General features: G+C 50.8%; 1 protein-coding gene across 1 annotated transcript; it reads right to left on the reverse strand.

The window, feature by feature from the left end:
• Positions 1 to 654: 654 nt before the first annotated feature.
• Positions 655 to 58357, reverse strand: LOC141270725 (uncharacterized). Its single transcript, XM_073680821.1, has 7 exons — positions 58261 to 58357; positions 26128 to 26277; positions 25402 to 25581; positions 25195 to 25318; positions 25014 to 25111; positions 24502 to 24592; positions 655 to 2517 (listed from the first exon to the last, which is right to left on the reverse strand). Exons 2-7 carry the CDS (start codon positions 26203 to 26205, stop codon positions 917 to 919), a joined length of 2172 nt encoding a protein of 723 aa, XP_073536922.1. The 5' UTR covers positions 26206 to 26277; positions 58261 to 58357; the 3' UTR covers positions 655 to 916.
• Positions 58358 to 62923: the final 4566 nt, after the last annotated feature.

Consider the following 62923-nt stretch of genomic DNA (forward strand, 5'->3'; position numbering starts at 1 on the left):
ATCAGCCACTGACTGCACCTGCAAGCGATTCACAGACAGAGCAGTGGCTTCTTTCCCACCCTGCAGACAAGGCGTGACTGCCGAAGCCATGCTGATTGACAGCTCTGCCAGTTAGGCAGTGGGGATCGGCTGTCAATCAGAATGACGTCAGCAGACACGTCCAAGCTTTTCTTTTTTCCTCTTTTGGATGTATTTCACAGTGTCTATATATAACAAACAGGCATTCCTCACATGTATTAAAGCTGTTGAACAGTGGCAAATCATGCACACGCAGTGACTCGAACATAAAATTCGAGCACACCGAAGATCCTCGGAAAACACCCGAGCATGCTCGTAAATCTCGAATAACAAGCATGCTCGCTCATCACTAATAGGAATCCATTTAGGAGCCAAAAGATCTGGCTCTTTTTGGGGAGTGGAGCCAGATCACAAAAAAGAACCGGACTGCCCATGTCCTTGTGTGAGGTTTGGAGTGGGTGAAATATGTGCTGGCGTACAGGTCACTACAATGCATGATGGAACTTGTAAAAATAGAACACAGGAAGCAAGGACAGGGGAAGTTGTCGATTAACCTCACCAGAGCGGCAGCCAGACATGAGAACGTGCTGCTAGAGCGTGATAAAAGGTAACATTGCTAAAATAACACAATGGATGTATTGAGAGGCACATAAGATTTATGAAAAAAAAACAGTTATCGTACTGGACAACCTTTTTAAGCTTCTTGCTTATTGATATACTACATCGATTTAATGGTATTTGTGCCATTATCACTCTTTATTCATATGCTGTAACACTTTATGTAATGAAGTCTATATATCCCTTTTTCTGTTCTTCCTCTTCTAGACTTTGATTTTCTGTTTCTTATTATATTATGATGTTACAAAATCAAAAAACTTTGAATTTGAAAAGAAAATGGCTACTTTCCTGTGTGAGCTTTTAGATGTGTTACAAGACTTCCTTTCCAATTAAAACATTTCCCACATTCTGAACATGAAAATGGCTTCTCCCCTGTATGAATTCTCTGATGTGTAGTGAGATATGATTTCCTATTAAAGCATTTCCCACATTCCGAACATGAAAATAGTTTCTGCCCTGTGTGATTTAGCTGATGTGTAACAAGACTTCTTTTATATGTAAAACATTCCCCACATTCTGAACATGAAAATGGCTTCTCCCCTGTGTGAATTCTCTGATGTGTACTGAGATGAAATTTTCTATTAAAACATTTCCCACATTCTGAACATGAAAATGGTTTCACCCCTGTGTGAATTCTTTGATGTTTAACAAGACTTGATTTCTCTATAAAACATTTCCCACATTCTGAACATAAATATGGCTTTTCCCCTGTGTGAATTTTTTGATGTGTAACAAGACTTGATTTCTCTATAAAACATTTCCCACATTCTAAACATGAAAATGGCTTCTCCCCTGTGTGAGTTCTCTGATGTGCAACGAGACTTGCTTTCTCTATAAAACATTTCCCACATTCTGAACAGGAGAATGGTTTCTCCCCTGTGTGAATTCTCTGATGTGTAACAAAATTTGATTTTTGTATAAAACATTTCCCACATTCTGAACATGAATATGGCTTCTCTCCTGTGTGAATTCTCTGATGTGTTAGAAGTTTGTATTTCTCACTATAACATTTCCCACATTCTGAACATGAAAATGGTTTCTCTCCAGTGTGAATTTTCTGATGTATAATAAAATTTGATTTGTGTGTAAAACATTTCCCACATTCTGAACAAAAAAATGGTTTCTCACCAGTATGAATTCTGTGATGTCTAAAAAGTTCGGATTTCTTTCTATAACATTTTCCACATTCTGAACATGAAAATGGTTTCTCTGCTGTGTGAGTTGGGTGAGTTCTCTGATGAGCAACAAGACATGTTCTTTGTGTAAAACATTTCCCACATCCTGAACAAGAAAATGGCTTCTCCCCTGTGGGATTTTTCAGGTGTGCAACAAGCTGTGATTTACGATTAAAACATTTCCCACATTCTGAACATGAAAATGGCTTCACCCCACTGTGTATTATCTGATGTCTAACAAGACATGATTTCATTGTAAAACATTTCCCACATTCTGAACATGAAAATGACTTCTCCCCTGTGTGTATTATCTGGTGTCTACTAAGACATGATTTTGTTGCAAAACATTTTCCACATTCTGAACATGAAAATGGCTTTTCCCCTGTGTGTATTACCTGATGTGCAACAAGATGTGTTTTCCGATTAAAACATTTCCCACATTCTGAACATGAAAATGGTTTCTCCCTTATGTGAGCTATTTCATGGTTAACAGCCCTTCTCTGACTCTTGTTTTGCATATTTGTTTTTGATGAAGTAGAATTAAGGTCCTCCTGAAAAGGATCAGATGACAGATTTTTTCTGATAACATCTTGAGGTGTATCAGGTATAAGGACATGTTCTTCACAAGTATCAGGTGTCATACCAAGAGGATCTGCTGAAAAATCTGAGAATATCAGATGTCCCTCTGAGCTTCTGGTACAGTCATCTACCAAGAATAAAAATGATATTGTGTGTCAGTAACATTACAATGGAATTATATTACTATTTATATTATTAGATACTTTATTGTATTTCCATGCAAAGCAAACTGTAATACAATTCAACTATTGACAGACGAAGGCTATGTTCACACACGTTGGGTTTTTCAGCGTTTTTTGCTGCAGATTTTTATGCAAATTTTCAGCTGTGTTTTGCAGTACCAGCAAAGTATGAGAAACCAGAATTCTCTGTTCACACATCTTGGTTTTTTTTGCTGTGCATTTTTTGCCTTGGTTGGGTTTTTAGAAAATAGAGCATGTCACTTCTTTCAGCGTTTTTTACAGTGGTTTTCACCCATAGGAAGTAATGGGTGGTGAAAAAAATGCTGAAAAAAAAACGCATAAAAAAAAGTAAGTATATTTTTTCAGCGTTTTCGATGGCAAAATAGAATGGGGTTCTTTAATTTTATAGAACTTTATGTACATGCATAAATAGAGACAGAAGGACAGTGAAAAAAAAAACGCTAAAAAAAAACGCAGCAGAACCTGCGCTTTTTGACGCAGCCGATTTCCTGCCAGAGATTGGGTTTTGCTGCAGATTTGTGATGCTGAAAAACCCAACGTGTGTGAACATAGACTTAGACAACAGTCCACTAAAGAGGGACTGCGATTACAGAGATAGGCCACCAGGTTATATCCTTTCAACTTTCCCTTCTCTAGTATAGCCATATTTTCAGCTCATGTTTCCTTGTGTCTGTCAGGAATCTGTTCCAGTTACATGTTCAGGGCAGACTAATAAAAGGGATCTGTTATCAGATTTATTAAGTGATTCCTTCTCATACATTCTCTGACAAGTACAAGCCCTGTAATACAGAGCAAAGCACATTGGAGCAGATGGGTCATGTACACAAGTCATTGCTTTGGATAAAAAGTAAGGTTTTTTATATATATATATATATATATATATATATATATGTTTTTTATTAATGTAACTAAACCATGGATACAAGAAAGGAGAACAAGTCCTACATATTTTTATATATGTTATGCAAGCCAATAGAAACACAATGCTGCTGTATTGGTGTCGCGTGTAGGGGAATCAAAATAAACTAGTGAACAGGTGTACAAGAACAGACATGTACAGTTAAATGACTGGATTTTTTAAAATTAATTTGTTAGTTTTTTAACAAAATAGTTTTCCCTTCCCAAAAAAGACAAATAAAGCCAAGTAGGTACACGTCCGAAAACTCAGCCATTACAGTTGTATTGGTGTTTTATATACCGTATTTTGCAGATTATAAGACGCACCTTAAATTTTGGGGAGGAGAATAGGAAAAAAAAATTTTTTTTTTTATAAACCGGTGCATGTTATAATCAGCTAACCTTGGGCGCCGAGGCGTTTGTGGAGCGGGGTCCCAGGTGGCAGGATCGAGGCAGGACAGGGTGTTCGGAGGCAGGAGTCAGGAGATCGCTGCTGCTAGGAGCTTCTGCCTTCCGGCAGAGGAAGGAGTCCGGAGTCTGTGCCGAGATCTCAATTGCGCATGCGCCGTCTCCATTTTCTTGGGAGACCGCGGCATGGGAAAGTATGAAAGGTGTAGTACTCCGGCTTTTACAAAATGTCGGCGGAGACCCCACACCACCGAACACCTGCTACAAGCAAGGGGCCCGCAGCCATCTCCCGACTTCTGACTCTGCCAGAAGGTAGAAGCTTCCAGCACCAGCGATCTCCTGGCAGCAGCAACCCTGGGACCCCGCTCCACCAACGCCGGTAAGCACGTTCGGATTATAAAACGCACCCCCATTTTTTCCCCAAATTTGGGTGGAAAAAAGTGCGTTTTATAATCCGAAAAATACGGTATGTATGTAAAATTTGACTAGTAAAACAGGTGTCAAAAAATGATGACCTACACATCACTTGCTAAGGTAGATTGTTATATTTATGTGTCTGGATTTTGGTAAATTTTATTTAGTATTGTTAAAATACAATTATCCCTCCCCCCTTCACAAAAATGAATACAAAAGAAATAGAGAAATTCAGTACAAACGGTCGCTCGTGACAAGCACATTTTCTAAGCACATTTTCGTTGACTGATACTGACAGTCTAGATCTAATTTTCTTTGACAAATATTATTGTGTTGGCTTGCTGCTTTCTAAGGCATGAAGAATTTAGAAAAAAAATTGTAACTCAAATGAAGCAAGAAAAGATGGCAGCCCATCAACACTATATCCCAGATCAATCTCACTGGCTCTGCTGCTGGCACCACTCTTCCATCTCTCTCTATTGGTCAACTTAATCTCTAGATTATTCACAGAATACTACACTCATCATCTTTCTCTGCTGCAGTGGTACAAAACAGACTTTCTGAAGTATTTGTCAAATATTTTAGGGCTTTCTCTTCCAATTTCTATTGCTGAGCTCCGATGTCCCCTCACTATCCAGAACCACCCAAAAATGAGTATAGCATTCCCTGCCTCAGCTTTTATAAAGACTGTGATCTTTTCTCCTAATTTGTTAGGCTACACCATGCAATGTGATAGCTGCAAGGCATCATGAGAAAGCCCACGTGGCCATGCCTTAGGATGCAATCATCTGCAAAGTGAAAAATGAAGATTCACACAAATAGAAATTGTTCAAATTTGCCTAGACAAAAAAAATTTATCTAAAATTCTACATAAATTCTGTTTGTATCAAATTGATTTGCTAAGCTTTACTTTATTCTGGTGCAATTAATGGATCAAAATATTGCATGCAAAAGAAGGCAGCTCCTGTACGCATCCACAATGCAAATCTAAAGCTGCTCACGGAGCCAAGCAAGTACGCAGTTTGTAAACATGACTCTCACTATTTTTGACTTGGCCATCTGCATCCAGTCTTATCACACTCCATGACTACAGCAGCGGGATGTCTGAATGGCTTTTTAATGAGAATTCAAACAGTGACCTCAAGCAGAGACAGGAGCGCACGCAAGAATACAGAATGACCTTCCCCTGAGCCATAGCGTTGGTCTTCGTTAGCCTCATTGCACTGAATGGTGAACATACATACCCTTAAAACAATTATTTATTAAATTCTATTAAAAGCACAAAAAACCTGTGTAGTAAAAATTCCTATATAGGATAGTATTTCTGGGTGACCTACAGCTGACATACACAATTAATCAATGGTGAAGAGCTGTCCAAGATAATGTGATATATGAATCCAAAAGAGCTTTAGATGGTTATATCTAGGTCAGAGATACACATATGTTACTTACCGGTAATGTGTTTTTTCGGAACCCATGACGGCACAACGAGAGAGGGGATCCGCCCTTCAAGGACAGGAAACCTTCAAGATAAAAAGGGCGGCGCCTCTCTCCGCCTCAGTGGATTACAGAGCATGAGAGGACTTTCCGGTTAGAGCACATTATTTTATTAACCATAAACGAATTTCACCCATGTGAATACTCAACACCCACCAACCGGAAGGTGAACACCATAGTGATAGGGAGGGTATGTAAAGGTGCTGTCATGGGTTCCGAAAAAACACATTACCGTTACGTAATATACGTGTTTTTCTGTCACCCATGACGGCACAACGAGAGAATTACAGAGAACTAGGTATGTAAGGGAGGGATCACAGCCTGCAGAACCCTTCTCCCAAATGGGAGATCAGAGGAGGCAGAAAGGTCAAGTCTATAGTGATTATAGAAAGTGGACAGAGATGACCACGTGGCCGCCTTACATATTTGCTCAATGGGCATGTCCGCTCTTTCTGCCCAGGAAGCAGCCATGCCCCGTGTAGAGTGGGCCTTCAGATTGTTAGGAGGATCTCTGCCTGATCCCGTATAGGCCATCGTGATGGCTTCCCGGATCCACCTTGATAGAGTGCCTTTTGAGACCTTTGATCCCTTTTGGGAGCTCTGAAAGGAGACAAATAGAGCCCTATCCTTCCTCCATGAGCTTGTGGATGCCAAATAATGTATAAGGCATCTCCTGACATCCAAGGTATGAAATCTTTCCTCCTTGCTGTTTTTTGGTTCAGGACAGAAGGAAGGTAGGGCTATCTCCTGAGACATCTGAAATTTAGAAACAATTTTAGGAAGGAAAGCAAGGTCTGGTCTCAAAACTACCCTATCGTCTAGCACTAAGGTAAAAGGTGGATCTGCAGACAAAGCCTGTAACTCACTAACCCTCCGTGCTGATGTTAAGGCCACCAGAAGTATTGAGTAATTTTATGGACCCTGAGCTAAGGGGCTCAAAGGGAGAACCTGTTAACGCGTTTAGCACTAAGTTTAAATCCCAAGAAGGGACCCTTATTATAGGGGCTGGATTGGCTCTACTGCATGCCCTCACGAACCTGGAAATCTATTGGTTACCGGCCAGATTATAATTATACAAGGACCCTAAGGCAGAGATTTGGACCTTTAAGGTGCTAACCGCTAGGCCTTTCTTCAGCCCTTTTCGAGGAAATTCCAAAATGGCCGTTATGGGAACCACCCCCCCAGGGAGAATCCCCGAGATGACAAGAACTTCTTCCAGACTCTACTGTAAATTTTAGTAGTGATTGGTTTCCTACTACCTAGAAGAGTAGTAACTAGATTCGATGAGAAACCCCGACCCTCTAGCAACGACCTCTCGAGTTCCAGGCCGCTAAGTGCAATCCTTTCACCGGAGGATGGAATATAGGACCTTGAGCATGAAGGTCGGAACTCTCTGGAAGAATCCAGGGGTTCGTGACTGACATGCTCCTTAGCCAAAAGAACCATGGTCTCTTGGGCCAGAAGGGGGCACTCGAGCCTGATCCTCCCGGATCTTCCTCAACACTGCTGGAATAAGGCATGTTGGGGGAAAGGCATAGGCCAGACTGAAATCCCATCTGAACTGGAAGGTGTCTACTACTAAAGGGTTTTCCGTGTGATTCAGGGAGCAGAACTTTTTTTAACTTGCTGTTCTGACGGGTCGCAAACAGGTCGCCCTCTGGAGACCCCCACATGGCCACTAGCTGGCGGAAGACTGAGTGATTTAGAGTCCACTCTCCCTGCAATAATGGCCTGCGACTTAGAAAGTCTGCCTTCGTGTTGTCCTCTCCTCTGATATGAAGGGCCTTTAAAGAGAGAACTTTTCCTTTCACTAGAGAAAATATCCTCCCCGCAATCTGCATTAGTGATTTTGAGCGAGTTCCCCCCCTGGTGGTTTACATATGCCACCGTGACCTGGTTGTCGGACAGAATTTTTATGTGATGTCCTCGTAGAAGGGGTAAGAAGCTGATTAGTGCCTTCTCTACTGCTCATAGCTCCCACATGTTGGAAGACTCCAGACTCTCCTCCTCTGACCAAGTCCCCTGTATCGGGCGGTTGTCTAGGTGCGCCCCCCACCCCCTGGAGCTGGCGTCCATAGTAATCACTCTGTTAAATTGGGGAACCCAGGGGATGCCTGTCTGGAATGTGTTGGTCTCTAACCACCAATACAGAGACCGAATTACATTTTGTGGGAGTGTTAACCTGCCCTCCATATGTCCCCTGATGATGATTTCTTTCTTTAGGACATCCTATTGCAATTCTCTTGAATGAAATTGGGCCCAGCATAACGCTGGGATGCAGGAGGTGAGGGACCCCAACAGAGACATGGCCCCCCTGAGAATCATTACTGGGTCTGTTATGGCTGTCGAGACTAAATTTTTTATTTTCTCTCTTTTCTGCTCGGGCAGGGGGCATTCCTGTCTAACCGAATCCAGAGTAAGGCCTAAAAAGATCTGAGTTGTATGCGGGATCAGTTTTGATTTTTCTAGGTTTAAACATCCTAAGTTTTTTAAGATGGTGCTCACCTGATCCACTTGGGCCAGGCAGTGATCGTAAGTTTTGCCCACTATTAGGAAGTAGTCCAGGTACGGAATGATCAATCTGTTTTCCTCCCTGAGATGAGCCGTAACCTCCGCTATAAGTTTTGTGAATATGCGGGGCACTACTGCTAGGCCGAAGGGAAGAGCTCTGTACTGGAAGTGCTTGATGACTCCTTGTACACTTACAGCTACTCTGAGGTATTTTTGAAAGTCGTGATGGATTGGCACATGGTAATACTGATCCTTTAGGTCCAACACTGCCATGTAGCAGCCGGGGAATAGAAGGCTTATCGTTGATTTTATTGTTTCCATCTTGAATGATGGAATGTTCAGGAATTTGTTTAGGCCTTTCAAGTTGAGGATGACTCTGTATGAATTGTCCAGCTTCTTTATAAGGAACAAGGGGGAATAGAACCCTCTTCTTTCTTCTTGTGGTGATACCTCCAGCAAGACGTTCTTTTGCAGGAGACCTGAAATCTCTTCCTCCAGTGCCCGCTGTTCTGGTAGAGAGGATCTTAAGGCAGTAGGGATAAATTTCTCTGGTGGGTTCCTCAGAAATTCCAGTTTTAACCCCTTCATGAGCCCGCATTGAACCGAGCACGTCAGCTGATTATTACAGCCGACATGTGCCCGCAACAGCCGCGGGTGGAATCGCGATCCATATGCAGCTGTTAACATGTTAAACGCCGCTGTCAATCTCTGACAGCGACATTTAACTCGCGCTTCCGGGTAGCGCTTCCGGGTAGCGCGTCCTAAGCCCCACCCATCGGCGACCCCGTCACGTGATCGCGGGACACCGATGGGTGGACATGACAACGCAGGGTCTGCAGCAGACGCCTGTGGTTGTCATGAGCTGGTCGCTATGAGCGCCACCTAGTGGTCAGCGCTCATAGCACAGGACCATTTCTTTTACATACAGGTGATCTGCTGATCATCTGTATGTAGCAGAGGTGATAGACTAGAAGCAGCAACTGTCCTCCTATGCAGACTATAGAAGCAAGCAAAAAATGAAAAAAAAAAATTTTTAACAATATAAAAAATTTTTTAAAAAATCTAAAAGTTTAAAATCACCCCCCTTTCGCCCCATTCGAAATAAATTAATAAAAAAAAAACCCTACATACACAATTTTGGTATTGCCGAGTTCATAATCGCCCAATCTATTAATATAAAAAAATAATTAATCCGATCGGTAAACGGCGTAACAAGAAAAAATTTCTAAACGCCAGAATTACGTTTTTTGGTCGCCGCAAAAATTGCAATAAAATGCAATAACGGGCGATCAAAACATCGGATCTAGCCCAAAATGTTATCAATAAAAACGCCAGCCCGGTGCGCAAAAAATAAGCCCTGACCCAGCCCCAGATCCCAAAAAATGGAGACGCTACAGGTCTTAGAAAATGGCGCTATTTTTTTATTTATTTTTTTTTAACCAAACTTTGGAATTTTTTTTCACCACTTAAATAAAAAAGAACCTATACATATTTTGTGTCTACGAACTCGTAATGACATGGAGAATAAGAATTGCAGGTCAGTTTTAGCATTCAGTGAACGTGGTAAAAAAAATAAATAAAAAAACTGTGGTATTGCACTTTTTTTCCAATTTCACCGCACTTGGATTTTTTTCCCCGTTTTCCCGTACACGATATGGTAAAACTAGTAAAGGCTTTGAAAAGTACAACTCGTCCCGCAAAAAATAAGCCCTCACATGGCCATATTGTCCAAAAAATAAAAACGCTATGGCTCTGGGAACAAGGGGAGCAAAAAACAAAAATGCAAAATCCCAGGGTTGCGAAAGGGTTAAACCTGATTTTACTAAATTGAGGATCCACTTGCTGGAAGAGATCCTTTCCCAGGCTGGAAGGAAGAGAGAGAGCCTCCCTCCCACCTGGGATAGAGTGTCATTTTGCGGTTTGCGACTATCCTGGGAGGGCCCGCCAAACAAAAACCCTTTCCCTTTCCTGGAACGATCCTCCCATCTAGATTGTTCCATGGACGTCCTTCTGCGGCCAAATTTCTTCCTCCGAAAGGACTGCTTAAACGTTAAGAAGGAAGATTTAGGAAATCCTTTTTGTTTTCACCTGCTTTCTCCAGAATTGTGTCACGAGAGGCACCGAAAAGAAAATCTCCTTCACACGGAAGAGAACATAGCTTTCCCTTCGTTTGTATGTCCCCCGGGCAACATTTCAGCCAGACTGCTCTACGGCCGGCATTAGACAGGGCCGCAGATCTTGCTGCTAATCTGGCAGAATCCACAGAGGCGTCCGATAAAAAGGCCGCTGCTCCTTTCAATACAGGTAGAGAGGCCAGAATGGAGTCCTGTGACTCGTTGTTCTTAACCTGTTCTTCTAACCTGTCTAACCAAACCATAAGGGATCTTGCAGTACAGGTTGCTGCTATGGCTGGTTTCAATGCCCCTGCTGATGACTCCCAAGTACCATTAAGGAAGGTATCTACCTTTCGGTCCAGTGGATCCTTCAGCATCCCTGTGTCTTCAAAGGGGAGAGAAGATCATCTAGAAGCTTTGGATACCGCAACATCCAGCTTCGGGGCTTTATTCCAGGAAGCGGTATCTTCCTCTCTAAAGGGATATTTCCTTTTGAAGGAGGATGGAAGGGGATCCTTTTTCTCCGGCCTATCCCACTCCTTCCTGATAAGTGCCTGCACCTTATCATTAATCGGGAAAACTATGTTTCTTCCGATCCAAGGTGCCGAACATAATTTCCTGTACCGATTTTTTTGACTTCTGGTCAACTAACCCCATTGTGGACCCGACGGCTTTTACTAAGCTATCCACACTTTCCAGGGGAAAACAATGACCTGTGCCTGCCTCGCTATCCGAAGAGGAAGAGTCAGTGGAGTCATCCAGCATTCCCTCGTCGGATTCAGAGTCTGAAAGGGTGGGTGGGGCTTTTGCCCTATCGGCCTGGATGCTTGGGAAAACGACTTAGATGATTTTTCTACCTCAGACCTAATAAGGGCTTTTAGATTTGAAGAAAAATCCGGGGTTCCCTCCGAAATTGTTTCCTTAATACATGGCTGGCATAATCTTTTGGGCCAGTCTTTAGTCAGACCCCGTTCACACAGGGCACATACTCTGTACTTTGATTTCTCCGTACATTTTTTAGGTACATCCTGACCGTATAAGGGAGGAAGGAAAGGGAGAGAGAGAGACAAAACAGAAAAAAGTCTACATTAATACGTCGACTTTCACGTAGCTCACTCACCACCCAGTAGATAAAGACAGGGTACCGGAACGGGAGGCAGGACGGTATCAGATACTTCTCCATGGGAGACTGCGAAATCATCGATCCTGCAGAAGCTATGCCGGCGGGATCTTGAATCCCCGATGCTGCGAGTCCCAGAACGCCCACTGCTCTTGCTCTGCGGTGGACGCGGCTCCTGGGTGCGCTTCTGGCGCCGAGGCTGCTCCATCTCCTCAGGCTGCTGCAGCATGGACTGCTGCTCTTGCTGCTGATGCGGTGGGGAGGGCTGCTGTGAGGCCATTACGGTGAACTGCGCCCCTGCCTGGCCGGTGATCTACCCTTAAGTACCCTTATTACGCCAGGGAGATCACCGGCCGGCGTCCCTGCAGCTTCCGGTACCTCCCCCGAAAATTACATCCGGAGGTCAGAGGTCCCGGCGCGCGTCATCGGGGCGCGACTTCCGGTTTCGTCATTTCCAGTCGCGCCCCGTGACGTCTCATCCGGGACGCTGGGTTTGCCAGCTACCATGCTGTGTAGGTGCCGCAAACCCCCGCCCGCAGGCGGGGAGACCACATGTCGGCGCCCCCCGAGGCGCTTCCAGGAACCATGGGACCGGCCGCAGCAGAGACTGTGCCCGGCCACCGCCGACCTGCCCCGGCAGGCTTGAACTTGCTGCTGTCACCATCGACGAGAAGGAAGGTCCCCCATCAAGGACAGGAAAGCACTGAGGCGGAGAGAGGCGCCGCCCTTTTTATCTTGAAGGTTTCCTGTCCTTGAAGGGGGACCTTCCTTCTCGTCGACGGTGACAGCAGGTCTCGTTGTGCCGTCATGGGTGACAGAAAAAATGAGTGATATCAAAGTCCCAGGCAACACCAAAATAATAACCTGTGGAACACTCGATCAATACCTTGGCTGGTACTGCCTAGCTGCAGAGAATGGCACCCTATACGAGATGTGGCTATATTCATACAAGCAGCATCAGGTATGTAATTATAAAGGAAGACCCCTGTAATCTATAACAGAAAAAAATGATAACTAATCATTCAATGCTTGTGCTTCTTAGACTGACTGCCTCATTGCCTCGACACGTTTCCCAATAATCTGTTACCAGAATGGGCCTATGATTATCTTTTCATTGCTGAAACATCTAGTCTCCTGATAAATCTACAAGATGGGGAAATGCGTTGAGGCATTGAGGCAGTCCGTCTAAGAGGGACAACCATTGAATGATAAATTATAAATTTTTTCTGTTATATATTACAGGGGTCTCCCTTTATATTTACATACCTGATGCTGCATGTATTAAGATAACTTACATCATATAAAACTGCAACAGGGACAACTAGGGAAAGACAAGGGAGCCACTGTTGAGTGGGGGCACCACATCTCGTATATCTAGGGTGTCGACCTCCGCAGCTAGGCAGTACGAGCCAAGGTATGGATCTAGAGTTCCACGGGTTATTATTTTGGTGTTGCCTGGGATATTTATACCACTCACTATCTCTGACCTAGATATACTATCTGCAGGTCTTTTGGATTCATATATCACATTATCTTGAACAAATCTATACCATTGATTGTGTATGTCAGTTGTAGGTCACCCAGATATATAAATCCAGTAGACCTAAACAGGATAGTATATCAACCACAGTATTTTGGACAGTTCTACACCTCTGAATTAATATCTGTTCATATTAGTTGTTGGTCATCCAGACATACTAACCTATATAGGATTTTTTACTGAATGGGAATTTATTTTTTGGGTGTTTTTAATAGAATTTAATAAATGATTGTTCTAAGAGTATACATGTTCACCTTGTCTAATACTCTTATCCTCGTATCAATAATGGTTAAAAAAATCATTGCCATCAAAAGGATTAGAAATAAAATAAGGATGAAAGAAATCAGACAAATAAGAAACTAATAACCCCTCAGCTAATGTACTAGCTAACACCTACTTACCCCAGCCATCAAACAGGGGTGCCCTCTCTCAGCCTTTCTATTTTGCCACGGTCATGGAGCCCTTTGCGGAATCTAGAAGATCAAAAAAGTTTGGACACACCTTCTCATTTAAAGATTTTTCTGTATTTTCATGACTATGAAAATTGTACATTCACACGGAAGGCATCAAAACTATGAATTAACACATGTGGAATTATATACTTAACAAAAAAGTGTGAAACAACTGAAAATATCTCTTATATTCTAGGTTCTTCAAAGTAGCCACCTTTTGCTTTGATGACTGCTTTGCACACTCTTGGCATTCTCTTGATGAGCTTCAAGAGGTAGTCACCGGAAATGGTTTTCACTTCACAGGTGTGCCCTGTCAGGTTTAGTAAGTGGGATTTCTTGCCTTATAAATGGGGTTGGGACCATCAGTTGTGTTGTGTAGAAGTCTGGTGGATACACAGCTGATAGTCCTACTGAATAGACTGTTAGAATTTGTATTATGGCAAGAAAAAAGCAGCTAAGTAAAGAAAAACGAGTGGCCATCATTACTTTAAGAAATGAAGGTCAGTCAGTGCGAAAAATTGGGAAAACTTTGAAAGTGTCCCCTAGTGCAGTTGCAAAACCATCAAGCGCTACAAAGAAACTGGCTCACATGAGGACCGCCCCAGGAAAGGAATACCAAGAGTCACCTCTGCTTCTGAGGATAAGTTTATCCGAGTCACCAGCCTCAGAAATCGCAGGTTAACAGCAGCTCAGATTAGAGACCAGGTCAATGCCACACAGAGTTCTAGCAGCAGACACATCTCTACAACAACTGTTAAGAGGAGACTTTGTGCAGCAGGCCTTCATGGTAAAATAGCTGCTAGGAAACCACTGCTAAGGACAGGCAACAAGCAGAAGAGACTTGTTTGGGCTAAAGAACACAAGGAATGGACATTAGACCACTGGAAATCTGTGCTTTGGTCTGATGAGTCCAAATTTGAGATCTTTGGTTCCAACCACCGTGTCTTTGTGCGACGCAGAAAAGGTGAACGGATGGACTCTACATGCCTGGTTCCCACCGTGAAGCATGGAGGAGGAGGTGTGATGGTGCTTTGCTGGTGACACTGTTGGGGATTTATTCAAAATTGAAGGCATACTGAACCAGCATGGCTACCATAGCATCTTGCAGCGTCATGCTATTCCATCCGGTTTGCGTTTAGTTGGACCATCATTTATTTTTCAACAGGACAATGACCCCAAACACACCTCCAGGCTGTGTAAGGGCTATTTGACCAAGAAGGAGAGTGATGGGGTGCTATGCCAGATGACCTGGCCTCCACAGTCACCAGACCTGAACCCAATCGAGATGGTTTGGGGTGAGCTGGACCGCAGAGTGAATTCAAAAGGGCCAACAACATCTCTGGGAACTCCTTCAAGATTGTTGGAAGACCATTTCCGGTGACTACCTATTGAAGCTCATCAAGAGAATGCCAAGAGTTTTCAAAGCAGTCATCAAAGCAAAAGGTGGCTTCTTTTAAGAACCTAGAATATAAGACATATTTTCAGTTGTTTCACACTTTTTTGTTAAGTATATAATTCCACATGTGTTAATTCATAGTTTTGATGCCTTCAGTGTGAATGTACAATTTTCATAGTCATGAGAATACAGAAAAATCTTTAAATGAGAAGGTGTGTCCAAACTTTAGGTCTGTACTGTATATCTATTATTTAGAAGAAGACAGCATAAAATGAGTTTATATGCTGAAAACATATTAATCTCTATAAACAGGAGTAATAAATTCACCAGCTGTCATCTCAAACTATACAAACGTTCACAAAAACCTCATTATACAAAAAATTCGGAGAAATCTAAAAATACTTTTCTTGAATAAGAAACAGGAAAAACAAAACTTTAAATAGGAAGAAAGCAACATTCCATATTTGGGCATAAAGATCACAAACCCAAGTCCCACCATGATCAGGGAGAACTTGTACAGAATACATAAGACCATTCAAGAGGAATTAACATACCTATCTAACTTTGATAATATCTGGTTAGGAAAGATACCGTTATACAAAATGTTGATTCTACCCAGAATATTCTATATATTCCGCACAATATTCCGGTCACCTGGTAAAAAAGCTACAGCAACATACACCGCGTGCAGAATTATTAGGCAGATGAGTATTTTGATCACATGATACTTTTTATACATGTTGTCCTACTCCAAGCTGCATAAGCTTGAGAGCCAACTACCAATTAAGTAAATCTGGTGATGTGCATCTCTGTAATGAGGAGGGGTGTTGTCTAATGACATCAACACCCTATATAAGGTGTGCTTAATTATTAGGCAACTTCCTTTCCTTTGGCAAAATGGGTCCGAAGAGAGATTTGACAGGCTGTGAAAAGTCCAAAATTGTGAGATGTCTTGCAGAGGGATGCAGCAGTCTTGAAATGTCCAAACTTTTGAAGCGTGATCACCGAACAATCAAGCGTTTCATGGCAAATAGCCAACAGGGTGGCAAGAAGCGTTGGCCAAATAATGTGCAAAATAACTGCCCATGAATTGAGGAAAATCAAGCGTGAAGTTGCCAAGTTGCCATTCGCCACCAGTTTTGCCATATTTCAGAGCTGCAACGTTACTGGAGTATCAAAAAGCACAAGGTGTGCGATACTCATGGCCAAGGTAAGGAAGGCTGAAAAACGACCACCTTTGAACAAGAAACATAAGATAAAACGTCAAGAATGGGCCAAGAAATATCTTAAGACTGAGGTTTCAAAGGTTTTATGGACTGATGAAATGAGAGCGACTCTTGATGGGCCAGATGGATGGGCCAGAGGCTGGATCAATAAAGGGCAGAGAGCTCCACTCCGACTCAGATGCCAGCAAGGTTGAGGTGGGGTACTGGTATGGGCTGGTATCATCAAAGATGAACTTGTGGGACCTTTTCGGGTTGAGGATAGAGTGAAGCTCAACTCCCAGACCTACTGCCAGTTTCTGGAAGACAACTTCTTCAAGCAGTGGTACAGGAAGAAGTCGGTATCGTTCAAGAAAAACATGATTTTCATGCAGGACAATGCTCCATCACATGCATCCAACTACTCCACAGCGTGGCTGGCCAGTAAAGGTCTAAAAGAAGAAAAAATAATGACATGGGCCCCCTTGTTCACCTGATCTGAACCCCATAGAGAACCTGTGGTCCATCATAAAATCTGAGATCTACAGGGAGGGAAAACAGTACACCTCTCGGAACAGTGTCTGGGAGGCTGTGGTGACTGCTGCACGCAATGTTGATCGAAAACAGATCAAGCAACTGACAGAATCTATGGATGGAAGGCTGTTGAGTGTCATCATAAAGAAAGGTGGCTATATTGATCACTAATTTTTTTGGTTTCTGTTTTTGCATGCCAGAAATGTTTATTTCTAAATGTTGTGCACTGATCTTGGTTTACCTGGTGAAAATAAACAAGTGAGATGGGATTATATTTGGTTTTTATTAAGTTGCCTAATGATTCTGCACAGTAATAGTTACCTGCACAAACAGATATCCTCCTAAGATAGCCAAATCTAAAAAAAAACCACTCCAACTTCCAAAAATATTAAGCATGGATATTTATGAGTATTTTGGGTTGATTGAGAACATAGTTGTTGATCAATAATAAAAATAATCCTCTAAAATACAACTTGCCTAATAATTCTGCACACAGTGTATGTCCAGATTTATATGAAAAATAAGCCACCCAGAATAGCAAAACACATTCTAGTTAAAAAACAAGAAGAGGTGACATGGAGTTACCCAACCTTACAGGTTATTACTTAACTATTTCAGTAAGCCAGACACAAATATGGGTTCTCCAATCATGGAAATCAGGTTGGTTAGAAATAGAGACATACCTCAACAACAACATCCCTCTCACATCTCTAATTCAGGCTCATATTCTTAATACAGAACTTAAAGCCTCAATATATGTGTGGAAAAAAAATTACATCTTACATGTAAGGATAAAGTATCTAAGATTAATCCTCGTAATATACCAAACATTCTCAGAAATTGCCATTCCGAAAATTTTCAAAAACCAAATGGGCATCATCTGGAATATCTCACCCATCAGACATCCTAAAAGACCCCAACTCTGGATAATTACAGACCTTTAACTCATTTAAAAAGTGACTTCCACATCCCTGATTTGGATCTATATAAATAGAAAAAATAGAGGAATCCATAAATACAAAACGAAGATTCCCCCATACTTTCCCCGGAACAATCTCAATTCTTCTAGATAATACAAATAAAATATGGAGTACTGAATCAATCTACCAATGGTTCAATGATGACATAAGCATTACAAAGAACATAAATATACTTAAAGGGGTTTTCCCATGAACAAAGTTCATTTTAATCAATATATTTTGGAATAATAATAATTTCCACAATTGGATGTATTTAAATAAAATGTTCTTGTGCTGAGATAATGTTATAAATGTGCCCCTGCTGTGTACTGTGTAATGGCTGTGTCTGACCATGTACAGGAACACGGTCTGATCATACCACATCTCCTGGGCAAGGGGAGAGGGAGCAAAAGAGTGTACAGACATTACAGCACGGGATCACAGTTGATTCTTTCTGTGAGGTAAAACATTTCACTGACTGTTTCTTAAAAATATTTTACCCCAAAAGAAAGAATTATTTGGAATACCATGTTGTAATGTCTGTTTAGTTTGATTCCCTTCACCCTAACCCTTCCCCTTCCCTTTACTTCATTCTTCCTCCCTCCCCTTCCCCTATTAACCCTTTCATGTCCTTGGAGGTATCCATACATCCAGGTTGGTAAGTATCTTGGTCATACGGATACATCCATCCAGGCAATTTAACCAGCTAAATGCCGCGATCGATATTGATCGCATCATTTAGAAGGCAGGGAGTGTGCTCCCTCACCTCTCCGATCGGCGTCATCGCGAGGGGAGGGGGGGGCGATCGTTGCAATGGTGACTTGATGTCACGACATGTGAACGACATTCGGTCACCATATCTAGCAAGCTTATAAAGTTTATAAAGCATTGCAATGCTTTGTCAGTGATCAGAGTTAAAAAAGTTAAAGTCCCATAGGGAGAAGAAGTAAAAAAAAATCTATTGTATTTGCAAACATTTTTATGGGGAAAATAAGTACACCTATTTGGTATTGCAGCATCCGGAACGATGCGAAGTATAAAACTGTCTACTACTTAACTTCTTCAGTGAACACTGTAAAAGAAAAAAAGAAAGAAAAAAGAAAACGTGGGCAAAAAATGATGCTTTATCATAATATCACCGAAGAAAAAGTGGAATAAAACGAGATAAAAAAGACAAATGTAAATACAAATAGCATCTCTGAGAAAGTCATCTTGTCCAGCAAAAAAACAAGCCACCGTACAGCTCCATCAGCAGAAAAATAGAAAAAAGGTTATAGCTCTCAGAATGAAGCGATATAATTTTTTTTTTCTATAAAATAGTTTTTACTGTGTAAAAGCGACAAAACATAAAAAAAAAAAAAGATATAAAATGTAGTATCACTGTAAATGTACTGACCTGAAGAATAAAGCTGCCTTATCAATTTTTACCACACGCGGAACGGCATACAAAAAAACTAAAAATTGAATTGTTGGTTTTTGTTCATTCTGCCTCCCAAAAAATAAGAACAGAAAGCGATCAAAAATTGTCATGTGACTGAAAATGGCACCAATAAAAAAAGTCAACTTGTCCAGCAAAAAACAAGCACTCACATGACTCTGTCGGCCGAAATATAGCTCTCAAAATATGGCAATGCAAAAACTAGTTTTTGCAAAAAAAAAAAAAAAAAAAAAGCGTCTTTTAGTGTGTGACAGCTGTCAGTCATAAAAACCCAATATAAATCTGGTATTGCTGTAATCGCACCGAACCGAGGAATAAAGTCGTCTAATCACTTATACCGCACGAGGAACAGCATAAAAAAAAATAAATAAATAAAACCAATTCTTCACCTACTGCTGATTTGTTCATTCTGCCTCTTAAAGAACGCAGTAAGGCTCGGCTCACATTTATCCTGTGCTCTGCGCAGGAGTGCTTACACTGGGGTTTCAGTGTAAATCTCTGAAATACGTGATTCAGACGGAAATCCCGGAGGAAGATTCCCTATAATGAGGCAGATGAGGACAGAAGAATGGACCCCACATAGGTCTCCACACAGAATAATGGGCCCCACACAGTCCTCCATACAGAATAATGGGCCCACAAAAGGGTGGTGGTTCTGGTGTCATAGGCCAAATAAAACCACCCTGTGGGCCAGAGTTTGACATGTATACATTAGATTGTCAGCTGAGCCTGCTGATATTGGCAGGTTCAGCTGATGTTGATCTAATGTGTAAGATGGTCTTTAGGGCTGCTACCTTTCCATACTGAAAAATACAACAAACAGGCTTGCAGTGACATGGGTTAAAAGAAGAGCAAATACTATATACTTGTATTTACGTACATACATACGCAAAATAAAGTGCAGGTGTATGGACCGTGAATGCAGCTGTATGGACGGTGTCATTGGTGCAACCGCACAGGGGCCCAAGAAGTAAGAGGGCCCATTAAGCAGGGGGAACTGTGCATTATGTTGAGCTACTGGACTGCAAAGGGCCCATATATTGCCTGCACAGGGGCCTCTTCTGCCCGTGTCCGCCCCTGCATGGTGTTCACACATGGCATCTGTCTTTACCAGTCTGTGCAATGTACATGACACCTATACACTGTACGGAGACGCTTTGTAACTTCTAATGTGGCTTTCCCTGATGGAACAGTGGCACATATGTGACGTGGCTTTAGTGAGGGGGCCTCTAGACAATTGACAGGTGGTGAGGTAGTGAGGAAGTGAACATGTACATACAATGGCGCTCAGTTCAGTGTACACGAGGTTCTATAGTATTGAGGAATCCAAGGCCTAAATAGAAATATAACTTATGTCAAAAAAATTGAGGCGGCGTTGCAAAGTCCAGAACAGATAAAAAAAATTAAAAAAACACTTTATTCCCCCAGGTCGCTCTTCTCAATTTACTCCATCTGGCTGCCTGAATTCTTTTTATTTGTAGCACTGTGGGATTTTTTTTAATATCTCTACTCCATAGACTGTGATATATATGCACATACAGTTGTGCTCAAAAGTTTACATACCCAGGCAGAATTTTTGCTTTCTTGACCTTGTTTCAGATAATATGAATGATAACAAAAAAAACTTTTTCTCCACTCATGGTTATTGGTTGGGTGAAGCCATTTATTGTCAAACTACTGTGTTTTCTCTTTTTAAATCTTAAGGACAACCAAAAACATCCAAATGACCCTGATCAAAAGTTCACATACCCTGGTGATTTTGGCCTGATAACATGCACAAAATTTGACACAAATGGGTTTTGAGTCGCTACTAAAGGTAACATCCTCACCTGTGACTTGTTTGCTTGTAATCATTGTGTGTGCATAAAAGCTGAGTGAGTTTCTGGGATCCAGACAGACTCTTGCATCTATCATCCAGCCACTGACGTTTCTGGTTTGTGAGTCATGGGGAAAGCAAAAGAATTGTCAACGGATCTACGGGAAAAAGTCGTTGAACTGTATCACACAGGGAAGGGATACAAAAAGATATCCAAGGAATTGAGAATGCCGGTCAGCAGTGTTCAAACTCTGATTAACAAATGGAAAATCAGGGGCTCTGTAAATACTAAACCACGGTCAGGTAGACCAACAAATATTTCGACCACAACTGCCAGGAAAATTGTTCAGGATGCAAAGAAAAACCCACAAATAACATCAGCTGAAATTCAGGACTCTCTGAAAACTAGCGGCGTGGCTGTTTCAAGATGCACAATAAGGAGGCACTTGAAGAGAAATAGGCTGCATGGTTGAGTCGCCAGAAGAAAGCCATTACTGCACAAATGCCACAAAGTATCTCGCCTACAATACGCCAAACAGCACAGAGACAAGCCTCAAAACTTCTGGAAAATGGTAATTTGGAGTGATGAGACCAAAATTGAACTTTTCGGCCACAACCATAAACGTTACATTTGGAGAGAGGTCAACAAGGTCTATGATGAAAGGAACACCATTCCTACTGTAAAGCAAGGAGGTGGATGGCTGATGTTTTGGGGATGTGTGAGCTACAAAAGGCACAGGAAACTGGGTAAAAGTTGAAGGAAAGATGAATGCAGCAGGTTATCAGCAAATACTGGAGTCAAATTTGCACTCATCAGCCCGGAAACTGCACATGGGACGTACTTGGACATTCCAACATGATGACGATCCAAAACACAAGGCCAAGTCGAGCTGTCATTGGCTACAGCAGAACAAAGTGAAGGTTCTGGAGTGGCCATCTCTGTCTCCTGACCTCAATATCATTGAGCCACTCTGGGGAGATCTCAAGCGCACAGTTCATGCTAGACAGCCCAGGAATTTACAGGAACTGGAGGCTTTTTGCCAAGAAGAATGGGCAACTTTACCTATTGAGAAAATAAAGAACCTGATCCACAACTACCACAAAAGGCTTCAAGCTGTCATTGATGTTAAAGGGGGCAATACACGATATTAAGAACTGGGGTATGTGAACTTGTGATCAGGGTCATTTGGATGTTTTTGGTTGTCATTAAGATTTAAAAAGAGAAAACACAGTACTTTGACAATTAATGGCTTCACCTAACCAATAACCATGAGTGGAGAAAAGGTTTTTTTGTTATCATTCATATTCTCTGAAATAAGGCCAAGAAAGCAAAAATTCTGCCGGGGTATGTAAAATTTTGAGCACAACTGTATATATGACATGTGGGAAGTGGATATATACATACGATATATATCCTGTTAAGCACACCGTGCTCTGTGATGCTGACCTGCCCTCCCTGGAGCTGCCATGTCCTGTCATGGATAAGATCGGTATTCCTTCTCTGCAGCGGGAGGCACAGAGCACTGCTTATCAGGACTTATACCTAAAATGTAGAAGGGGGTCAGGACCTAGCAGTATCCTGTGAGTCGGCTGCTCTACTCACGGACAGTGCCCACACTGCTGCCTGCGGAGTCCGGACATTATCATGACTCCATATTAGTGCAGACTCACCCGCACCGCTCTGCTGCTTGATGATGATTGGTAGTTGTACAGCAGGAGAGCGGGACTGGATAACTGAAATCCCCACCTCTCTTTTCCTGCGATACCATCGTCCTACAGCCTCCAAAGACTGGTATGAACTTTACATGGAAACAAAAATAAATCATGGAGGCTACAGCCAGCAGGAAAAAAAAACAGCCCTGGCACCGGGCCCCCCAGCTCACAGGCCCCATAGCAACCGTGTGGTCTGCCGTTATGGGCGGTACGACCCTGCCTGCACTGAAAGTCAGTTTATTTCCTTTGCTTGTTGCATGGTTTATGGAGTCTTAATAAACCAGCCTGAACTTTTTACTTAAACCGCTTCCTGTGCCTACCTCAAGCATAACAGAGTGAGTAGAAACTTTACACTTCTCCCATCAACTGCTCAGTGAAGAACAAACAGCACTCAGGTGAGACACAGATCTCAGAAGAAGATACAAAAGGAACATTGGGGTCCTTCTAGCTTTCGATATGTGTCCATTTTTAGAAAACAAAGTTATGCAATATTTTTATTTTATTTATTTTATTTTTTATTTTCCAAACTGACATGGATAGAGAAAATTCAACCATTTTAGTCATACCATTTGTCAATCACCATAAAAAATTTGTTCGCTTAATCGTACTGGCTGTTACGATTACATAAAGTATGTCAGGTTTACTGTAATTGCTTTGCATCTTTATTGTATCTTCTAATGTACTGGCATATAGAGATCTGTATAGACCAGTATATTATAAGATGTAATGAAGAATGCTATTGAGGTTCTTAGGCTGAGAAAATGCTCTTGTACATAACAGTGAAGCCTGTGGCTGGTAATCATTGTTATATATATATAGTCACTGACACTAACATGCTTCAAAATATGTTTAGAGACATCCATTGTGCACAGTGACCTGTGATGGACAGGACTGTGAGTAAGGAGTTCTCTCCTCTGCAGCAGCTCAGAAATGTGCTCCAGATGCAGCGGAGAAACATTTGTACAAAATGCTGTAAAAAAAAAAAGAAAAAAAAAAGAATGAAACACTGAAAAGTCGTAAACTTTTTGTGGAACTTTATGGCATTTTCACGCCAGTCTAAGGAAGATCCACCAAAGAGGATGGAGCATGAACAGGGCTTGTGGCCTGCCAAATTCATCGCTAGGGACATAACTTACACCAATCAGAAATGTCCTTGACTTGGGTACCATTTCTATCAGGGCGCACAAAGGGGCGCCCCATGGAGAAGTACTGTGTGCATGTCTGAATGACTTCAGTTTTACTTAACCCACCGCCCTCCTTCATTAAAGACTGGTATGAATGGTGCCAATCTTGAGGAGATAGTCTTGCACAAACTTTTTTTTTTCACTATGGGCCTAAAAATGAAACAGGCAGGTATTTGTTAACAGAGAAAATTACCTGCCTGCTGTACTCAGCGCTGGGTCAGAGTGGTCACCGAAAGCTCCTGCTGGTGATTCAGCTGCTCCACGTCAGCGAACAGCTCTTCTTCTTCTGAGCTGCTCTGTCGATAGGGTATGACTTCCGATGTCATGGTGATTGACAGCCGGCTTCCCACAATTAAACTATCAATAAGCATGGCATTGGCAGTCACGCCCCATCAACAGAGCAGAGTGGAGGAGAAGCTGAATCACCAGAAAGAGCCGTCTGTGACCACTATGTGTCAGTAGAGATCAGCAGCAGGCACAAAAGGTAGGTAGGAAGCAACTACCTGCATGATAGTTCTTAGCTCATTGTAGAAGAAAAAAAAAAAAAGAAGAAAGAATAGTCTTGGGTAACCCCATAATAAATCAGCCCTTACATCCACTTCAAAAGTTTCAGGTGGACACACCCGAAAAAACCCCAAACATCTGAAGTTACTCTACAAGTCAGTGACTAAGTAGAACCTGTGACTTCTTGGTATTTAGTGGTTACTACTCACCTGTGCGGTTATCTGTAGGAATCTCCTCTTTACACCACTCATCACCCCTCACATATGTCTCTGTAGTATTAATATGGGGCAGATCTTTACCCTGAAACAAAGATTGTAAAAGTCAGAGACAGATTAGAAAGGCGTAAGAAATTATATAGGAAAACAGAAAAGATCATCTAATGTCTATGATCAACTTTATCTGGTTATCTTCACCAAGTATAAAACATACACTGAATGGTCACATTACTAGAGACACGCAACAAGTAACACGTAGGATCTTCTTTGCCCTTCAGAACCTCAGCAATTAATCGCGTCCTAGCCCGACAGTAGCATAGAAATATATGCTGTCATGGTCGGGTGAGCCGCAAGCCAGTCCGAGCATTGTGATGCACTCCTTGTCCGAGTTATAGAGCCATCCGACTCTTCCCTTTTACTAATAGGTAAAACAAGACTGAACATAAGACCTTCACAACCTTCTATACATCATAGAGGAGATCTCATGAAACCTTCTCTCCATCTACCTGATGATCCTGAGGAACATTGGGATCTTCTTGCTTACAGTCCTGTGGAAGAAGAGGATGGTGACATCTCTCTGGTGTTGTCCTCTTACTGGATGGATCTGGAGGAAACACATACAGGGACTGAATTCATTCTTTACATACAGATAATTATAGGCCATGTGTATTTAGTCCTGTCTATTACCTGGTGATGTGAGGGGCTGGGGAACCTCCATCATGACATCCTTGTACAGATCTTTGTGTCCTTCTAAATACTCCCACTCCTCCATGGAGAAATAGATGTTGACATCATGACATCTTATAGGAACCTGACACATACAATGATACAGTCATCCCCCCGCTCCCTTCATAGCGTTACTGTATAATGTCCCAGCATTCCCAGCAGTGTCACCTCTCCAGTCAGCAGCTCAATCATCTTGTAGGCGAGTTCTAGGATCTTCTGGTCATTGATGTCCTCATGTATCAGGGGGTGAGGTGGAGGCCCCATGATTGGGCTCAGGGGTCTTCCCCATCCCTCAGACACAGGGTCCTGACAGCGCTCACTAGTGGTCTTCTTCACTACTGTGTAATCCTGGTTATGGAGAGACACATTAATAAATCTCACGACAGACATTTCCAGAGTCCTCACCTCTCCAGTTCTGTCCATCTGTTATTCCCATAGATAAGAATGATGTAAAGGCCCCGTCACACTAAGCGGCGCTACAGCGATCCCGACAACGATACGACCTGTCACGGATCGTTGCTGCGTCGCTATGTCGTCGCTGGTGAGATGTCAAACAGTCAGATCTTCCCAATGACGCAGCAGCGATGCAGCGACCCGTAACGATCTGTATAACGATGCACGCCTATGTGTTTCTGTGTCTGAGTCGTCAACAAGGTCGTTGGTAAGGTGTCAAACACACCGATGCATGCTACCCAGCGGGACCTCAACGATCAAAGAAATGTCCAGACCATTCCGACACGACCAGCGATCTCACAGCAGGGGCCTGGTCGCTGCCGCATGTCAAACGTAGAGAGATCGCTACGGAGGTCGCTGTTGCGTCACAAAACTTGTGACTCAGCAGCGATCTCGCTTAGTGTGACGGGGGCTTAACGTGACGTCATCAGAATCTCTCACCTCTCCAGTAAGCCGGAAGAGGATCTCTAGGGTGAGGTGTAATATCCTCTCCGCCATCTTGTCCCTGTCCCTATCCATCCTTGAGGGGTCAATCAGGAAAATTCTCTTATATAGAAGATCTCCACTGAGAGGATCCGATATTGTAGAGACCTGAATGGGGAGAAGATGACGATGTAACATCATAAAGATCCCATGTAAGAAATCTCCGGAGCTGTTACCGGCTTCACATGATCACTACATCCATCCAGTCATGGCCCCGTCCTGTCCCCGGTATAACACACAATCACATTATAGTCACATACAGAGATTTATCACAGAATATCTCCAATCCACTATCCACTATCAAAAACACAGAACAAATCTAAAAGAAAAATCAAAATTATCTGAATCTTTGTTAAATATTCCATGAAAATAAAACAAAGTTATTAAGTGCTGGAAAAATCCCCACAGAGATCGGGACGGCAGAACCGGGGATGTCAGTAGCAGATAATGATAGAACATTAATATAAACTACAGAAAATTGTAATCCCAGTAAATGTGAATGTCCCAGTAAATCCCTGCATAAAATCGAGTAAACCGAAAAGGGGAAATAATGATTCCAGTTACTAAAAACTGGGAACTTTATTAGATACAATTCATAAAAACAAAGGGTATGGATATTCCCAGTAATACAGACAAAAGTTAAAATATGTGGATGAGCAATAAGGTGGTCCTTAATGCAAGCAAAAAAATATATTTTACATTTTTGGATGGGGCACTCTCTGAAATTATTCATTTGAGTAAAAAACTAAATTTACCACAAACATTTTAAAAATCTTTTCAATTTTACAGTTCCCTACCAATCAAGATATGTAGTTGTTAATTTTTACCAAGATATATTCAAACCATTATGATCGGCAATTACAAATCATGTTTATTTCTCAGTTACTTTTGTTGCCTGACAGAAATACTTGTTTGATAGAGTCACGTACTATCTGCAGTCCATGAGGGTCTTTTTCCATGAGTGTCTCCATATTGTTCTTCATACTCCTTGACTACCAGCAGCAGAAATAGTTTCTGTTCTTCCTTTGTTGTGTGCATCTTGTTATATTCTTCCATCAGTGCTACTCCTCCTTCTGCAGTATCATTAGTCACTCTCATACCCCTGAGTGTTTTCTTGGCAGCCTGGTAGCCTTCATCTGCAGACCATGGATCTACATTTTTGGACAGGAACACCGATGACATGCCGGTGATGCTAAAGAACCTGTAGGTTTTCTGAGTAACAAAGTCTTTCAGGTTCTTCATCACAACTGATGCTGAATCGACAGTTATCTTCTTGGGAGGATGTTCTGCAGCTGGTGTGTGTAGGATGTCACAATCAGACGTTTTGTGTCATTTGAGACAGCATCAAACAAGGATAGAGCGATTAGTTCCTCAGACTAGTGTCTTAATCTTTATCGTGACTTCTGACACGGAGTTGCTCTAGGGAAGTGCCTGAGTAACCCCTATAGTTATGTTAGGTGGTTTGGTGAGCAACTCTATGTTGCCAGTTCCCCCATCCCTAGTCTGTTAAACTAATTCCTGTATCATGTGTCCAGTTAGTCTAGTATAGTTTGTCCGTGTCCCTGTGAAAGCCTCGGTGATTTCCATAATCTGAAACCGTATCAGCAGTGCCTGTCTGCTACTCAGGGGGCTGAGTGCCAAGGGATGAACCCTGAACCTGTAACTGCGTCCACAGTATCTGTACCCCGTGGGCGTATTGGTGGTACCAGAACTATTACCCGAGACCAGTGTGTCTGAACCTGCCCCAAGCGGCCGTCCGGCCCGCGCAGTCTGAACCTGCCCCAAGCGGACGTCCTGCCCGCGCAGTCTGAACCTGCCCCAAGCGGCCGTCCGGCCCGCGCAGTCTGAACCTGCCCCAAGCGGCCGTCCGGCCCGCGCAGTCTGAACCTGCCCCAAGCGGCCGTCCGGCCCGCGCAGTCTGAACCTGCCCCAAGCGGCCGTCCGGCCCGCAGTCTGAACCTGCCCCAAGCGGACGGTCCTGCCCGCTCAGTCTGAACCTGCCCCAAGCGTCCATCCTGCCCGCGCAGTCTGAACCTGCCCAAGCGGATGTCCTACACTTTTGAGACCATTAACGTTGTTGACCCTTAGGGTCAGCTACTACTGCGAAAAGCGGCCTGGAGTGGCATCTGGCAGCTACCTGCTGCACAAGCCTGAACTCACCACTAGAGACTCCAGCAAACACCAAGGTAGCTGCTGAGTCGCGCCCCTCTAGGGTAAGTCCGGTCTGTGTCACGCTGGACATAATACAAATCATGTGCACCACCTACGAGCGTAACAATCATTTTTTTCTGGACCTTCAGACGGAGCAAGGCAATGAAAAACCACTGCTTCTAGCACTATTTCTAGAATATGATGGCAGCAAGAAAACCACAGCATGTCCTTGCCAAGCTTCTGCTGCAGACATTTTCAGGCGCCGTTACTGAAACCCATGTTGACGGATGTGGTATTAAAACAAATGCACTTCACATTGTCAGTAACAATCCAGGTCGCTGCTGCAGCCTAAACAGCATTAGCACAAGCTTCACCTGATCCTTCGGCAAGCTTTAGACCTCCAAGCAACTGATCAATGACAACTCCTGATGCCAGAATTGGAAATGGTCTACAGTTTTCCTACTGCTGATGTCTTCTAAGAGCTTACCATCCCAGTGAATTGTTAAAAAATACAGTTGGCTGAAACTCCTGTTTCAGGTTTAGTGCCATTGTCTGACAATGTTTTATTCTTTCTTCATGAACTGAGATTTACATTGCAATCTGAAGGATCATGGCCAAGGTGCTGTAGTGTTTGTGTGACAATTAATGCTGCATTTCTGTCACTCTCTTAGGCCATGTCATCTACTACAGCATCTCTACCTCTTTTGGCTTGTTTTGCTGATGGTAGTACCTCGGACGTTTCATATGTTTCATCGTCTTCTGTATCTACTTCATCAGATAACGACTGCAACACCACCTTTTCCTCTTTTGCACTTCTTTCTAGTCTCTCTTTCTTCAACATTTCTTTATTTTTTTTTCAAACTCTGTCAACACCTCTCATTTTTCCATGGCCTCCAGTATGTGTCTGAGCTAGCAAATACTCCTTGTCATCAGGTATTCTTGTCATATCCATATCCCTAGCATGCATGATATCAAACAAGTTCTCTAAATCGGCTTTCCATTCTTCCTCCTTCTCCTTCAGACTATCAGAACGTTAAATTTCCTTAGTTTTTCTCAGCTTGTTATATTCTTTGAAGAGACTTTCCACTTTTTCAACCACATGTTTTTTCAGTCTTGTGGGGATTCCTGCCTTTGCCCAGACATCAAGAACATCATTAGTTGCTGAAGGAGCTGCATCACGAACTGTCAGTTCAGTCATTTTCTCGTAGTAGTAGGACAGTGACATATCTTCTCTCTCTCGGATGGTAGTTTAGTTGAATATAAACTACTATCAGACATTTGCCCAATAAGCCACAAGTTTTGCTCCTGGTTGTTGGCTTTGACATTCGGCAGTGCTAGCTGCTATGTTTGAGGTTATATTTTTGTAACCCCAGTAAAGGCAGTATGGTGTACAGGAACTGATGGAAACAGAAACAGACCGTGCTCCTCAGTATGAGACATTAATCCTCGCAGAGCTGTATTACGGTGGCAACCTGGGGAGGAGGAGGAGAACCAGAGGACAGGACGGATTGGCTGAGCAAGCTGGAAGAGGAAGGGGTTATTAATGTCAGGCAATATTCAGCAAAAACCTGCCACAACCAGACCTCTTAGGCGCGGTGCATGGGACTTGGCCATAGCAAAAATCCAGAAAGTTTGATGGTTTATCTGTGTGTATCTGGCTGAATTATTGTCTGCATTTTTAGTTTACATACAGACACATAATCAAGGAGTTTCTACTGAGGAAAACACGCTTTCAAAAGTAAGGACCACATAAAATTCAGACAGTTGCAGTGCTGTGTACTCATTAATGCCTGCGCAGAGGAGCATATCGGTCTGTGATAGTCTACTGAAGGGAAACCACAGCGCAGATGAGCGACCACATGGAGTAGCCAATAGCAGGACTTGTCAGATGATTATCGTGTCAGAGAACAGGCCATCAGGCAAACAGAATAGTATAGGACTACAGTCAGCGAGTGCACAGGTGACATATGATGGAAAAGCTCCTCAGTGCTGGAGCTGCTATTTCTGTACCAAATAATCCCTCTGACTCTAAAGTGCAGAGTCCCGGTGCTTCCCCCAGGACTGAGTCCTGTCCCCTCTATCACACAGTCCCTGCTCCCTCATTACCGGTCCCCAGTGCAGAGTCCCGGTGCTTCCCCCAGGACTGAGTACTATACCCTCTATCACACAGTCGCTGCTCCCTCATTACCGGATCCCCAGTGCAGAGTCCCGGTGCTTCCCCCAGGACTGAGTCCTGTCCCCTCTATCACACAGTCCCTGCTCCCTCATTACCGGTCCCCAGTGCAGAGTCCCAGTGTTTCCCCCAGGACTGAGTCCTGTCCCCTCTATCACACAGTCCCTGCTCCCTCATTACCGGTCCTCAGTGCTTCCCCCAGGAATGAGTCCTGTCCCCTCTATCACACAGTCCCTGTTCCCTCATTACCGGTCCCCATTGAAGAGTACCGATGCTTCCCCCAGGACTGAGTCCTGTCCCCTCTATCACACAGTACCTGCTCCCTCATTACCGGTCCCCAGTGCAGAGTCTCGTGCTTCCCCCAGGACTAAGTCCTGTCCCCTCTATCACACAGTCCCTGCTCCCTCATTACCGGTCACCAGTGCAGATTCCCGATGCTTCCCCAAGGACTAAGTCCTGTCCCCTCTATCACACAATCCCAGCTCCCTCATTACCGGTCCCAAGTGCAGAGTCCCGATGCTTCCCCAGAATTGAGTCCTGTCCCCTCTATCACACAGTCCCAGCTCCATCATTACCGCTCCCCAGTGCAGAGTCCCGGTGCTTCCCCAGGACTGAATCCTGTCCCCTCTATCACACAGTCACTGCTCCCTCATTACCGGTCCCTAGTGCAAAGTCCCGATGCTTCCCCCAGGACTGAGTCCTGTCCCCTCTATCACACAGTCCCTGCTCCCTCATTACCGGATCCCAGTGCTCCCCCAGGACTGAGTCCTGTCACCTCTATCACACAGTCCCTGCTCCCTCACTACCGTTCACCAGTGCAGAGTACCGGTGCTTCCCCAAGGACTAAGTCCTGTCCCCTCTATCACACAATCCCAGCTCCCTCATAACCGGTCCCAAGTGCAGAGTCCCGATGCTTCCCCCAGGATTGAGTCCTGTCCCCTCTATCACACAGTCCCAGCTCCATCATTACCGCTCCCCAGTGCAGAGTCCCGGTGCTTCCCCCAGGACTGAATCCTGTCCCCTCTATCACACAGTCACTGCTCCCTCATTACCGGTCCCTAGTGCAAAGTCCCGATGCTTCCCCCAGGACTGAGTCCTGTCCCCTCTATCACACAGTCCCTGCTCCCTCATTACCGGATCCCAGTGCTCCCCCAGGACTGAGTGCTGTCACCTCTATCACACAGTCCCTGCTCCCTCATTACCGGTCACCAGTGCAGATTCCCGATGCTTCCCCAAGGACTAAGTCCTGTCCCCTCTATCACACAGTCCCAGCTCCATCATTACCGCTCCCCAGTGCAGAGTCCCGGTGCTTCCCCCAGGACTGAATCCTGTCCCCTCTATCACAAAGTCCCTGCTCCCTCATTACTGCTCCCCAGTGCAGAGTCCCGGTGCTTCCCCCAGAACTGAGTCCTGTCCCCTCTATCACACAGTCCCTGCTCCCTCATTACCGATCCCCAGTGCAGAGTCTCGGTGCTTCCCCCAGGACTGAGTCCTGTCCCATCTATCACACAGTCCCTGTTCCCTCATTACCGGTCCCCAGTGCAGAGTTCCGGTGCTATCCCCAGGACTAAGTCCTGTTCCATCTATCACACAGTCCCTGCTCCCTCATTACCGGTACCAAGTGCAGAGTCCAGGTGCATCCCCCAGAAGTGAGTCCTGTCACCTCTATCACACAGTCCCTGTTCCCTCATTACCGGTCCCCAGTGCAGAGTCCCGATGCTTCCCCCAGGATTGAGTCCTGTCCCCTCTATCACACAGTCCCAGCTCCATCATTACCGGTCCCATGTGCAGAGTCCCGATGCTTCTTCTAGGACTGAGTCCTGTCCTCTCTATCACACAGTCCTTGCTCTCTCATTACCAGTCCCCAGTGTAGAGTCCCGGTGCTTCGCCCAGGACTGAGTCCTGTCCCCTCAATCACAAAGTCCCTGCTCCCTCATTACCGGACCCCAGTGCCGAGTCCCGATGCTCCCCCAGGACTGAGTCCAGTCCCATCTATCACACAGTCCTTGCTCCCTCATTACCGGTCCCCAGTGCAGAGTCCCGGTGCTTCCCCCAGGACAAAGTCCTGTCCCCTCAATCACACAGTCCCTGCTCCCTCATTACCGTTCCCCAGTGCAGAGTCCCGGTGCTTCCCCCAGGACTGAGTCCTATCCCATCTATCACACAGTCCCTGTTCCCTCAGAACCGGTCACCAATGCAGAGTCCTGTCCCCTCTAGAACACAGTCCCTGCTCCCTCAATACCGGTCCCCAGTGCAGAGTCCCGATGCTTCCCCCAGAACGGAGTCCTGTCCCCTCTATCACAGTCCCTGCTCCCTCATTACAAGTCCCCAGTGCAGAGTCCCGATGCTTCCCCCAGGATTGAGTCCTGTCCCCTATATCACACAGTCCCTGCTCCATCATTACCGGTCCCCAGTGCAGAGTCCCGGTGTTTCCTCTAGGACTGAGTCCTGTTCTCTCTATTACACAGTCCCTGCTCTCTCATTACCAGTCCCCAGTGTAGAGTCCCGATGCTTCCCCCAGGACTGAGTCCTGTCCCATCTATCACACAGTCCCTGCTCCCTCCTTACCGGTCCCCAGTGCAGAGTCGCGGTGATTCCCCCAAGACTGAGTGCTGTCCCCTCTATCACACAGTCCCTGCTCCCTCAATACCGGTGCCCTTTGCAGAGTCCCGGTGCTTCCCCAAGGACTGAGTTCTGTCCCATCTATCACACAGTCCCCGCTCCATCATTACCGGTCCCAAGTGCAGAGTCCCGAAGCTTACCCCAGGACTGAGTCCTGTCCTCTCTATCACACAGTCCCTGCTCCCTTATTACCGGTCCCCAGTGCAGAGTCCCTATGATTCCCCCAGGATTGAGTCCTGTCCCCTTTACCACACAGTCCCTGCTCACTCATTACCGGTCCCCAGTGCAGAGTCCCTATGCTTCCCCCAGGACTGAGTCCTGTCCCCTCTATCACACAGTCCCTGCTCCCTCATTACCGGTCCCCAGTGTAGAGTCCCTATGCTTCCCCCAGGACTGAGTCCTGTCCCCTCTATCACACAGTCCCTATTCCCTCATTACCGGTCACCAGTGCAGAGCCCCGATGCTTCCCCCAGAACTGAGTCCTGTCCCCTCTATCACACAGTCCCTGCTCCGTCATTACCGGTCCCAAGTGCAGAGTCCCGAAGCTTCCCCCAGGACTGAGTCCTGTCCTCTCTATCACACAGTCCCTGCTCCCTTATTACCGGTCCCCAGTGCAGAGTCCCTATGATTACCACCAGGATTGAGTCCTGTCCCCTTTACCACACAGTCCCTGCTCCCTCATTACCGGTCCCCAGTGCAGAGTCCCTATGCTTCCCCCAGGACTGAGTCCTGTCCCCTCTATCACACAGTCCCTGTTCCCTCATTACAGGTCACCAGTGCAGAGTCCCGATGCTTCCCCCAGAACTGAGTCCTGTCCCCTCTATCACACAGTCCCTGCTCCATCATTACCGGTCCCCAGTGCAGAGTCCCGATGCTTCCTCTAGGACTGAGTCCTGTCCCCTCTATCACAAAGTCCCTGCTCCCTCATTACCGGACCCCAGTGCCGAGTCCCGGTGCTACCCCAGGACTGAGTCCTGTCCCATCTATCACACAGTCCCTGCTCCCTCATTACCGGTCCCCAGTGCTTCCCCCAGAACTGAGTCCTGTCCTCTCTATCACACAGTACCTGCTCCCTCATTACCAGTCCCCAGTGCTTCCCCCAGGAATGAGTCCTGTCCTCTCGATCACACAGTCCCTGCTCCCTCATTATCGGTCCCTAGTGCAGAGACCTGATGCTTCACCCAGGACTGAGTCCTGTCCCCTCTATCACACAGTCCCTGTTCCCTCATTACCGTTCCCCAGTGCAGAGTACCGATGCTTCCCCCAGGACTGAGTCCTGTCCCCTCTATCACACAGTACCTGCTCCCTCATTACCGGTCCCCAGTGCAGAGTCTCGTGCTTCCCCCAGGACTAAGTCCTGTCCCCTCTATCACACAGTCCCTGCTCCCTCATTACAGGTCACCAGTGCAGATTCCCGATGCTGCCCCCAGGACTAAGTCATGTCCCCTCTATCACACAATCGCTGCTCGCTCATTACCGGTCCCCAGTGCAGAGTCTCGTGCTTCCCCCAGGACTAAGTCCTGTCCCCTCTATCACACAGTCCCTGCTCCCTCATTACCGCTCCCCAGTGCAGAGTCCCGGTGCTTCCCCCAGGACTGAATCCTGTCCCCTCTATCACACAGTCACTGCTCCCTCATTACCGGTCCCTAGTGCAAAGTCCCGATGCTTCCCCCAGGACTGAGACCTGTCCCCTCTATCACACAGTCCCTGCTCCCTCATTACCGGTCCCCAGTGCAGAGTTCCGAAGCTTCCCCCAAGACGGAGTCCTGTCCCCTCTATCACACAGTCCCTGCCCCCTCATTACCGTACCCCAGTGCAGAGTCCCGGTGCTCCCCCAGGACTGAGTCCTGTCCCATCTATCACACAGTCCCTGTTCCCTCATTACCGGTCAACAGTGCAGAGTCCTGCCCCCTCTATCACACAGTCCATGCTCCCTCATTACCGATCCCCAGTGCAGAGTCTCGGTGCTTCCCCCAGGACTGAGTCCTGTCCCATCTATCACATAGTCCCTGTTCCCTCATTACCGGTCCCCAGTGCAGAGTTCCGATGCTTCCCCCAGGACTGAGTCCTGTCCCATCTATCACACAGTCCCTGTTCCCTCATTACAGGTCACAAGTGCAGAGTCCCGGTGCTTCCTCTAGAACTGAGTCCTGTCCTCTCTATCACACAGTCCCTGCTCTCTCATTACCAGTCCCCAGTGTAGAGTCCCGGTGCTTCGCCCAAGACTGAGTCCTGTCCCCTCTATCACAAAGTCCCTGCTCCCTCATTACCGGACCCCAGTGCCGAGTCCCGGTGCTACCCCAAGACTGAGTCCTGTCCCCTCTATCACACAGTCCCTGCTCCCTCATTACCGCACCCCAGTGCAGAGTCCCGTTGCTTCCCCCAGGACTGAGTCCTATCCCATCTATCACACAGTCCCTGTTCCCTCAGAACCGGTCACCAATGCAGAGTCCTGTCCCCTCTATCACACAGTTCCTGCTCCCTCATTACCGGTCCCCAGTGCAGAGTCCCGATGCTTCCCCCAGAACTGAGTCCTGTCCTCTCTATCACACAGTCCCTGCTCCCTTATTACCGGTCCCCAGTGCAGAGTCCCTATGATTCCCCCAGGATTGAGTACTGTCCCCTTTACCACACAGTCCCTGCTCCATCATTACCGGTCCCCAGTGCAGAGTCCCGGTGCTTCCCCCAGGACTGAGTCCTGTACCCTCTATCACACAGTCCCTGCTCCCTCATTACCGGTCCCCAGTGCAGAGTCCCGGTGCTTCCCCCAGGACTGAGTCCTGTCCCGTCTATCACACAGTCCCTGCTCCCTCATTACTGGTCCCCAGTGCAGAGTCCCGATGCTTCAGCCAGGACTAAGTCCTGTCCCCTCTATCACACAGTCCCTGTTCCCTCATTACCGGTCCCCAGTGTAGAGTCCCGGTGCTTCATCCAGGACTGAGTCCCTTCCCCTCTATCACACAGTCCCTGCTCCCTCATTACCGGTCCCCAGTGCAGAGTCCCGGTGCTTCCCCCAGGACTGAGTCCTGTCCCCTCTATCACACAGTCCCTGCTCCCTCATTACCGGTCCCCAGTGCAGAGTCCCGATGCTTCCCCCAGGACTGAGTCCTGTCCCCTCTATCACACAGTCCCTGCTCCCTCATTACCAGTCCCCAGTGCAGAGTCCCGGTGCTTCCCCCAGGACTGAGTCCTGTCCCCTCTATCACACAGTCCCTGCTCCCTCATTACCGGTCCCCAGTGCAGAGTCCCGGTGCTTCCCCCAGGACTGAGTCCTGTCTCCTCTATCACACAGTCCCTGCTCCCTCATTACCGGTCCCCAGTGTAGAGTCCCGGTGCTTCCCCAGGACTGAGTCCTGTCTCCTCTATCACACAGTCCCTGCTCCCTCATTACCGGTCCCCAGTGCAGAGTCCCAGTGCTTCCCCCAGGACTGAGTCCTGTCCCCTCTATCACACAGTCCCTGCTCCCTCATTACCGGTCCCCAGTGCAGAGTCCCGGTGCTTCGCCCAGGACTGAGTCCTGTCCCCTCTATCACACAGTCCCTGCTCCCTCATTACCGGTCCCCAGTGTAGAGCCCCGGTGCTTCATCCAGGACTGAGTCCTTTCCCCTCTAACACACAGTTCCTGCTCCCTCATTACCGGTCCCCAGTGTATAGTCCCGGTGCTTCCCCCAGGACTGAGTCCTGTCCCCTCTATCACACAGTCCCTGCTCCCTCATTACCGGTCCCCAGTGCAGAGTCCCGGTGCTTCCCCCAGAACTGAGTCCTGTCCCCTCTATCACACAGTCCCTGCTCCCTCATTACCGATCCCCAGTGCAGAGTCTCGGTGCTTCCCCCAGGACTGAGTCCTGTCCCATCTATCACATAGTCCCTGTTCCCTCATTACCGGTCCCCAGTGCAGAGTCCCGGTGCTTCCCCCAGGACTGAGTCCTGTCCCGTCTATCACACAGTCCCTGCTCCCTCATTACTGGTCCCCAGTGCAGAGTCCCGATGCTTCAGCCAGGACTAAGTCCTGTCCCCTCTATCACACAGTCCCTGTTCCCTCATTACCGGTCCCCAGTGTAGAGTCCCGGTGCTTCATCCAGGACTGAGTCCCTTCCCCTCTATCACACAGTCCCTGCTCCCTCATTACCGGTCCCCAGTGCAGAGTCCCGGTGCTTCCCCCAGGACTGAGTCCTGTCCCCTCTATCACACAGTCCCTGCTCCCTCATTACCGGTCCCCAGTGCAGAGTCCCGATGCTTCCCCCAGGACTGAGTCCTGTCCCCTCTATCACACAGTCCCTGCTCCCTCATTACCAGTCCCCAGTGCAGAGTCCCGGTGCTTCCCCCAGGACTGAGTCCTGTCCCCTCTATCACACAGTCCCTGCTCCCTCATTACCGGTCCCCAGTGCAGAGTCCCGGTGCTTCCCCCAGGACTGAGTCCTGTCTCCTCTATCACACAGTCCCTGCTCCCTCATTACCGGTCCCCAGTGTAGAGTCCCGGTGCTTCCCCAGGACTGAGTCCTGTCTCCTCTATCACACAGTCCCTGCTCCCTCATTACCGGTCCCCAGTGCAGAGTCCCAGTGCTTCCCCCAGGACTGAGTCCTGTCCCCTCTATCACACAGTCCCTGCTCCCTCATTACCGGTCCCCAGTGCAGAGTCCCGGTGCTTCGCCCAGGACTGAGTCCTGTCCCCTCTATCACACAGTCCCTGCTCCCTCATTACCGGTCCCCAGTGTAGAGCCCCGGTGCTTCATCCAGGACTGAGTCCTTTCCCCTCTAACACACAGTTCCTGCTCCCTCATTACCGGTCCCCAGTGTATAGTCCCGGTGCTTCCCCCAGGACTGAGTCCTGTCCCCTCTATCACACAGTCCCTGCTCCCTCATTACCGGTCCCCAGTGCAGAGTCCCGGTGCTTCCCCCAGAACTGAGTCCTGTCCCCTCTATCACACAGTCCCTGCTCCCTCATTACCGATCCCCAGTGCAGAGTCTCGGTGCTTCCCCCAGGACTGAGTCCTGTCCCATCTATCACATAGTCCCTGTTCCCTCATTACCGGTCCCCAGTGCAGAGTTCCGGTGCTTCCTCCAGGACTGAGTCCTGTCCCATCTATCACACAGTCCCTGTTCCCTCATTACAGGTCACAAGTGCAGAGTGCCGATGCTTCCCCCAGGATTGAGTCCTGTCCCCTCTATCACACAGTCCCTGCTCCATCATTACCGGTCCCCAGTGCAGAGTCCCGGTGCTTCCTCTAGGACTGAGTCCTGTCCTCTCTATCACACAGTCTCTGCTCTCTCATTACCAGTCCCCAGTGTAGAGTCCCGGTGCTTCCCGCAAGACTGAGTCCTGTCCCCTCTATCACACAGTCCCCGCTCACTCATTACCGGTCCCCAGTGCAGAGTCCCGATGCTTCCTCTAGGACTGAGTCCTGTCCTCTCTATCACACAGTCCTTGCTCCCTCATTACCGGTCCCCAGTGTAGAATCCCGGTGCTTCGCCCAGGACTGAGTCCTGTCCCATCTATCACACAGTCCCTGTTCCCTCAAAACCGGTCACCAATGCAGAGTCCTGTCCCCTCTATCACACAGTCCCTGCTCCCTCATTACCGGTCCCCAGTGCAGAGTCCCGATGCTTCCCCCAGAACTGAGTCCTGTCCTCTCTATCACACAGTCCCTGCTCCCTTATTACCGGTCCCCAGAGCAGAGTCCCGATGCTTCCCACAGGACTGAGTCCTGTCCCATCTATAACACAGTCCCTGCTCCCTCAATACCGGTCCCCAGTGCAGAGTCCCGGGGCTTCCCCAAGGACTGAGTCCTGTCCCCTTTATTACGCAATCCCTGCTCCCTCATTACCGGTCCCCAGTGCAGAGTCCCGATGCTTCCCCCAGGACTAAGTCCTGTCCCCTCTATCACACAGTCCCTGCTCCCTTATTACCGGTCCCCAGTGTAGAGTCCCGGTGCTTCATCCAGGACTGAGTCCTGTCACCTTTACCACACAGTCCCTGCTCCCTCATTACCGATCCCCAGTGCAGAGTCCCTATGCTTCCCCCAGGACTGAGTCCTGTCCCCTCTATCACACAGTCCCTGCTCCCTCATTACCGGTCCCCAGTGCAGAGTCCCTATGCTTCCCCCAGGACTGAGTCCTGTCCCCTCTATCACACAGTCCCTGTTCCCTCATTACCGGTCCCCAGTGCAGAGTCCCGGTGCTTCCTCTAGGACTGAGTCCTGTCCCCTCTATCACACAGTCCCTGCTCGCTCAATATCAGTCCCCAGTGCAGAGCACCGGTGCTTCCTCCAGGACTGAGTCCTGTCCCCTCTATCACACAGTCCCTGCTCCCTCATTACCGGTCCCCAGAGCAGAGTCCCGATGCTTCCCACAGGACTGAGTCCTGTCCCATCTATAACACAGTCCCTGTTCCCTCATAACCGGTCCCCAGTGCAGAGTCCCGGTGCTTCCCCCAGGACTGAGTCCTGTCTCCTCTATCACACAGTCCCTGCTCCCTCATTACCGATCCCCAGTGTAGAGTCCCGGTGCTTCCCCAGGACTGAGTCCTGTCTCCTCTATAACACAGTCCCTGCTCCCTCATTACCGGTCACCAGTGCAGAGTCCCAGTGCTTCCCCCAGGACTGAGTCCTGTCCCCTCTATCACACAGTCCCTGCTCCCTCATTACCGGTCCCCAGTGTAGAGCCCCGGTGCTTCATCCAGGACTGAGTCCTGTCCCCTTTATTACGCAATCCCTGCTCCCTCATAACCTGTCCCAAGTGCAGAGTCCCGATGCTTCCCCCAGGACTGAGTCCTGTCCTCTCTATCACACAGTCCCTGCTCCCTCATTACCGGTCCCCAGTGTAGAGTCCCGGTGCTTCATCCAGGACTGAGTCCTGTCACCTTTACCACACAGTCCCTGCTCCCTCATTACCGATCCCCAGTGCAGAGTCCCTATGCTTCCCCCAGGACTGAGTCCTGTCCCCTCTATCACACAGTCCCTGCTCCCTCATTACCGGTCCCCAGAGCAGAGTCCCGATGCTTCCCACAGGACTGAGTCCTGTCCCATCTATAACACAGTCCCTGCTCCCTCATTACCGGTCCCCAGTGCAGAGTCCCGATGCTTCCCCCAGGACTAAGTCCTGTCCCCTCTATCACACAGTCCCTGCTCCCTCATTACCGGTCCCCAGTGCAGAGTCCCAGTGCTTCCCGCAGGACTGAGTCCTGTCCCCTCTATCACACAGTCCCTGCTCCCTCATTACCGGTCCCCAGTGCAGAGTCCCGGTGCTTCCCCCAGGACTGAGTCCTGTCCCCTCTATCACACAGTCCCTGCACCCTCATTACCGGTCCCCAGTTCAGAGTCCCGGTGCTTCCCCCAGGACTGAGTCCTGTCTCCTCTATCACACAGTCCCTGCTCCCCCATTACCGGTCTCCAGTGCAGAGTCCCGGTGCTTCCCCCAGGACTGAGTCCTGTCCTCTCTATCACACAGTCCCTGCTCCCTCATTACCAGTCCCCAGTGCAGAGTCCCGGTGCTTCCACCAGGACTGAGTCCTGTCCCCTCTATCACACAGTCCCTGCTCCCTCATTACCGGTCCCCAGTGCAGAGTCCCGGTGCTTCCTCCAGGACTGAGTCCTGTCCCATCTATCACACAGTCCCTGCTCCCTCATTACCGGTCCCCAGTGCAGAGTCCCGGTGCTTCCCCCAGGACTGAGTCCTGTCCCCTCTATCACACAGTCCCTGCTCCCTCATTACCGGTCCCCAGTGCAGAGTCCCGGTGCTTCCCCCAGGACTGAGTCCTGTCCTCTCTATCACACAGTCCCTGCTCCCTCATTACCAGTCCCCAGTGCAGAGTCCCGGTGCTTCCTCCAGGACTGAGTCCTGTCCCCTCTATCACACAGTCCCTGCTCCTTCATTACCGGTCCCCAGTGCAGAGTGCCGGTGCTTCCCCCAGGACTGAGTCCTGTCCCCTCTATCACACAGTCCCTAGTGCAGAGTCCCGGTGCTTCCTCCAGGACTGAGCCCTGTCCCTTCTATCACACAGTTCCTGCTTCCTCATTACCGGTCCCCAGTGTAGAGTCTCGGTGCTTCCCCCAGGACTGAGTCCTGTCCCCTCTATCACACAGTCCCTGCTCCCTCATTACCGGTCCCCAGTGCAGAGTCCCGGTGCTTCCCCCAGGACTGAGTCCTGTCTCCTCTATCACACAGTCCCTGCTCCCTCATTACCGGTCCCCAGTGCAGAGTCCCGGTGCTTCCCCCAGGACTGAGTCCTGTCCCCTCTATCACACAGTCCCTGCTCCCTCATTACCGGTCCCCAGTGCAGAGTGCCGGTGCTTCCCCCAGGACTGAGTCCTGTCCCCTCTATCACACAGTCCCTGCTCCCTCATTACCGGTCCCCAGTGCAGAGTCCCGGTGCTTCCTCCTGGACTGAGTCCTGTCCCCTCTATCACACAGTCCCTGCTCCCTCATTACCGGTCCCCAGTGTAGAGTCCTGGTGCTTCCACCAGGACTGAGTCCTGTCCCCTCTATCACACAGTCCCTGCTCCCCCATTACCGGTCTCCAGTGCAGAGTCCCGGTGCTTCCCCCAGGACTGAGTCCTGTCCCCTCTATCACACAGTCCCTGCTCCCTCATTACCGGTCCCCAGTGCAGAGTCCCGGTGCTTCCCCCAGGACTGAGTCCTGTCCTCTCTATCACACAGTCCCTGCTCCCTCATTACCAGTCCCCAGTGCAGAGTCCCGATGCTTCCACCAGGACTGAGTCCTGTCCCCTCTATCACACAGTCCCTGCTCCCTCATTACCGGTCCCCAGTGCAGAGTCCCGGTGCTTCCTCCAGGACTGAGTCCTGTCCCCTCTATCACACAGTCCCTGCTCCCTCATTACCGGTCCCCAGTGCAGAGTCCCGGTGCTTCCCCCAGGACTGAGTCCTGTCCCCTGTATCACACAGTCCCTGCTCCCTCATTACCGGTCCCCAGTGCAGAGTCCCGGTGCTTCCCCCAGGACTGAGTCCTGTCCCCTGTATCACACAGTCCCTGCTCCCTCATGACCGGTCCCCAGTGCAGAGTCCCGGTGCTTCCCCCAGGACTGAGTCCTGTCCTCTCTATCACACAGTCCCTGCTCCCTCATTACCAGTCCCCAGTGCAGAGTCCCGGTGCTTCCTCCTGGACTGAGTCCTGTCCCCTCTATCACACAGTCCCCGCTCACTCATTACCGGTCCCCAGTGCAGAGTCCCGATGCTTCCTCTAGGACTGAGTCCTGTCCTCTCTATCACACAGTCCTTGCTCCCTCATTACCGGTCCCCAGTGTAGAATCCCGGTGCTTCGCCCAGGACTGAGTCCTGTCCCATCTATCACACAGTCCCTGTTCCCTCAAAACCGGTCACCAATGCAGAGTCCTGTCCCCTCTATCACACAGTCCCTGCTCCCTCATTACCGGTCCCCAGTGCAGAGTCCCGATGCTTCCCCCAGAACTGAGTCCTGTCCCCTCTATCACACAGTCCCTGCTCCCTTATTACCGGTCCCCAGAGCAGAGTCCCGATGCTTCCCACAGGACTGAGTCCTGTCCCATCTATAACACAGTCCCTGCTCCCTCAATACCGGTCCCCAGTGCAGAGTCCCGGGGCTTCCCCAAGGACTGAGTCCTGTCCCCTTTATTACGCAATCCCTGCTCCCTCATAACCTGTCCCAAGTGCAGAGTCCCGATGCTTCCCCCAGGACTGAGTCCTGTCCTCTCTATCACACAGTCCCTGCTCCCTCATTACCGGTCCCCAGTGCAGAGTCCCGATGCTTCCCCCAGGACTAAGTCCTGTCCCCTCTATCACACAGTCCCTGCTCCCTCATTACCGGTCCCCAGTGTAGAGTCCCGGTGCTTCATCCAGGACTGAGTCCTGTCACCTTTACCACACAGTCCCTGCTCCCTCATTACCGATCCCCAGTGCAGAGTCCCTATGCTTCCCCCAGGACTGAGTCCTGTCCCCTCTATCACACAGTCCTTGCTCCCTCATTACCGGTCCCCAGTGCAGAGTCCCTATGCTTCCCCCAGGACTGAGTCCTGTCCCCTCTATCACATAGTCCCTGTTCCCTCATTACCGGTCCCCAGTGCAGAGTCCCGGTGCTTCCTCTAGGACTGAGTCCTGTCCCCTCTATCACACAGTCCCTGCTCGCTCAATATCAGTCCCCAGTGCAGAGCCCCGGTGCTTCCTCCAGGACTGAGTCCTGTCCCCTCTATCACACAGTCCCTGCTCCCTCATTACCGGTCCCCAGTGCAGAGTCCCGATGCTTCCCACAGGACTGAGTCCTGTCCCATCTATAACACAGTCCCTGTTCCCTCATAACCGGTCCCCAGTGCAGAGTCCCGGTGCTTCCCCCAGGACTGAGTCCTGTCTCCTCTATCACACAGTCCCTGCTCCCTCATTACCGGTCCCCAGTGCAGAGTCCCGGTGCTTCCCCCAGGACTGAGTCCTGTCTCCTCTATCACACAGTCCCTGCTCCCTCATTACCGTTCCCCAGTGCAGAGTCCCGATGCTTCCCCCAGGACTAAGTCCTGTCCCCTCTATCACACAGTCCCTGCTCCCTCATTACCGGTCCCCAGTGCAGAGTCCCAGTGCTTCCCGCAGGACTGAGTCCTGTAACCTCTATCACACAGTCCCTGCTCCCTCATTACCGGTCCCCAGTGCAGAGTCCCGGTGCTTCCCCCAGGACTGAGTCCTGTCCCCTCTATCACACAGTCCCTGCTCCCTCATTACCGGTCCCCAGAGCAGAGTACCGGTGCTTCATCCAGGACTGAGTCCTGTCCCCTCTATCACACAGTCCCTGCTCCCTCATTACCGGTCCCCAGTGCAGAGTGCCGGTGCTTCCCCCAGGACTGAGTCCTGTCCCCTCTATCACACAGTCCCTGCTCCCTCATTACCGGTCCCCAGTGCAGAGTCCCGGTGCTTCCTCCTGGACTGAGTCCTGTCCCCTCTATCACACAGTCCCTGCTCCCTCATTACCGGTCCCCAGTGTAGAGTCCCGGTGCTTCCCCCAGGACTGAGTCCTGTCCCCTCTATCACACAGTCCCTGCTCCCCCATTACCGGTCTCCAGTGCAGAGTCCCGGTGCTTCCCCCAGGACTGAGTCCTGTCCTCTCTATCACACAGTCCCTGCTCCCTCATTACCAGTCCCCAGTGCAGAGTCCCGGTGCTTCCACCAGGACTGAGTCCTGTCCCCTCTATCACACAGTCCCTGCTCCCTCATTACCGGTCCCCAGTGCAGAGTCCCGGTGCTTCCTCCAGGACAGAGTCCTGTCCCCTCTATCACACAGTCCCTGCTCCCTCATTACCGGTCCCCAGTGCAGAGTCCCGATGCTTCCCCCAGGACTGAGTCCTGTCCCCTCTATCACACAGTCCCTGCTCCCTCATTACCGGTCCCCAGTGCAGAGTCCCGGTGCTTCCCCCAGGACTGAGTCCTGTCCTCTCTATCACACAGTCCCTGCTCCCTCATTACCGGTCCCCAGTGCAGAGTCCCGGTGCATCCTCCAGGACTGAGTCCTGTCCCCTCTATCACACAGTCCCTGCTCCCTCATTACCGGTCCCCAGTGTAGAGCCCCGGTGCTTCCCCCAGAACTGAGTCCTGTCCCCTCTATCATACAGTCCCTGCTCCCTCATTACCGGTCACCAGTGTAGAGTCCCGGTGCTTCCCCCAGGACTGAGTCCTGTCCCCTCTATCACACAGTCCCTGCTCCCTCATTACCGGTCACCAGTGTAGAGTCCCTGTGCTTCCCCCAGGACTGAGTCCTGTCCCCTCTATCACACAGTCCCTGCTCCCTCATTACCGGTCACCAGTGTAGAGTCCCTGTGCTTCCCCCAGGACTGAGTCCTGTCCCCTCTATCACACAGTCCCTGCACCCTCATTACCGGTCCCCAGTTCAGAGTCCCGGTGCTTCCCCCAGGACTGAGTCCTGTCCCCTCTATCACACAGTCCCTGCTCCCTCATTACAGGTCCCCAGTTCAGAGTCCCGGTGCTTCCCCCAGGACTGAGTCCTGTCCCCTCTATCACACAGTCCCTGCTCCCTCATTAACGGTCCCCAATGCAGAGTCCCGGTGCTTCCCCCAGGACTGAGTCCTGTCTCCTCTATCACACAGTCCCTGCTCCCTCATTACCGGTCCTCAGTGCAGAGTCCCGGTGCTTTCCGCAGGACTGAATCCTGTCTCCTCTATCACACAGTCCCTGCTCCCTCATTACCGGTCCCCAGTGCAGAGTCCCGGTGCTTCCCGCAGGACTGAGTCCTGTCTCCTCTATCACACAGTCCCTGCTCCCTCATTACCGGTCCCCAGAGCAGAGTGCCGGTGCTTCCCCCAGGACTGAGTCCTGTCCCCTCTATCACACAGTCCCTGCTCCCTCATTACCGGTCCCCAGTGCAGAGTGCCGGTGCTTCCCCCAGGACTGAGTCCTGTCCCCTCTATCACACAGTCCCTGCTCCCTCATTACCGGTCCCCAGTGCAGAGTCCCGGTGCTTCCTCCTGGACTGAGTCCTGTCCCCTCTATCACACAGTCCCTGCTCCCTCATTACCGGTCCCCAGTGTAGAGTCCCGGTGCTTCCCCCAGGACTGAGTCCTGTCCCCTCTATCACACAGTCCCTGCTCCCCCATTACCGGTCTCCAGTGCAGAGTCCCGGTGCTTCCCCCAGGACTGAGTCCTGTCCCCTCTATCACACAGTCCCTGCTCCCTCATTACCAGTCCCCAGTGCAGAGTCCCGGTGCTTCCACCAGGACTGAGTCCTGTCCCCTCTATCACACAGTCCCTGCTCCCTCATTACCGGTCCCCAGTGCAGAGTCCCGGTGCTTCCTCCAGGACTGAGTCCTGTCCCCTCTATCACACAGTCCCTGCTCCCTCATTACCGGTCCCCAGTGCAGAGTCCCGGTGCTTCCCCCAGGACTGAGTCCTGTCCCCTCTATCACACAGTCCCTGCTCCCTCATTACCGGTCCCCAGTGCAGAGTCCCGGTGCTTCCCCCAGGACTGAGTCCTGTCCTCTCTATCACACAGTCCCTGCTCCCTCATTACCAGTCCCCAGTGCAGAGTCCCGGTGCTTCCTCCAGGACTGAGTCCTGTCCCCTCTATCACACAGTCCCTGCTCCCTCATTACCGGTCTCCAGTGTAGAGTCCCGGTGCTTCCCCCAGAACTGAGTCCTGTCCCCTCTATCATACAGTCCCTGCTCCCTCATTACCGGTCACCAGTGTAGAGTCCCGGTGCTTCCCCCAGGACTGAGTCCTGTCCCCTCTATCACAGTCCCTGCTCCCTCATTACCGGTCCCCAGTGCAGAGTCCCGGTGCTTCCCCCAGGACTGAGTCCTGTCCCCTCTATCACACAGTCCCTGCTCCCTCATTACCGGTCCCCAGTGCAGAGTCCCGGTGCTTCCCGCAGGACTGAGTCCTGTCTCCTCTATCACACAGTCCCTGCTCCCTCATTACCGGTCCCCAGTGCAGAGACACGGTGCTTCCCCCAGGACTGAGTCCTGTCCCCTCTATCACACAGTCCCTGCTCCCTCATTACCGGTCCCCAGTGCAGAGTGCCGGTGCTTCCCCCAGGACTGAGTCCTGTCCCCTCTATCACACAGTCCCTGCTCCCTCATTACCGGTCCCCAGTGCAGAGTCCCGGTGCTTCCTCCTGGACTGAGTCCTGTCCCCTCTATCACACAGTCCCTGCTCCCTCATTACCGGTCCCCAGTGTAGAGTCCCGGTGCTTCCCCCAGGACTGAGTCCTGTCCCCTCTATCACACAGTCCCTGCTCCCCCATTACCGGTCTCCAGTGCAGAGTCCCGGTGCTTCCCCCAGGACTGAGTCCTGTCCTCTCTATCACACAGTCCCTGCTCCCTCATTACCAGTCCCCAGTGCAGAGTCCCGGTGCTTCCACCAGGACTGAGTCCTGTCCCCTCTATCACACAGTCCCTGCTCCCTCATTACCGGTCCCCAGTGCAGAGTCCCGGTGCTTCCTCCAGGACAGAGTCCTGTCCCCTCTATCACACAGTCCCTGCTCCCTCATTACCGGTCCCCAGTGCAGAGTCCCGGTGCTTCCCCCAGGACTGAGTCCTGTCCCCTCTATCACACAGTCCCTGCTCCCTCATTACCGGTCCCCAGTGCAGAGTCCCGGTGCTTCCCCCAGGACTGAGTCCTGTCCTCTCTATCACACAGTCCCTGCTCCCTCATTACCAGTCCCCAGTGCAGAGTCCCGGTGCTTCCTCCAGGACTGAGTCCTGTCCCCTCTATCACACAGTCCCTGCTCCCTCATTACCGGTCCCCAGTGTAGAGTCCCGGTGCTTCCCCCAGAACTGAGTCCTGTCCCCTCTATCATACAGTCCCTGCTCCCTCATTACCGGTCACCAGTGTAGAGTCCCGGTGCTTCCCCCAGGACTGAGTCCTGTCCCCTCTATCACAGTCCCTGCTCCCTCATTACCGGTCCCCAGTGCAGAGTCCCGGTGCTTCCCCCAGGACTGAGTCCTGTCCCCTCTATCACACAGTCCCTGCTCCCTCATTACCGGTCCCCAGTGCAGAGTCCCGGTGCTTCCCGCAGGACTGAGTCCTGTCTCCTCTATCACACAGTCCCTGCTCCCTCATTACCGGTCCCCAGTGCAGAGACACGGTGCTTCCCCCAGGACTGAGTCCTGTCCCCTCTATCACACAGTCCCTGCTCCCTCATTACCGGTCCCCAGTGCAGAGTGCCGGTGCTTCCCCCAGGACTGAGTCCTGTCCCCTCTATCACACAGTCCCTGCTCCCTCATTACCGGTCCCCAGTGCAGAGTCCCGGTGCTTCCTCCTGGACTGAGTCCTGTCCCCTCTATCACACAGTCCCTGCTCCCTCATTACCGGTCCCCAGTGTAGAGTCCCGGTGCTTCCCCCAGGACTGAGTCCTGTCCCCTCTATCACACAGTCCCTGCTCCCCCATTACCGGTCTCCAGTGCAGAGTCCCGGTGCTTCCCCCAGGACTGAGTCCTGTCCTCTCTATCACACAGTCCCTGCTCCCTCATTACCAGTCCCCAGTGCAGAGTCCCGGTGCTTCCACCAGGACTGAGTCCTGTCCCCTCTATCACACAGTCCCTGCTCCCTCATTACCGGTCCCCAGTGCAGAGTCCCGGTGCTTCCTCCAGGACAGAGTCCTGTCCCCTCTATCACACAGTCCCTGCTCCCTCATTACCGGTCCCCAGTGCAGAGTCCCGATGCTTCCCCCAGGACTGAGTCCTGTCCCCTCTATCACACAGTCCCTGCTCCCTCATTACCGGTCCCCAGTGCAGAGTCCCGGTGCTTCCCCCAGGACTGAGTCCTGTCCTCTCTATCACACAGTCCCTGCTCCCTCATTACCAGTCCCCAGTGCAGAGTCCCGGTGCATCCTCCAGGACTGAGTCCTGTCCCCTCTATCACACAGTCCCTGCTCCCTCATTACCGGTCCCCAGTGTAGAGTCCCGGTGCTTCCCCCAGAACTGAGTCCTGTCCCCTCTATCATACAGTCCCTGCTCCCTCATTACCGGTCACCAGTGTAGAGTCCCGGTGCTTCCCCCAGGACTGAGTCCTGTCCCCTCTATCACACAGTCCCTGCTCCCTCATTACCGGTCACCAGTGTAGAGTCCCTGTGCTTCCCCCAGGACTGAGTCCTGTCCCCTCTATCACACAGTCCCTGCACCCTCATTACCGGTCCCCAGTTCAGAGTCCCGGTGCTTCCCCCAGGACTGAGTCCTGTCCTCTCTATCACACAGTCCCTGCTCCCTCATTACCAGTCCCCAGTGCAGAGTCCCGGTGCTTCCACCAGGACTGAGTCCTGTCCCCTCTATCACACAGTCCCTGCTCCCTCATTACCGGTCCCCAGTGCAGAGTCCCGGTGCTTCCTCCAGGACAGAGTCCTGTCCCCTCTATCACACAGTCCCTGCTCCCTCATTACCGGTCCCCAGTGCAGAGTCCCGATGCTTCCCCCAGGACTGAGTCCTGTCCCCTCTATCACACAGTCCCTGCTCCCTCATTACCGGTCCCCAGTGCAGAGTCCCGGTGCTTCCCCCAGGACTGAGTCCTGTCCTCTCTATCACACAGTCCCTGCTCCCTCATTACCGGTCCCCAGTGCAGAGTCCCGATGCATCCTCCAGGACTGAGTCCTGTCCCCTCTATCACACAGTCCCTGCTCCCTCATTACCGGTCCCCAGTGCAGAGCCCCGGTGCTTCCCCCAGAACTGAGTCCTGTCCCCTCTATCATACAGTCCCTGCTCCCTCATTACCGGTCACCAGTGTAGAGTCCCGATGCTTCCCCCAGGACTGAGTCCTGTCCCCTCTATCACACAGTCCCTGCTCCCTCATTACCGGTCACCAGTGTAGAGTCCCTGTGCTTCCCCCAGGACTGAGTCCTGTCCCCTCTATCACACAGTCCCTGCTCCCTCATTACCGGTCACCAGTGTAGAGTCCCTGTGCTTCCCCCAGGACTGAGTCCTGTCCCCTCAATCACACAGTCCCTGCTCGCTCAATATCAGTCCCCAGTGCAGAGCCCCGGTGCTTCCTCCAGGACTGAGTCCTGTCCCCTCTATCACACAGTCCCTGCTCCCTCATTACAGGTCCCCAGTTCAGAGTCCCGGTGCTTCCCCCAGGACTGAGTCCTGTCCCATCTATAACACAGTCCCTGTTCCCTCATAACCGGTCCCCAGTGCAGAGTCCCGGTGCTTCCCCCAGGACTGAGTCCTGTCTCCTCTATCACACAGTCCCTGCTCCCTCATTACCGGTCCCCAGTGCAGAGTCCCGGTGCTTCCCCCAGGACTGAGTCCTGTCTCCTCTATCACACAGTCCCTGCTCCCTCATTACCGTTCCCCAGTGCAGAGTCCCGATGCTTCCCCCAGGACTAAGTCCTGTCCCCTCTATCACACAGTCCCTGCTCCCTCATTACCGGTCCCCAGTGCAGAGTCCCAGTGCTTCCCGCAGGACTGAGTCCTGTAACCTCTATCACACAGTCCCTGCTCCCTCATTACCGGTCCCCAGTGCAGAGTCCCGGTGCTTCCCCCAGGACTGAGTCCTGTCCCCTCTATCACACAGTCCTTGCTCCCTCATTACCGGTCCCCAGAGCAGAGTACCGGTGCTTCATCCAGGACTGAGTCCTGTCCCCTGTATCACACAGTCCCTGCTCCCTCATTACCGGTCCCCAGTGCAGAGTCCCGGTGCTTCCCCCAGGACTGAGTCCTGTCCCCTCTATCACACAGTCCCTGCTCCCTCATTACCGGTCCCCAGTGTAGAGTCCCGGTGCTTCCCCCAGGACTGAGTCCTGTCCACTCTATCACACAGTCCCTGCTCCCTCATTACCGGTCCCCAGTGTAGAGTCCCTGTGCTTCCCCCAGGACTGAGTCCTGTCCCCTCTATCACACAGTCCCTGCACCCTCATTACCGGTCCCCAGTTCAGAGTCCCGGTGCTTCCCCCAGGACTGAGTCCTGTCCCCTCTATCACACAGTCCCTGCTCCCTCATTACCGGTCCCCAGTGCAGAGTCCCGGTGCTTCCCCCAGGACTGAGTCCTGTCTCCTCTATCACACAGTCCCTGCTCCCTCATTACCGGTCCTCAGTGCAGAGTCCCGGTGCTTCCCCCAGGACTGAGTCCTGTCCCCTCTATCACACAGTCCCTGCTCCCTCATTACCGGTCCCCAGTGCAGAGTCCCGGTGCTTCCCGCAGGACTGAGTCCTGTCTCCTCTATCACACAGTCCCTGCTCCCTCATTACCGGTCCCCAGTGCAGAGACACGGTGCTTCCCCCAGGACTGAGTCCTGTCCCCTCTATCACACAGTCCCTGCTCCCTCATTACCGGTCCCCAGTGCAGAGTGCCGGTGCTTCCCCAAGGACTGAGTCCTGTCCCCTCTATCACACAGTCCCTGCTCCCTCATTACCGGTCCCCAGTGCAGAGTCCCGGTGCTTCCTCCTGGACTGAGTCCTGTCCCCTCTATCACACAGTCCCTGCTCCCTCATTACCGGTCCCCAGTGTAGAGTCCCGGTGCTTCCCCCAGGACTGAGTCCTGTCCCCTCTATCACACAGTCCCTGCTCCCCCATTACCGGTCTCCAGTGCAGAGTCCCGGTGCTTCCCCCAGGACTGAGTCCTGTCCTCTCTGTCACACAGTCCCTGCTCCCTCATTACCAGTCCCCAGTGCAGAGTCCCGGTGCTTCCACCAGGACTGAGTCCTGTCAACTCTATCACACAGTCCCTGCTCCCTCATTACCGGTCCCCAGTGCAGAGTCCCGGTGCTTCCTCCAGGACAGAGTCCTGTCCCCTCTATCACACAGTCCCTGCTCCCTCATTACCGGTCCCCAGTGCAGAGTCCCGGTGCTTCCCCCAGGACTGAGTCCTGTCCCCTCTATCACACAGTCCCTGCTCCCTCATTACCGGTCCCCAGTGCAGAGTCCCGGTGCTTCCCCCAGGACTGAGTCCTGTCCTCTCTATCACACAGTCCCTGCTCCCTCATTACCAGTCCCCAGTGCAGAGTCCCGGTGCATCCTCCAGGACTGAGTCCTGTCCCCTCTATCACACAGTCCCTGCTCCCTCATTACCGGTACCCAGTGTAGAGGCCCGGTGCTTCCCCCAGAACTGAGTCCTGTCCCCTCTATCATACAGTCCCTGCTCCCTCATTACCGGTCACCAGTGTAGAGTCCCGGTGCTTCCCCCAGGACTGAGTCCTGTCCCCTCTATCACACAGTCCCTGCTCCCTCATTACCGGTCACCAGTGTAGAGTCCCTGTGCTTCCCCCAGGACTGAGTCCTGTCCCCTCTATCACACAGTCCCTGCACCTTCATTACCGGTCCCCAGATCAGAGTCCCGGTGCTTCCCCCAGGACTGAGTCCTGTCCCCTCTATCACACAGTCCCTGCTCCCTCATTACAGGTCCCCAGTTCAGAGTCCCGGTGCTTCCCCCAGGACTGAGTCCTGTCCCCTCTATCACACAGTCCCTGCTCCCTCATTAACGGTCCCCAGTGCAGAGTCCCGGTGCTTCCCCCAGGACTGAGTCCTGTCTCCTCTATCACACAGTCCCTGCTCCCTCATTACCGGTCCCCAGTGCAGAGTCCCGGTGCTTCCCGCAGGACTGAGTCCTGTCTCCTCTATCACACAGTCCCTGCTCCCTCATTACCGGTCCCCAGTGAAGAGTGCCGGTGCTTCCCCCAGGACTGAGTCCTGTCCCCTCTATCACACAGTCCCTGCTCCCTCATTACCGGTCCCCAGTGCAGAGTGCCGGTGCTTCCCCCAGGACTGAGTCCTGTCCCCTCTATCACACAGTCCCTGCTCCCTCATTACCGGTCCCCAGTGCAGAGTCCCGGTGCTTCCTCCTGGACTGAGTCCTGTCCCCTCTATCACACAGTCCCTGCTCCCTCATTACCGGTCCCCAGTGTAGAGTCCCGGTGCTTCCCCCAGGACTGAGTCCTGTCCCCTCTATCACACAGTCCCTGCTCCCCCATTACCGGTCTCCAGTGCAGAGTCCCGGTGCTTCCCCCAGGACTGAGTCCTGTCCCCTCTATCACACAGTCCCTGCTCCCTCATTACCAGTCCCCAGTGCAGAGTCCCGGTGCTTCCACCAGGACTGAGTCCTGTCCCCTCTATCACACAGTCCCTGCTCCCTCATTACTGGTCCCCAGTGCAGAGTCCCGGTGCTTCCTCCAGGACTGAGTCCTGTCCCCTCTATCACACAGTCCCTGCTCCCTCATTACCGGTCCCCAGTGCAGAGTCCCGGTGCTTCCCCCAGGACTGAGTCCTGTCCCCTCTATCACACAGTCCCTGCTCCCTCATTACCGGTCCCCAGTGCAGAGTCCCGGTGCTTCCCCCAGGACTGAGTCCTGTCCTCTCTATCACACAGTCCCTGCTCCCTCATTACCAGTCCCCAGTGCAGAGTCCCGGTGCTTCCTCCAGGACTGAGTCCTGTCCCCTCTATCACACAGTCCCTGCTCCCTCATTACCGGTCCCCAGTGTAGAGTCCCGGTGCTTCCCCCAGAACTGAGTCCTGTCCCCTCTATCATACAGTCCCTGCTCCCTCATTACCGGTCACCAGTGTAGAGTCCCGGTGCTTCCCCCAGGACTGAGTCCTGTCCCCTCTATCACACAGTCCCTGCTCCCTCATTACCGGTCACCAGTGTAGAGTCCCTGTGCTTCCCCCAGGACTGAGTCCTGTCCCCTCTATCACACAGTCCCTGCACCCTCATTACCGGTCCCCAGTTCAGAGTCCCGGTGCTTCCCCCAGGACTGAGTCCTGTCCCCTCTATCACACAGTCCCTGCTCCCTCATTACAGGTCCCCAGTTCAGAGTCCCGGTGCTTCCCCCAGGACTGAGTCCTGTCCCCTCTATCACACAGTCCCTGCTCCCTCATTAACGGTCCCCAGTGCAGAGTCCCGGTGCTTCCCCCAGGACTGAGTCCTGTCTCCTCTATCACACAGTCCCTGCTCCCTCATTACCGGTCCTCAGTGCAGAGTCCCGGTGCTTCCCGCAGGACTGAGTCCTGTCTCCTCTATCACACAGTCCCTGCTCCCTCATTACCGGTCCCCAGTGCAGAGTCCCGGTGCTTCCCGCAGGACTGAGTCCTGTCTCCTCTATCACACAGTCCCTGCTCCCTCATTACCGGTCCCCAGTGAAGAGTGCCGGTGCTTCCCCCAGGACTGAGTCCTGTCCCCTCTATCACACAGTCCCTGCTCCCTCATTACCGGTCCCCAGTGCAGAGTGCCGGTGCTTCCCCCAGGACTGAGTCCTGTCCCCTCTATCACACAGTCCCTGCTCCCTCATTACCGGTCCCCAGTGCAGAGTCCCAGTGCTTCCTCCTGGACTGAGTCCTGTCCCCTCTATCACACAGTCCCTGCTCCCTCATTACCGGTCCCCAGTGTAGAGTCCCGGTGCTTCCCCCAGGACTGAATCCTGTCCCCTCTATCACACAGTCCCTGCTCCCCCATTACCGGTCTCCAGTGCAGAGTCCCGGTGCTTCCCCCAGGACTGAGTCCTGTCCCCTCTATCACACAGTCCCTGCTCCCTCATTACCAGTCCCCAGTGCAGAGTCCCGGTGCTTCCACCAGGACTGAGTCCTGTCCCCTCTATCACACAGTCCCTGCTCCCTCATTACTGGTCCCCAGTGCAGAGTCCCGGTGCTTCCTCCAGGACTGAGTCCTGTCCCCTCTATCACACAGTCCCTGCTCCCTCATTACCGGTCCCCAGTGCAGAGTCCCGGTGCTTCCCCCAGGACTGAGTCCTGTCCCCTCTATCACACAGTCCCTGCTCCCTCATTACCGGTCCCCAGTGCAGAGTCCCGGTGCTTCCCCCAGGACTGAGTCCTGTCCTCTCTATCACACAGTCCCTGCTCCCTCATTACCAGTCCCCAGTGCAGAGTCCCGATGCTTCCTCCAGGACTGAGTCCTGTCCCCTCTATCACACAGTCCCTGCTCCCTCATTACCGGTCCCCAGTGTAGAGTCCCGGTGCTTCCCCCAGAACTGAGTCCTGTCCCCTCTATCATACAGTCCCTGCTCCCTCATTACCGGTCACCAGTGTAGAGTCCCGGTGCTTCCCCCAGGACTGAGTCCTGTCCCCTCTATCACACAGTCCCTGCTCCCTCATTACCGGTCCCCAGTGCAGAGTCCCGGTGCTTCCCCCAGGACTGAGTCCTGTCCCCTCTATCACACAGTCCCTGCTCCCTCATTACCGGTCTCCAGTGCAGAGTCCCGGTGCTTCCCCCAGGACTGAGTCCTGTCCCCTCTATCACACAGTCCCTGCTCCCTCATTACCGGTCACCAGTGTAGAGTCCCAGTGCTTCCCCCAGGACTGAGTCCTATCCCCTCGATCACACAGTCCCTGCTCCCTCATTACCGGTCACCAGTGTAGAGTCCCGGTGCTTCCCCCAGGATTGAGTCCTGTCCTCTCTATCACACAGTCCCTGCTCCCTCATTACCGGTCACCAGTGTAGAGTCTCGGTGCTTCCCCCAGGACTAAGTCCGGTCCCCTCTATCACACAGTCCCTGCTCCTTCATTACCGGTCCCCAGTGCAGAGTGCCGGTGCTTCCCCCAGGACTGAGTCCTGTCCCCTCTATCACACAGTCCCTAGTGCAGAGTCCCGGTGCTTCCTCCAGGACTGAGTCCTGTCCCCTCTATCACACAGTCCCTGCTCCCTCATTACCGGTCCCCAGTGCAGAGTCCCGGTGCTTCCTCCTGGACTGAGTCCTGTCCCCTCTATCACACAGTCCCTGCTCCCTCATTACCGGTCCCCAGTGTAGAGTCCCGGTGCTTCCCCCAGGACTGAGTCCTGTCCCCTCTATCACACAGTCCCTGCTCCCCCATTACCGGTCTCCAGTGCAGAGTCCCGGTGCTTCCCCCAGGACTGAGTCCTGTCCCCTCTATCACACAGTCCCTGCTCCCTCATTACCGGTCCCCAGTGCAGAGTCCCGGTGCTTCCCCCAGGACTGAGTCCTGTCCCCTCTTTCACACAGTCCCTGCTCCCTCATTACCGGTCCCCAGTGCAGAGTCCCGGTGCTTCCCCCAGGACTGAGTCCTGTCCCCTGTATCACACAGTCCCTGCTCCCTCATTACCGGTCCCCAGTGCAGAGTCCCGGTGCTTCCCCCAGGACTGAGTCCTGTCCTCTCTATCACACAGTCCCTGCTCCCTCATTACCGGTCCCCAGTGCAGAGTCCCGGTGCTTCCCTCAGGACTAAGTCCTGTCCCCTCTATCACACAGTCCCTGCACCCTCATTACCGGTCTCCAGTGCAGAGTCCCGATGCTTCCCCCAGGACTGAGTCCTGTCCCCTCTATCACACAGTCCCTGCTCCCTCATTACCGGTCACCAGTGTAGAGTCACAGTGCTTCCCCCAGGACTGAGTCCTATCCCCTCGATCACACAGTCCCTGCTCCCTCTTTACCGGTCCCCAGTGTAGAGTCCCGGTGCTTCACCCAGGAATGAGTCCTGTCCTCTCTATCACACAGTCCCTGCTCCCTCATTACCGGTCACCAGTGCAGAGTGCCGGTGCTTCCCCCAGGACTGAGTCCGGTCCCCTCTATCACACAGTCCCTGCTCCCTCATTACCGGTCCCCAGTGTAGAGTCCTGGTGCTTCCCCCAGGACTGTTTCCTGTCCCCTCTATCACACAGTCCCTGCTCCCTCATTACCGGTCCCCAGTGCAGAGTCCCGGTGCTTCCTCCAGGACTGAGTCCTGTCCCCTCTATCACACAGTCCCTGCTCCCTCATTACTGGTCCCCAGTGTAGAGTCCCGGTGCTTCCCCCAGGACTGAGTCCTGTCCCCTCTATCACACAGTCCCTGCTCCCTCATTACCGGTCCCCAGTGCAGAGTCCCGGTGCTTCCCCCAGGACTGAGTCCTGTCCCCTCTATCACACAGTCCCTGCTCCCTCATTACCGGTCACCAGTGCAGAGTCCCGGTGCTTCCCCCAGGACTGAGTCCTGTCCCCTCTATCACACAGTCCCTGCTCCCTCATTACCGGTCCCCAGTGCAGAGTCCCGGTGCTTCCCCCAGGACTGAGTCCTGTCCCCTCTATCACACAGTCCCTGCTCCCTCATTACCGGTCACCAGTGCAGAGTCCCGGTGCTTCCCCCAGGACTGAGTCCTGTCCCCTCTATCACACAGTCCCTGCTCCCTCATTACCGGTCCCCAGTGCAGAGTCCCGGTGCTTCCCCCAGGACTGAGTCCTGTCCCCTCTATCACACAGTCCCTGCTCCCTCATTACCGGTCCCCAGTGTAGAGTCTCGGTGCTTCCCCCAGGACTGAGTCCTGTCCCCTCTATCACACAGTCCCTGCTCCCTCATTACCGGTCCCCAGTGCAGAGTCCCGGTGCTTCCCCCAGGACTGAATCCTGTCCCCTCTATCACACAGTCCCTGCTCTCTCATTACCGGTCCCCAGTGCAGAGTCCCGGTGCTTCCCCCAGGACTGAGTCCTGTCCCCTCTATCACACAGTCCCTGCTCCCTCATTACCGGTCCCCAGTGTAGAGTCCCGGTGCTTCCCCCAGGACTGAGTCCTGTCCCCTCTATCACACAGTCCCTGCTCCCTCATTACCGGTCCCCAGTGTAGAGTCCCGGTGCTTCCCCCAGGACTGAGTCCTGTCCCCTCTATCACACAGTCTCTGCTCCCTCATTACCGGTCCCCAGTGTCGAATCCCAGTGCTTCCCCCAGGACTGAGTCCTGTCCCCTCTATCACACAGTCCCTGCTCCCTCATTACCGGTCCCCAGTGTCGAATCCCGGTGCTTCCCCCAGGACTGAGTCCTGTCCCCTCTATCACACAGTCCCTGCTCCCTCATTACCGGTCCCCAGTGTCGAATCCCGGTGCTTCCCCCAGGACTGAGTCCTGTCCCCTCTATCACACAGTCCCTGCTCCCTCATTACCGGTCCCCAGTGCAGAGTCCCGGTGCTTCCCCCAGGACTGAGTCCTGTCCCCTCTATCACACAGTCCCTGCTCCCTCATTACCGGTCTCCAGTGCAGAGTCCCGGTGCTTCCTCCAGGACTGAGTCCTGTCCCCTCTATCACATAGTCCCTGCTCCCTCATTACCGGTCCCCAGTGCAGAGTCCCGGTGCTTCCTCCAGGACTGAGTCCTGTCCCCTCTATCACATAGTCCCTGCTCCCTCATTACCGGTCCCCAGTGCAGAGTCCCGGTGCTTCCTCCAGGACTGAGTCCTGTCCCCTCTATCACACAGTCCCTGCTCCCTCATTACCGGTCCCCAGTGCAGAGTCCCGGTGCTTCCCCCAGGACTGAGTCCTGTCCCCTCTATCACATAGTCCCTGCTCCCTCATTACCGGTCCCCAGTGCAGAGTCCCGGTGCTTCCCCCAGGACTGAGTCCTGTCCCCTCTATCACACAGTCCCTGCTCCCTCATTACCGGTCCCCAGTGCAGAGTCCCGGTGCTTCCCCCAGGACTGAGTCCTGTCCCCTCTATCACACAGTCCCTGCTCCCTCATTACCGGTCCCCAGTGTAGAGTCCTGGTCCTTCCTCCAGGACTGAGTCCTGTCCCCTCTATCACACAGTCCCTGCTCCCTCATTATCGGTCTCCAGTGTAGAGTCCCGGTGCTTCCCCCAGGACTGAGTCCTGTCCCCTCTATCACACAGTCCCTGCTCCCTCATTACCGGTCCCCAGTGCAGAGTCCCGGTGCTTCCCCCAGGACTGAGTCCTGTCTCCTCTATCACACAGTCCCTGCTCCCTCATTACCGGTCCCCAGTGTAGACTTCTCCTCAGCTTCAGCTCTTACCTGTGGCCGCTTCCTACACAGAAAACCCTTCACTTCCTACAAGCCCCATCTTGCTCCTCCCCCCATGTGATTGATCACATGACTGTGACATCATCACAGGTCCTGGAAGCAGAACTGTAAAGGTTCCCAGAATAGAGAGAGGGATAAACTCTGCTCAGCTCCGGGAAATGTCTCTTCCCCCCCCTACCGCCCCCAGCCACAGACATTTACCACTTCTCTCCCCCGGCAGGAGGAGATGTCGGAGGGGGCATGAGGGCAGTGAGGGGCAGTCAGCAGACGCCCGAGACTGCAGGGCAGAGACCCAAATCCGAGGACTGTCCTCTCTATCCGGGGCTGTCCTCTGTATCCGGGGCCATCCTCTGTATCCGGGGGCCATCCTCTGTATCCGGGGGCTGTCCCCTGTATTCGGGACCGTCCTCTGTATCCGGGACCGTCCTCTGTATCCGGGGCCGTCCGCTGTATCCGGGGCCGTCCTCTGTATCCGGGGCCTGTCCGCTGTATCCGGGACCGTCCTCTGTATCCGGGACCGTCCTCTGTATCCGGGACCGTCCTCTGTATCCGGGACCGTCCTCTGTATCCGGGACCGTCCTCTGTATCCGGGGCCGTCCTCTGTATCCGGGGCCGTCCTCTGTATCCGGGGCCGTCCTCTGTATCCGGGGCCGTCCTCTGTATCCGGGGCCGTCCTCTGTATCCGGGGCCGTCCTCTGTATCCGGGACCGTCCTCTGTATCCGGGGCCACCCGCTGTATCCGGGGCCACCCGCTGTATCCGGGGACTGTCCTCTGTATCCGGGACTGTCCTCTGTATCCGGGACTGTCCTCTGTATCCGGGACTGTCCTCTGTATCCGGGACTGTCCTCTGTATTCGGGACCGTCCTCTGTATCCGGGACCGTCCTCTGTATCCGGGGCCGTCCGCTGTATCCGGGGCTGTCCTCTGCATCCGGGGCCTGTCCGCTGTATCCGGGACCGTCCTCTGTATCCGGGACCGTCCTCTGTATCCGGGACCGTCCTCTGTATCCGGGACCGTCCTCTGTATCCGGGGCCGTCCTCTGTATCCGGGGCCGTCCTCTGTATCCGGGGCCGTCCTCTGTATCCGGGGCCGTCCTCTGTATCCGGGACCGTCCTCTGTATCCGGGACCGTCCTCTGTATCCGGGGCCACCCGCTGTATCCGGGGACTGTCCTCTGTATCCGGGGACTGTCCTCTGTATCCGGGACTGTCCTCTGTATCCGGGACTGTCCTCTGTATCCGGGGACTGTCCTCTGTATCCGGGGCCACCCGCTGTATCCGGGGACTGTCCTCTGTATCCGGGACTGTCCTCTGTATCCGGGACTGTCCTCTGTATCCGGGGACTGTCCTCTGTATCCGGGGACTGTCCTCTGTATCCGGGGACTGTCCTCTGTATCCGGGGACTGTCCTCTGTATCCGGGGACTGTCCTCTGTATCCGGGGACTGTCCTCTGTATCCGGGACTGTCCTCTGTATCCGGGACTGTCCGCCGTATCTGTGGCCGTCCCCTGTATCCGGGGCCGTCCTCCGTATCCCGGGCCGTCCTCCGTATCCCGGGCCGTCCTCCGTATCCCGGGCCGTCCTCCGTATCCCGGGCCGTCCTCCGTATCCCGGGCCGTCCTCCGTATCCGGGGCCGTCTGCCGTATCCGGGGACTGTCCCCTTTATCCGGGGCTGTCCTCTGTATGCGGGGCTGTCCTCTGTATGCGGGGCTGTCCTCTGTATGCGGGGCTGTCCTCTGTATGCGGCGCTGTCCTCTGTATGCGGCGCTGTCCTCTGTATCCGGGGCTGTCCTCTGTATCCGGGGCTGTCCTCTGTATCCGGGGCTGTCCTCTGTATCCTGGGCTGTCCTCTGTATCTGGGGCTGTCTGCCTTATTCGGGGCTGTCTGCCTTATCCGGTGCTTTCTGCCGTATCCGGGACCGTCCGCTGTATCTGGGGCTGTCCGCTGTATCCGGGACTGTCCGGACCTCTGGATTATTTGTGATCATTCACAGTCGGAGCAGATAGAACTTTCTCATTATTACATAATCTTCTCTATACGACATCAGGCTTTATGTGTCTGTAAGGCCGTGTTCACACCTTGCATATATACTGTGTTTCTGTATTTCTGCAGGTCTCCGCAGCCAACTACACAACAATCTCCTCTGGTTATTACATTCTCGCTGCACTTTTTAGGCCTTTTCCCGTTATTTGATGCAGTTTTGGTGCAGATGTGAAGCCTCGTTTTCAATGTTTTTTATACCACAGAAAAGCTTTGATTCTGCACCTGAAGTATCTGCAGTTATTTTCAGGCTCCACATAGAAGCTTATAGAGAAAAGAAAAGCACCAGAACCGCAGAGTTCAGCAGAGTCTTTGGCCGCACAGAGATCAGAAGTTTTCATGAGGCTGTGTGCCCACTGTGCGTTTTTTAAGCGTTTCCGCAGCGGCAATTCCGCTGCAGAAACGCTTAAAAAAAACGCTTGGTAGAAGGTCTGCCATGTTCCCCAATGATAATCCGCATGTGCTGCGGAAATTTCCGCTGTGGATTATCATTACTATATAATATTTTGCGGATTTGCTGCATTTTCACCGCCATTGACTTGCATTGAAACGCATGGATTACACATCACTGCATCTGTACATGCGGAATCCAAGCGTTTCAATGTGCAGATGGTACCCGGGTGTGGGGGACAGGAGACTCCTCCGGACCCGGGTACCATAGAAACTGTAAAAAATAAAATTAAATATCATACTTACCTTCTGATGGCCCCCGGTGTCCTTAGCGATGCGTCTCGGCTTGCCGGCAGATCGCGGTGGACTCAAGGACCTGCCATGACGTCATTTAGTCATGTGAGACGGGTCACGCGACCGCTGACGTCGGCAAGTCCTTTATGCTACCACGAGCTGCCGGCAAGCAGAGACGCATCGAATAAAGACTCCGGGGACCATCAGAAGGTAAGTATAATATGTACTTTTTACCATTCTTTTACGGTCACGCTATATAAATTCATGCTGTTTGCATGGATTTATATAGTGTGACCAAGTTGTCAAGCACTTTCCAGGTGATGCTAAAATCGCTTGGAAAGCGCTTGTCAACCCGCATGCAGAAATGCCTGTGAAGAACGCTTCACATCCGCATGTCCCTGGCAGGAAGAACGCATGTACAATCTGCATGTACAATCCGCATGCGTTTTTTTCTGCCAGGGAGATGCAGAAACGCTCAGGAAAAAATCCAGAGCATTTCTGCATCGTGGACACATAGCCTAAATCACATCTAATTTGCTTGGACGATTAAACAGCAGAATTTCTGTACAAAAAAACAGCAGAAGAAACACAACATTTACACAACATGTGAACACGGTCGAAATGTGGAAGTAAAGTGGATGTGATATCATGAGATCTGCGCTCACTGAACGTCTACAGACTCTGCTGAACTCTGCGGTTTTGGTTCATGTTTTTCTCTATAAGTTTCTTTGTGGAGCCTGAATAACATCATGTAAAATCCGCTGTTGCATTTTTAACCGTTGAAATAAAACTTTTCTGAACTATTAAAAAAGCTTCTGAAACGCGGCTTCACATCTGCAGCAGAAACGCATCAAACAAGGGGGAAAAGGCATAAAAACTGCAACAAAAACTGAATAATCAGAGAAGATTGTGATTCCGTCGTGTGGAGAAATAATAGGAGGATAGGAGTGGTAGTCTGCGCTGCTGATGTTGGAATGAAGAAACCCAGAAGACGCTGTACAGGATTCACCATGCTCTTTATTCTCAATACGTTTCACAGTTGGACCAACTTCTTCATCAGGATCCACAATAGTCCTGTGTGATGAGGACAAGGTCACATCTACCTGCAGAAAACAACTAGAAGAAATATAGTAATTATATAAGGTGTGAACACTGCCTTAGTGTTCCATTTTGTCTGTTTTTGGCTAATGTGTGATGTTTATTATTTTTTTCAAATTGCATTAAAATGACATATATTTGGTTTTCAGAACTTTTAGTAATTTATAGGAAGAAAAATATCTGACTTGTTTTCCCTCTAAGATATAGGTACGTAGAAATGCACTGTCCTATATACAGTGGGGAAAATAAGTATTTGATACATTGTTGATTTTGCAAGTTTTCCACCTACAAAGAATGGAGAGGTCTGTAATTTTTATCGTAGGTACACTTCAACCAAGAGAGAAAGAATCTAAAAAAAAAAAATCCAGAAAATCACATTGTATGATTTTTACATAATTAATTTGCATTTTATTGCACAAAATAAGTATTTGATCAGCTACCAACCTGCAAGAATTCTCGATCTCACAGACCTGTTAGTTTTTATCGGTCGACCATGACAGCACCACGAGAGAGGGAATCCGCCCACCAAGGACAGGAAACCTACAGGCTTAAAAGGGGGGCGGCCCTCCCTCTCGCCTCAGTTTGGTTTCCTGTCCTTGATGGAGGAAGCCGGTCGCAGGCGAAAAAACGTGGATGGCGACGGCTGTGATCCTGCGCCCCTGTCTGGGGACGGCAGCTCCAGCGTTTGGCCTATGCTCGTGCGCCCCTATATGGGAGAGGCACAGCATCCTGAGGCACTGGGGGCTTCTTCTGCAGTGGGGCTGCGCCCCTGTCTGGGGTGGCATCCCCTTTTCTGCCTCAGCCAGGTGCGCCTCCCGTGGGAGAGTAGGCCC

This window comes from Phyllobates terribilis, unplaced genomic scaffold (genome assembly GCF_046119375.1).
Source record: "Phyllobates terribilis strain yellow unplaced genomic scaffold, ASM4611937v1 Scaffold_5__5_contigs__length_657084704, whole genome shotgun sequence".
Classification (NCBI taxonomy): Eukaryota; Metazoa; Chordata; class Amphibia; order Anura; family Dendrobatidae; genus Phyllobates; species Phyllobates terribilis.

Bases quoted from the DNA above. Each gene is read 5' to 3' on its own strand.
- LOC141270725 (XM_073680821.1), bottom strand. From the start codon at position 26,205: ATGGATAGGGACAGGGACAAGATGGCGGAGAGGATATTACACCTCACC. The intron at 25,319-25,401 runs GTGACACTGCTG...TGTATGTGTCAG, and splicing joins TTGAGCTGCTGACTGGAGAG to GTTCCTATAAGATGTCATGA. The intron at 24,593-25,013 runs GTAGATGGAGAG...TCTTTGTTTCAG, and splicing joins ATGTTCCTCAGGATCATCAG to GGTAAAGATCTGCCCCATAT.